The sequence below is a fragment of the Camellia sinensis genome, chromosome 5 (assembly GCF_055761805.1).
Source record: "Camellia sinensis isolate YWXY chromosome 5, ASM5576180v1, whole genome shotgun sequence".
Taxonomy (NCBI): Eukaryota; Viridiplantae; Streptophyta; class Magnoliopsida; order Ericales; family Theaceae; genus Camellia; species Camellia sinensis.
The window spans coordinates 213,291,182-213,357,910 of record NC_138965.1 but is presented as its reverse complement, the minus strand read 5'-3'; the positions used below and the strand labels follow the sequence as shown (position 1 = coordinate 213,357,910).

The 66,729-nt window shown below is 34.8% G+C and overlaps 4 protein-coding genes, 1 long non-coding RNA gene and 1 pseudogene across 8 annotated transcripts; 2 read left to right on the top strand and 4 right to left on the bottom strand.

The window, feature by feature from the left end:
- Positions 1–13,708: 13,708 nt before the first annotated feature.
- LOC145791184 (two-component response regulator ARR11-like) lies at positions 13,709–18,666 on the bottom strand. Of its 2 annotated transcripts, none has more exons than XM_082871440.1 (5): positions 18,240–18,666; positions 16,336–16,488; positions 15,867–16,253; positions 15,624–15,700; positions 13,709–15,048 (listed from the first exon to the last, which is right to left on the bottom strand). In XM_082871440.1, exons 1-5 carry the CDS (start codon positions 18,364–18,366, stop codon positions 14,077–14,079), a joined length of 1,716 nt encoding a protein of 571 aa, XP_082727566.1. In that variant the 5' UTR covers positions 18,367–18,666; the 3' UTR covers positions 13,709–14,076. The 2 variants fall into 2 exon arrangements, with proteins under 2 accessions (XP_082727566.1, XP_082727567.1); XM_082871441.1 differs by having other exon boundaries at positions 16,332–16,488; positions 18,240–18,552.
- Positions 18,667–26,662: 7,996 nt separating this feature from the next.
- Positions 26,663–28,047, bottom strand: LOC145792078 (putative LRR receptor-like serine/threonine-protein kinase RKF3 pseudogene; annotated as a pseudogene).
- An 824-nt stretch (positions 28,048–28,871) lies between these two features.
- On the top strand, positions 28,872–37,050 carry LOC114304284 (Leucine-rich repeat protein kinase family protein). 2 transcript variants are annotated; one of them, XM_082871439.1, is made up of 15 exons: positions 28,872–29,077; positions 29,525–30,065; positions 30,672–31,183; positions 31,284–31,413; positions 32,595–32,666; positions 32,747–32,815; positions 32,909–32,980; positions 33,172–33,240; positions 33,412–33,584; positions 33,671–33,924; positions 34,446–34,572; positions 34,679–34,744; positions 34,903–35,089; positions 35,167–35,299; positions 36,579–37,050. In XM_082871439.1, the coding sequence occupies exons 2-15, from the start codon at positions 29,611–29,613 to the stop codon at positions 36,891–36,893; spliced, it is 2,634 nt and encodes an 877-aa protein (XP_082727565.1). In that variant the 5' UTR covers positions 28,872–29,077; positions 29,525–29,610; the 3' UTR covers positions 36,894–37,050. The 2 variants fall into 2 exon arrangements, with proteins under 2 accessions (XP_082727565.1, XP_082727564.1); XM_082871438.1 differs by having other exon boundaries at positions 29,002–29,260.
- Positions 29,408–30,840, bottom strand: LOC145791183 (uncharacterized). Its single transcript, XR_014331033.1, has 2 exons — positions 30,602–30,840; positions 29,408–30,089 (listed from the first exon to the last, which is right to left on the bottom strand). It is a non-coding gene; the product is annotated as an uncharacterized LOC145791183 (long non-coding RNA).
- Positions 37,051–51,472: 14,422 nt separating the features above from the next.
- LOC145791182 (RING/U-box superfamily protein) lies at positions 51,473–54,615 on the top strand. 2 transcript variants are annotated; one of them, XM_082871437.1, is made up of 6 exons: positions 51,473–51,606; positions 51,656–51,786; positions 52,518–52,680; positions 53,160–53,226; positions 53,333–53,552; positions 54,057–54,615. In XM_082871437.1, the coding sequence occupies exons 2-6, from the start codon at positions 51,698–51,700 to the stop codon at positions 54,265–54,267; spliced, it is 750 nt and encodes a 249-aa protein (XP_082727563.1). In that variant the 5' UTR covers positions 51,473–51,606; positions 51,656–51,697; the 3' UTR covers positions 54,268–54,615. The 2 variants fall into 2 exon arrangements, with proteins under 2 accessions (XP_082727563.1, XP_082727562.1); XM_082871436.1 differs by having other exon boundaries at positions 51,550–51,786.
- A 961-nt stretch (positions 54,616–55,576) lies between these two features.
- Positions 55,577–57,439, bottom strand: LOC145792077 (GDSL esterase/lipase At3g48460-like). The gene is made up of 2 exons (XM_082872565.1): positions 56,708–57,439; positions 55,577–56,315 (listed from the first exon to the last, which is right to left on the bottom strand). Exons 1-2 carry the CDS (start codon positions 57,437–57,439, stop codon positions 55,812–55,814), a joined length of 1,236 nt encoding a protein of 411 aa, XP_082728691.1. The 3' UTR covers positions 55,577–55,811.
- Positions 57,440–66,729: the final 9,290 nt, after the last annotated feature.

Sequence of the window (66,729 nt, the reverse complement as noted above, 5' to 3'; positions counted from 1 at the left end):
GAAGTATGGGTATGGCTGAAGAATGGTTGGCTGGAATAAACCAACTCCTGTACTGTTCAGCCGAAGTAAGGGTATGGCTGAAGAGTAGTTGGCTGGATTAAACCAACTCTTTGAAACTCTTCAGCCGAAGTATGGGTATGGCTGAAGAGTGGATTGGCTGGAATAAACCAACTCCTGTTACTCTTCAGCCGAAGTAAGGGTACGGCCGAAGAGTGGTTGGCTGGATTAAACCAACTTTTTGTACTTTACAGCCAAAGTATGGGTATGGCTGAAGAGTGGTTGGCTGGAATAAACCAACTTCTGTACTCTTCAGCCGAAGTAAGGGTATGGCTGAAGAGTAGTTGGCTGGATTAAACCAACTCTTTGAAACTCTTCAGCCGAAGTATGGGTATGGCTGAAGAGTGGTTGGCTGGAATAAACCAACTCCTGTACTCTTCAGTCGAAGTAAGGGTACGGCCGAAGAGTGGTTGGCTGGATTAAACTAACTTTTTGTACTTTACAGCCGAAGTAATTATGTCGGCTAAAGAGTGGTTGGCTGGAATAAACCAACTCCTGTTACTCTTCAGCCGAAGTAAGGGTACGGCCGAAGAGTGGTTGGCTGGAATAAACCAACTTTTTGTACTTTACAGCCGAAGTAATTATGTCGGCTAAAGAGTGGTTGGCTGGATTAAATCAACTCCTGTTACTCTTCAGCCGAAGTAAGGGTATGGCTGAAGAGTGGTTGGCTGGATTAAACCAACTCTTTGTACTCTTCAGCCGAAGTATGAGTATGACTGAAGAGTGGTTGACTCAATTGAACCAACTCTTTGTACTCCTCAGCCGAAGTAATTATGTTGGCTAAGGAGTGGTTGGCTGGTAAGCATAAGTTAGTTCGAACAAGCAAAAACCGAGATAAACGTTAGACATGAAAAGATCAAGTGCAAGCATGCAAATCAAAACCGGAATAAGAATTAAGCAAAATTTTCATTCATTAAAAAGCAATTACAGAGGGGGCATAGCCCGGTTACAAAGACAAAAGGTAACAAAAAAAAGAGAAACAGTACAAAATCAAGAGAAAAGTTCTTCAATTTCGGCATCAACTGAAGACCGGCATCAGGCGGGAGCTCATTCTCGGTCGCGTGGGTGGTTTCGGTCGGAACCACGGTTTCACCTGGTTGTTCAACAGTCAGGTCTTCCACCATGGGTTCCAGCCGAACTGATTGGTCTACATTGACAACTGGAGTGTCCTCAGAGGCGGAGTCTTCATCAGAGTCTGAGCCTTCAAGAAACTACTGTTGCATGGCATTAGCATACTCCACAAGGGAGTTCGGTATGAAGTAGGCTGGAGGGTTGAAAACCTCGGTCTGTGGATCATGACCGAGCTTCTCAACGGCTCCCCTCCAGCCGCACTTAAAGAACAGTTCCTTGGCGGCCTCACACTGCTTGACATATACATCCTCTGCCTTCTTGAAGCCTTTCTTTTCGGCTCCTTTGGCGCTCTCTTTCAGCTGGTTTATCTCAGTATCTTTCTTCTTTTCAAGCTTCACCAGCTCGCGCAGGTACTTGTCTTTTAGAGCAATGGCAGCCTTCTGCCTTTCAGCCTCGGCCGAACTAACCAATCCGGCCAGTCGGCCGTTCTCAGCTCGGAGCTCAGCCATCTGCTTTCTGGCCTCCTCTAGCTCTTTGTAACGCCCGACCCTTTACACGTCATCGATATTGTCCGCTTTGGGTCACGCCCGCACGGATTTGTTCTTCCCAGTGGGTCACCCATCCTAGAACTACTCCAGCCTAAGCACGCTTAACTGGGGAGTTCTAATAGGGATTTCACCACTTGAGAAAAGGCCTCGATGCTATATAAGGGTCCAGGTTTTTACTTTTATAGCCTAGGAACTACCCCTCCATTGCCGATGTGGGACACCGGGGCCTTACAATCCACCCCCCATAAGGCTGCACGTCCCCGTGCAGTAGCCTGCCAACTCGCAAGCCCGACCACATGCACCGAGAGACGCTGGGGCCCACACTCGGTACTCCGGAGAGTCGGCTCTGATACCATTTGTAACGCCCTCAAAATAAACCCATTATATATATCATTGACATGCAATATTTAAAGAAAACAATTCATTAATTCATTCATTAGAGTATTACTAAATAAAAGCATTACATGTAACATCAAATTAAATGCCCTACGGGCTAACATCTTTCCAAGCCAACACTTGGACACAAAAATATGAGTTCTAACTCAAATACAAGTAAAGCCCTAGGCTTGAATGTTTACATGTATTAACAATTAAATACAATTAACTAAAGCTAGTCTTCAAAATCCAAAAGCCAAATCCTCCCAAGCTAAGTCCTTGGAGGTAGCTTATCACCTGAACCTGAAAATGATGTTCCCATAAAGGGTGAGCCACAGCCTAGTAGAAAAATACTAAACCAAATATAAGCATTGAATAAAGCTATAGCATTCAATAGATGGTTAACCAAGATAATCAGTTGTATCATTATACAGTCGCATGACACTAATGTCTAAGACACATTTCACTTTCCATTATTATCAACATGACTCAGAACCTGGCCAAACTTACAACAGTGAACTATATATCATATTCACATTACTTTCAATATCAACAAAACAAATGAGACTCAGGCTCATATCAAAACACTTCATACTTCCCGTTTGATACACATTGTAGTGCTGTATCAATAACATATAACAACACTTCAATATAATAAGCACACATAATAGTGATGCTAATGGAGTCCATCCCCTATCTCCTCCCAAACAAAATCCGGTTTAGAGGTCCATCCCCTATCTTCCCCTAAACCGTGGAGTACATCCCCTATCTCCTCCCAAACAATATGCATATGCAATGCTCAATCAATACATGTAATTTCTGTATTAATTCAATAGTCTAAATTTATGACTTAAACAAATTGATTAGTTTCAATTTTCCCTAATCCACATGCAATGTCTACAACAAACACGACTATCCTCCACCGATAGCCCAAAACAGTTATTTCTAGACTGGAAATAAATATATCAACAATTCAATAGGCGAGTGATTTTAATTATCCAACTACACCATTTAATCAATGAATTCCTCAATTTCATGCATTTAACCAATTTCCCTAATTTCCTTAAATTAATTATACAAATTAATTTATTAATACAACTAGGGTTTTTCCCAAAATTACCAAAGTACTCCCAACATATCAAAATACCAAAACTTAGAACAAAACTTATAAGATGGAGTAGGAAATCCCTACCTCGAAGAAAATAACCTGAATGGAGAAGACGAAGATGAATACCCAAATTCCAAAGTGCTCCAAACCACCAAACGTTCAGATTGAATGAAAGCCCTTGACTCACTCTATCTTTTTAATAAAGGACCGAGGTTAGATACTCACCCTAGGTAGATCAATTCTTAGAGAGAAGGCAGGTTTAGAGAGAGAGAAAGAGAGAGAGACTCTCAAGGGGCGGTTTTCTAAAAGTTAAGAAAGAAAAGTAGGTCAAAAAGTGATCCAAAAAGTGAAATCTCAGACTGATGTAGTCGACTCCCCGCTCGAGCGTGAAAATCCCCGCTCGAGCATCAGACACAGACTCACGCTTGAGCGTGAAAAGAGCCGCTCGAGCGTCGATTGCACACTTCTAGAAGTATTGCAGGCGATGGTACCCGCTCGAGCGCCAAACTCTCCGCTCGAGCTGAGGGACTGCAGAGTAAAGTACTGGGAGATGGAAAAACACGCTCGAGCGTCAAAACTCCCGCTCGAGCGTATAAGCAACAACGAAGAGCCCGCTCGAGCGTTAAAACTTCCGCTCGAGCGTGAAGGCCAAAATCTGGGCATCACCTTTTGGTTTCAAAGTGCAACCAACCTGTTCCAAACCTGCCCATCACAACCTAAGACCCTAATACAAAGAGTAAAGGCTAGAAGTGATAATGATACAAAAACAAGTCCACGGAACCAAGTCCAGAATACAGTATACAAAGGAAGGAAAAACCGGGATCGCTATAGGTCGCCTTCGCTTCGGCTTCTGCCACGGCTTGCCTTGTCATCTTCCTGAGCTCAATCACCTTCCTGTGAGTAATGTGGTTTTTCTGAATGGCCTGACAAAACAAAGATTTCCCTTTAGCCGAAGTAAAAGTTGAAAAAAGTAGACAGGAAAACGGACTAAGCTACTTACCAGAATCATGGATTTTGTCGAAGACCGGATGGCCTTCAGTTCGGTGTTTAGTTGTTTTTGGTGGTGCTCGATGTCTTTGGGGAGGCACACACTCTTGGCCAGGTTGAAGGCCAATTGGTGGTCTTTCTCAACAACAACCGAGTCTGAGTCTTGGATGTCTCGGTTGTTGAAAGTAAGTTTTGGTATCCAGCTACCGGTAGTTCGGTCAGAAGGCTCCGGTTGGGGGCTCGGTGGCAAGCTCGGTGGAAGAGCAGGTTCTTCTTCATCAACCATACTTCGTTCGGTTTCGGCGGTCCGGGCGCGCTTGGTTCGGCGGGAAGAGGACGGCTGTTGAGAAGGGAGGGCCACAACAGCAGGTTGCGATTGGCTTGGTGGCGTTACTTCGGGCCTGGTTGTCTCGGTTAAAAGCGCCCTAACTCTGTTCTTTTTTGCCATCTCCTCTTCAGCTGTTAGTGGGATCAGTCTAATCTCAGGTAAGGATGGGTCCAGTTCTGGGGCCTCATCAAGAAGAAAATGTCACGACCCAAACCCAGCCCTATGGGTTTAGCACCGTAACCGGCCAGTAATCCGAGATTACCGAAGGCCTGCAGAACAGTAATGCAGTAAAACAGAGTACAGGGCCTGGCGGAAGCCAATACAGTAAATAAATAATGCCCAATGAGCTGTGACAGTCTGTATGCCAAAAAGATTTTTCATACATTTATACATAAACAGTACATAACAGTGTGCACAGTTTTTACAATCATTCAGACTAGGGACTCAACCCTACAAAACAGTACAGAAAACATTCCGTCTATACAAAACAGTGAAACAGTACAGAAGGGGAAATTGTAAAACACCCCTAAGCCCTAACACGTTAGGCTCGGAACCTCGCAGTGAGGCACAAAGGCTGGCTTGACAAAACTGGAGTAACCCTGACGCCTCTAGTCGCGGTCTGGTGCCTGTACACCTACATATATATATGAGCAGTGAGTTAAAGCCCAGTGAATAACATAAAGCGTAAAGGGTTTAGAATGAATGTCCTTACAGTAGTGAAAACAGTTCAATTCAATCAGTATTTCAGTTGTTCAGTACAGTAAACAGTCATATGTGGTACATCCATTAGCATAACAGTAACAGTAGGTCTTAAAAGACCGAACAGTAATGATGGCCATCAGTCAGTAAACAGTAGTGGTTCCACGAGGGAACCGACAGAGAATTCTGTCGCAGTAACAGTAAACAGTAGGTGCTAAGGATGCCACAATACAGTTCAGAATATAGGACATACATTCATTCAATTAACAGAAATCAGTTCAGAAAACAGTACAGTCCAGTTGTTCAGAAGATAATCATTTGTGAACATATCTTTACACAATCGTTACTCACAGAGTTTGGGCTACAGTAAGCTAGAGCGTGTCTCCCCAGTCGCTAACCCTACACAGTTAACAGGTTGAACACACTAAGCTACACAGTTGGGAAATGTCATAACTTAATCCCTAATTTGCCTAGGTGTGTTCTACATCGATATCTTCATTAAGATGTCTTAAACTAGGCCTAAGAATGCCTAGGATGGGATGAGGATGCACAAATACACTTAGAAAACATTTTGCAAAGTTTGTCGAAAATAGGAGCCTCGCTCGAGCGAGACTTTCTTCGCTCGAGCGGGCTTCCAAAATCAAAGGCTTCGCTCGAGCGAGGAATCCTTCGCTCGAGCGGTCTATCGAAACAGTGAAAATACTGGATGCTGTGATTTTACGCGCGATGGTCGCTCGATGGTCGCTCGAGCGGAGCCCTGGACAAAGGTGCTCGCTCGAGCGGGGAATCCTTCGCTCGAGCGAGGAAGCCAAATCTGGAATTTCCAGATTTGCCTCCCAAGCTCAAACCAAGCATTCTACCACTCCAAACTCGACCTCTTGGGCCCAAATTCTGGAAAACATAACTAAATTCAATGTATAACAAGTTTCAAAGCTCAATTTATGAATTCAAGCCCCAAAGGTGAGTCAATTAAAATCACATTCAAACCCATTTTTAAGAATATGAAAAACATGCAAACATGCATGGATTTAAACCAAATCAAAGCTTCAATTTGATGCTCCAAGGAGCCAATTGTTTCCAAAACATGATGAAATCATGGACTTAAACATAAATGTGAACATGCATGTAACATTTTGCCATGAAAACAACTCAACATCTATGATACAACCATGCATGCAAGGATTGAGCTCCAATTCAACAACAATGAACCAAAGCATGACTTAGTTCTACAATGAAGCATGAATCATGCAAGAACTAGCTCAATGGCAACAATAAGAAGGTGAGTTTCCTACCTTAGTCTTGTATTCAAGGTTTAGGAGCTCAAATATGAAATCTACACTTCAACAATTCTTCAATTTCCAAGCAATTCACAAGGTAGAACTCAATTTCTCTCCCTCTCCCTCTCTTGGTCGGTTAAGCTCAAGAAATGAGCTGATGGAAATGTTTTGAGTCAAGTATGCAAGGCTCTAGCATCACTAGGTAGTGGGCCACTAAGGGTGGCAATATGGTAAATAAACCAAACTCTTTAATTAGCTTATTTTAATCTAATTTAATCATACCTAATCAGTTTTCAGACAATTATACCATAAAATCACATTAAATATGATGGTCGTAAAACACTAATCAATTCCGGATTCGGCCGCCGATAAGGCCTTCAATTTGCAGTTTAAACATATAAGCATGAACAGATAATCATACAGTCAAACAGATAGAATGCAATTTAACTAACATATACTCAATCAATTCGGTTTCCAATTTCAGTCAGTCAGTTCAGTACTTTCAATCAGTTCAATTATCATTCAGTTATCAGTCATTATCAGTTCCGTTTAACAGTAATCGGTGATTATCGGTCATTAATCAGTAAACAGTATGGGAGTTGTTACAGAAAATCAGTTACTCTGGCTTTCCGGCGACCACTGTATCGGTAGGTCGGGTCGAATTTCAGCAATTTGGCCCAACTACGTTCAGGATATCGTAGTGCGGCTCGCAAAGTTGCAAGGTTTGGGTAGCTGTATAAGGAATGAAGGTGGGCAGAATCTGCGAAATAAGAACTGTTAGTTCGGTTGATACACTAACAAACCGAAATAAAAAAATGCAAGGAAGAAGACCGAAGTTAAATTACCGGGCTCTCTTTTTTTCCAAGTTATAGGTCGGCCAGGAATTTGGGCTTGAAAATCCTCAAAGTTCCCAGAGACTCAGAAAAAATTGTCGTCGTTTAAGTCTTTGTCCGGTGTATATTTTATTATCTTCTCTCGGCGGCGACGTATTCTAAGATAATAAACCCACCCATCTTCTTTTGAGCCAATGGAATATTGATGGAAGATTTCGGCTAGGCCAAGGTTTAGTCCGGCTTGACGGTTCAGTTCGGCTATTCCCATAATGATGCGGTATGAATTGGTGGATAGTTGGGTAGGGCATAATCTAGTCTGCCTAAGAAATTCGCAGATTAAAGGTTGGACTGGAAATCGCAGTCCGGTTTCTACAATTGACAAAAGGGTAAAGGGGACAAAGCCTTCATTATCCCAGGGAATGACGTCTTTTTCGGCTAAGATCAAATGGACATCATCGGGTATATTGTAGTCTTTCCTGAATTCGGCTAAGCCGCCCGGAGTATTTACTAGATACCTATACTTACCCATTTGTTTTATAATTTACGAATAAGTTATATCGGTGCAAAAATTGTGCTCAGTAGCTCGGTTGAGCGCACGCAGGAGTGCCTGGGCAACCTAAGTCTGCAAAGTAGAAAACACAGGGGTTAAGCACAGATCATTGGACCGTGCTACAAATTAAAAGCAAGGTAAAAGAGCCCTACTTCGGCTCTATGGACAGGTTCTATCTCGGTTCAGTAAAATGCTTCATAGCTCGGTTTGAGCAGAGTTCTTATTAGCCAGATCTTGGCAAGCATCTTGGCATACTGGCTTTGGAAACAATTTTGCTAGACCGGTTCATCGTCTAGGGGCAGCTTTCTAAGTTCGGTCTAACAAACTAAGAAAGCTGATTTAGCCCCAAGGCCTAAATCGGTTGAACTGTGAGTTTTGTTACTTCGGTTGAGCCGCTAGGGGCAGCTTTCTGAGTTTGGTTTAGAAACTAGGAAAGCTGGCTTAGCCCCAAAGGCTTAGCTCGGTTGAAGACCGAGGTTCCTAATGAGTTCAAACTTCGTTCGGTGGGCTTATCTCGGCTAGAGTGATTCAAGAGTTGATAACCTACTGAAACTGCTGTTATTTCTACAAGTTTTAGTTCGGTTATTGATATAGGACAAACAGTATTCTAGTTCGGTTACTACATGATTTTGGATCTAAGATTAGTTTTCTGCGGAATAGTTCATGCACGCGTGAGTTCTACTAATGTTTTCCCATGAAAGTACAGAAGCGAAACAGAGATGGAAGAAAATATTTTGCAAAAATACAGTAAACAAAATGCATAGAACAAATACGAAAGCAAAAACAGGGAAGGAAAATGGATTTGCTTACCAGATTGAAGAAAGGGGACTGGAGATGGAAACAATGGCAGCAAATGAAGAGCACGAGCTTGGTAGTTGGAGAAGCAGAGGCACGAAGAGAGAAGATGAATAGAGAAGGTGAATGATTCAAAGATGAAAGGGTTATTTTGTGAAAAAGACGAAAGGCAAAAAGGGCGGGACTGTTCAAATTTTTCGTAGTACGAGGGCGGCGTGACAGCTGCCCACAGCCTATCAGAGCTTTCCACGTGTCATTGGAAAGTGAAGCGTTACAGTCACTGTGATTGAAGAGACGTTTTGACCGAACGAGTAGAGTCGGAGTGAAATACGCTCAGCTGGAGAGGCTAAACGATTTTTTAGTTCGGCTGGAAAGGCTTAAAAAACTTCAGCTCGGCTGGTAAACAGGTAATCCCAAATCATGCTGTGCAGATGGAATTAAGGGGCAATTGAGAGGGTAATTTTTGGTGAAAATTGGGCCGAGCTATGAGATGGACTTTATGGCCCAAAGTACAAAGGACTGGGTAAAAAGGGCAGAGAAGTTACTCCGGCCCAAGAGAGATAAAGTTACTCCGGCCAAAAGAGATGAAGTTACTTCGGCTCAGGAATTGTAAAGCTACTTCGGTCCGGAAGCAACTTGAAGTTAGACCGGTCTTGGAGTTATACCGGTCGCGAATCGTTGGTTCGGTCTAAACCGTACCATGAGTTCTACATGGAAAGCCGAGATAGGAAAGAGTAAACGGAAGAACCGAACTAAGGATAGTTCGGCCTGCTCTGTGGCTCAGCATAGCCAGGTTTATCTCGGTCATATGGTAGTTCGGCCATGGTGAAAACCATCCCACTTGGTCAGTGGGGGGGTGTTAAAGGATAAGCATTATCCTATAGGAGTATGAATCCTAGGAGGACTCTGCATGGAGGAATAAAAGTCCTACTAGGATTGTGCCACTTGAAACCTATAAAAGCTCACAAACATCACCTTGGATGAGGTAACACAAAAACACAACATACAATTTTGCTTTCTGAATACGTTGAGCTTTGTCTATTTGTCAAGTTTGCTGACTTAGGCATCGGAGAGGTTTCCGGCACACACCCGCCGACTAGCTCACGTTTGTGTTTTCAGGTGACAAAGCGACGTCGTACGGAGGAGCGCGGACTTAGTCAACAGGATTATACGAGGAGAATTATTTCTTCCCCGTACAGAACTCATCAGAGAAGTTTTGTGGAGAGCTTGAAGAGTGTGAAGACTAGAAATTCAGGTGGAGGGTGGGTGGTCATGTACAGATATATTTATACAGAATTTAACCGACTGATTGGAAACCTTGAAGAAAGACAAAAAAAAAAAAAAAAGGAAAATGAGTTGGACCCCCTCAAGGAGGCACCTCCTTTGACCCCCTCTCTCTTTATTTTTTATTTTTTTATTTTTTTTATTTTTTTTCCAATCACCACCCGCCACGTGTGTATGGGGGTGGTGGGGGTGATGATTGGAGGGGGTCTCAATCACTTCCCAAAAAAAAATTAGTATTGAAGTCAGGAGAGAAGAAGAAAAATGCCTCGTTTGAAAAGTTTGTTATTTTAATTTTTGATTATTTTAATAGGTTAAAATATTTATGTTTGGGAAGAGTGTTGATTTTTTTTAGTTGAATGCGATATTTGTAAAAACAAAAGTGAAATAATTACGAGTTTGATGTGATATTTTATTTTATTAGCTATTTTAGCTTATTTTATCTTTTTGTGAATTTTAACAAAAAAAAAAAAAACTAATTTTTGACTTTCCAAACACCCCCAAAATACATTATTTTTGTTGTCATTAATGCTTGGTTTGTTTTTAGAGATGGAATAGATAGAATTGTTAGTGTAGAGATTATTAATAAGAAGTAAAATTATATTTGTTTGATTATAGTTGTTAGTGTGAAGATTATCAAATTATTTTTATATAAAATAATGAGAGAACAAAAACAAAAAACAAATCAGCCATGGTTTTTGAAAATAGCCCATGGTTTTGAACTTTAATTTGCACTTGGGCAAGACAACCGGCCAAATGCCCTCCCGAATATTAGATTTTACTCTAATTCCAACAAATTATTTCTGAATACCATCTCCTCTAAGTGATTGTTAGTCTACTCCTCTAAGGATTTTCATATTCCAAATGGACTTTGAATCCGAACCTCTATTTTGCAAATAAACATGATATTGGTGCTCCTTACCTCACTAACAGTCCAGTTCGGCCCTTGAGTTCAGAAAACAAACAAGGCCTATAATTCGTAGGGATGACTGTTTTGACTATCAATGAATACATGAGTTGTATTTTAATTGATCCATGTATATTCTATGTTCGATTATGTGAACAATTTATATATTAATGTATTAATAGATTTTAAACATATTGACCAAAATACCCCTGTATGTTCACGCATAAAAGCATACCGTTTATATTTAAGAGATAATTATCAATAAGTCCTATTGATTGGATTTACTCATAATTTTTTTAAAAAAAATTACTTATTTGGCCCTTGTTTTGATGATGTGAAAATTTTGTGATTTTTTAAATGTAGTTTATGTTTGTTGATTGATTATTTGGTACTGATAATGATAAAAATTTATCAAAATAATAAATAATTGAAATATTTTAACTTTCCTTAGTGAATATTGATTTGATTATATTAATTTGTATTAAAATATAATATGAGATGTGTAAATAGTGAAATTATATTTTTAAAAAATATTTTTATAATAATAAATTTATTACTAAAAATTTGAACAAGACTTTTTAATATATAAATAAAATAAATACGATCCACATGAGCGGTTCCTAACTGTCCCTTTATATTTAATGAAGGAAGATACTTTTTGGGCAATGTCTAAGTTGGGACCTAATAAGTTGAAGAAGGGACTGTGTCATGAAACTACCTAGGGTGTGGGGAGTATGATTCGGGCGGTTTGAGAGTAAATTTACAAATTAAATAGTGGATTGGCGGATTAATGGATTGATAAATTGTGATTTGGTCGATTTTTGACGGATTGGCGGATTGAAAAATATTCTAACTAATTGTCATACATTTGTATAATATATAACACTAATTTGTATACTCCCTCCGTCCCAAAATAATGGTCCCTTTTGAGAAATCTAACTTTTTTTGGTAGTATAATTATTGCATTTGAAAAAAGTTAATTTTCCCAAATTATCCTTTTGATAGTACTTTTTTTGGGAATATCAATGCATAATTGTACTTTTTATGTTGTTTATTAATTTAAAAGAATGGCAAAATAGGAAATTTATATTATTTTTGTACTTGATTTTTGAAGAGGGACTAATATTTTGGGACAATGAAAAATGGAATAAGGGACTAATATTTTGGGACGGAGGGAGTAATATTTTTTAGATATATACCACAAAGTAATTTTACATAATATGTTTCATATATATAGCCACTAATTTATAATAAATTTCATATCTTAAATCTCTCTCACACTCATTTTTATATTGATATTTCATTAGAGGTTAAAAAATATATATGTATTAACTATAATGGAGCGGAACGGAGTGGTTCGGTTGACGGATTATAAATTTTAAAGTTTAAACCGCGGTTAGCGATTAAAGCGATACGAATAAATACGAATCAATGCGATTTTAACAAATTAAGCGATATTTTGCACAGCCCTAAGACTACCCACCTTTGTTTTCAAGTTCCAAGTTCAACAATTCACAACTATCTCTTCCCAACTCCCAACTTGGTGTCTTGCGTCATTGGTAATAATTGTGTACACTTTCTTTAATTTCAAATAGAATTTAAAAAAAAAAAAATGTCTCGTAGCTTGAAAAGCGAAGGATTCATATAATCCTAATTGGTATTTACGGGACAACTATCCAGACGGTCAGGTAAAATACTTGTTTACCGCGACTGTCACTTTATCAGCCGCGACTGTCAACCTTCTCTCTGGACGACAGTCAGACGACTGACAAAATGAATTTCAAACTATTCGGACCAAGTTCAAATTCGAACTGTCACCTTATCGGCCGCGATTGTCAGCTTTCTCTCCGGACGACCAGTCGGACGACTGACAAGATGAATTTGAAACTATTCGGACCAAGTTCAAATTCGAACTACGCAACAGTGTTGTAAAATTTAAAATTAGCATCTCTTCAAATTTTGTTTTAAATTTCACTGTTAGCAAAACCAACATATTTTGTTGAAATAATCAGTTTATTTTATTTTAATTCCCATTTTACCCTTATGTTCTTTGTATTTTAAAAAAAGATTATGAATAATTTTTTTAAAGTATATTTAAAAATTAATAAAAATTCAGTAAAATATCAAAAAAGTTCCAAGAAAAGAATAATCAAAAATAATTTTTTGAGTTTTGAAAACCAAACAAGATGGTGATTCTTTGTTACCCAAAACCGTCGTTTACCATCTAGTCTCGAAGCAGCCAAACTTTTATCCCATGAATTTCTGGGGAAGCCGCCCAGACAGAACCAAACTTACCTTTTGCTTCCATTACCAAAGAAAACAGATGCAAAAACTGTCTCACTGTCTTCCAAAACTCACAATCTCTCTGCCCATATCATCATCCCAAAAGACTAGTACCAATTCCAAGCCCTTGTTGAGCCCAATTAGCAGACCTAGTACTATCAGTGGAGGTCTCAACAACAGTGTCAAAGCCATGGATGGGGGAAGACAGAGAGTCGACCACTCACAGAGAGAGAGAGAGCAACTTTTTTTTTTTTTTTGAAATCTATTGTTTAAGTTTTTCTAACTTATTTAAAGTTTTTTTTTTAATTTTATTTTTTTATCATAAAGTGTAATCATAAGCTGTATCTGACAAAATCTCGAAAAATAAAATAAAATCATAAGCAATCTTGATCCTAAATTCTCAAACCATTTTAACTTGAAGACATCAGGATCCGATTGTTCATTCAATGTTGATCCGAGTCTAAGAATAGGTACCAAAAACTTCTAAAAATGACAGATAATAACACACACAAACACACGCATGTATTCAAGGCCACCATCAAGTGAGTTTGAAACCATTTGTTTCTTTACTTGCTATGCTGGCCAAGGTTTCTCAAGTGGGAATTAGCATTTAGCAGGGACAAAAAAGTGATGCGATTCAAGTTAAAAATCAGCTGTCTCAAGGCACACCCTGTGCACAATGCAACTCTTTTTTACAAAATTTGCAAGGATTAATATGTGCAAACAAATATACAAAACAGACACACAGATATGTAACATACGATACATAGGTGTGTCTCACCTATTCTAAGTGCTCCAAGAAGCTTGCTTATTGTGCATGGTTTTTTCACCACTCCTATTCTATGGTATTTCACATTCCATACCCAAATTGTTTGGGAAGATCATATCTCAATCCATCATGTGAAATACTTCACTAACATACCAGTTCAATGGAAGAAAATAGCAAGTTACCTATCTTCGTAGAAGATATGGATTGATCAGACGATAAATAGACCTTGATCTATCACAGGATATTCCATCGGTTCCCACGGATACTCATGGTCAAATCTGTGTGCATCGAACAAGTATGCTGGAGTTTCAGCAAAGGGCACAGATTCCCTGCTCTCGATTCCAACATTCATCGTTGTATAACAGTCACCTTGAAGCAAACAAGCAAGTCCGTCCTCATCCAAAGATCCAAAACATGAACAACTTCCCAAAATTAGGTTTTTTTGGGCAGATTCGAGGTCATTTATGAAAATTTGATTTAACCCTTGATTCTTCAAGCTCAATGTAGTAGTGGCAATTGGCTCAGTATGAAAACTTGTCGTATGGCTCTCAGATTGAACAGGAAACAAGTCAGCTGCGCTTCTTGTTGGACCTGCTTGTCTTATTTGTTGACTTTTGCAATTGGCATAGGTAGGCTTAACTTCGACGCATGCTGATTTTTCTCTCTCTTTGTTAAAAGGTCTGGGACTAATAGATGGAGGCAGTGGGAGATGGTTGAAGCCTTGCTCGGACTGAAGGTGTGCCTTGTGCTCTTGTTTGAACTGAATTTTGGGAACTTCACTCCAAGAATACTGTGTTGGGATGGTAGAATCAAATGGTATATACTTTATATCTGGCTCCAGCGGTCGAAAAGAATGATTGAGTTCCACCCTTGAACTGCTGGTCTTTGGAGGATCAGGAATATCACGAATTGGAGCTTTCTTGGGTTCAGTAAGTGGCAATGAAACGATACCTTTCAGATCACCCTCGTGGATTTTTTGATCAACATTCTGAACATGAATCTTACTGCCTGGTACTCCATAGATGCCGCTAGCAACATCGTTTTGTTGCATATCAATTGAATTTTGAAGGCCAAGACTTCCGACAGGGTCTTTTGAAGATAGATCCGATTGCTTTATCCTGCCCATAAAAGCTTTTAGCTCATTTTCTTTCTGTAACCTACCCAAGTAGAGGCGGTATTTCTGCAAAATGAAAAGAATCCTTTGTGAAGTTTACAGTGATTATTGAACATATGACTTTCAATTATATTTCATCAAAGACATCTGATAATCAGATATGTGCTTCTTGTAAAATTCAAATGAGCTTGTTGGAATAGGGAAAAAGAGGTCGTTTACAGAATTAGTGTGGAATTATCATAGTTTGTGTGATTAGTAGTAGAAGCTACTTAAAAATGACATAAGTGGACCTAGGATTCATATAAAATATGAGAATTGATAATATCAAGTAATTAAGAGGAAACACAAAAACTATTATCACAAGACACAACTACTGAAAGTTGACTCTCAAATGTAGAACAGATTCTTAAACCCCCAACACTGAAAGCCCCTGCCACCACTAACCGGGATCTAAATATATGAAATAGATCAAATGGGAATGTCAAAACATATCTGTTATATATTTATAATTTATAATTATTCATATGCAAGGGACCTTGCTTTGGCTAATGGCCTTATTCCTGCCTCAAGATGTATTTTTATCAAAAAACACGTCCTTAAATCAATAACTATTTCCAGCTAATATATGTAGAACATGATACCTGCAAGTGGCTAGCAACATTCTCTCTTGTCAACCATGGTACGTTCATCAAGTCAAGAATTTTCTTAGGTCCAACTTCTGCCAAACAGAGATGAAACTCGTCACCTTCTAACTGAAAACCACTTAAAACCACTTAGATGACAAACAACTGTTATAAGTACAAAATAAAAACCGTAAAATTTCTGATTCACAATAATCATATAAAGACTAAGCCACTTTAAAGGAAGGGTCATAATAAACTCACTATCGAATCCAATCTGATTTACAGATTTTACAAACTTCTGATGCAGATCTACAGTCCAAACTACTCTAGCCTTCTTCGCAGAAGAAGCATCACTGAAGTCTTTGTCATCGCCCTTGTTTTCAACATCTTTTCTTTTCTTCCCTGAAGTCAGATCGCCTCCACTGAACAAGTGTCCATCATCAGATTGGTCTGTTCCATATCTCATCATCTGAATTTCTTCAAAGCAGTCTAGATTTTCAATATCTCTCACTTCATGTATTCTCTTTCTAAAGACATGCTGCCATATATTACGAAGTTCTTTCATTCTTATGGGCTTAAGAAGATAATCACATGCACCATGTTGGACACCTCGCATTACCCTGCTCGTTTCTCCATCAACAGACATCACTGCAAAGATAAAAAAAATTTAGTGGACAAGTAAATTTAGCAATCAGGACAAAGGTTCGAATGTTAATCACAGCGTACTGACTAATGACAGGAAGATCCATCTCGAGTCCAACATGCTCGAGAAGCTTAAAACCATCCATGTCGGGCATGTTGACATCACTGATTACAATGTCAAATCCATCTTTTCTTTCACGAAGTAAGTCCAAAGCCTCTCTTGCCAGACAACATGTAGTAACTGAAACACTCAAAAAAACACACGAAAAAAATTATTGAAAAAATGTCGGTAAGTGAAGACATTTGGTGTTGTCAGCATTCAAAAAAAAAAAAAAAGGAAAGAAAGCTATCCTGTCAACGAAGATCATTTGCAGAACAAACAGCAAACAATATGAGGACAAGGAAATAAAATCCACCACACCCTTTGAGATCAAGGATGCTGTCTGATATCCAAGATCAAGCATTTCCATACCAAAGAACAGATTGTGATATCCTGAATTGATCATCTATAAAGAAGCAGAATGATAAGCTTGACTCCCATATTGTAAAGGACCGCATGCCTATGAAGATTGTGTAGAAAGTAATGATTCACCAACATAAGGCATACTTATGTCCTTTTAGTTGGTAGGGGAGAGGGGATGGAATTTCAATGTTGCTTAGGAAAGGCTTGGGTTTCACCGGGTATGAATTAACTGTGTTTGAGTTTAGTTTACAAAGGTTTGGCTGAAGTCTGTTTATGAGTCCAACTGATATTGTTTTCATGAGCTGTTATATACATTCATTTCTGTGTCAGACCCCAAAAATCCTACCTTCACCCATGCAAATTAGTGATATAACATAGGTTCTAAATTCTGTCATTCGTAACTGCATTTCTTATTTTTAAATTCCATATAGATTTTTTTTTGTTTTTAAATAATTGTGATCCACAAAACAAAAGGCACATGTTCTACTAGGTATATTTCTTCTTTCAAGAGAACACATGCCATCACATGAATAAAGACCATTCTTCCAATCTAATCCTACACCCCCTCCATGCCCATCCTACAAACCCCATGCTGGATGAATTAAAGACCATCGTATGTCTTTTTGACTCTATTACCCTGTCTGCAAGTTGTCTGCCAATTTTTAAGGAATTCAGTGAGAAGAGGGACCATAGTATTTTAACCCCCGAACCCCTCATAACTAATAGCCTTTGTTGTTCAAACCAGTATATGGCAAGAGGCTATTTTAGCCAATTAGCCAAAAAGTCACTAAATTAGTCAAAAAGCCAACAACCCATTCCAAAAAGTCAAAGATTCTCTTTTCTCTCTACTTTTTGCACATATTTTCGTAATTAGCCAAAAAGTCATCCCAAACATACAAGTTTTTTTTACCTACCTTTTTAGCCAAATAGCCAAAAAGTTACTAAATTAGCCTGTTCCCAAACGAGGCCTAAATTATTTTCTTGGAAATTGACAAACTTAGACCAGGTAAAAGCAAAAGGCCCTGCAGAGGAGCCGGTGTTCAACAAACGAATTCATCATCAGCAACTCCTACACTTATAAGACAATCAGTATGCCATGGTTGTGATGAATTAAACATTAATCTCACTTAGATTTTGTATGTAAATTCTAGGGGAGGAAAAATCATCATCTGACTATATTCCAAGTTTTTTTTTTTTTTTGATTTCTTTCTTCTTCAAATTAGATTTGCAGCAAAACATAATCACAAATAAACAATACAATTGTAAGAATACAAACAACAATATCCAGATAAACAAGGCTTTTCGATTACAATCTCAATATCTTCAAATTCACTAGAAATAGCCTTATTATGCCGATAAATTGAAGCCTATTTAGGATACAATTCATATAACTAAAACATATATATCATAAAACACAGAGAAATAGAGGCAAAGACATCAAAATTCAATATTTTCACTTAGTGTATTACGATCAATTGAAGCATAAGCAAAGAAAATTGAATTGCATGGAGAGGTAATTATTAATTAACCTTCATAAGAACACTTCTTGAGCATCTTCTCGAGGATTCGAAGCCAGACTAAATCATCGTCCACCACGAGAACACGGAGACCGGCCGGGAAGGCGTCGGTTCGAGCTGAACAAAAACCACTCTCCATGGACCAGAAGCTTCAGATTCAGGCAAAGATATAACTAACACTACTACTTCAACTAGGGCATATATAGAATAAATCTATATATATATATATATATGTTTGGAGAGAGAGAGAGAGATTTTTCTGTCATGAGTCAGTGTTGTTAGCTTAAAAATACGGGAGTTGTGTTCTGTTCTGGTTTCAACGGAAGGTTACGGATTGTCTCTCTCATGTTTTTTATTTTTTTTTTAATTTTAATAATATTGTTATAACAATTACAATTTGGGTTTGATAACTTGAAAGAACCGTTTGAAGTTGTCGTTTGGTTGGATTTTTTTTGAGTTGATAATTTTTTAACTTAGGCTAAGTTTGGTATTTTTAAAAAAAAAAATCAAAAAGTCACTATTTTATTTAAGTCACGTCATTTTGTTTAAGTCACGTATCTCTCTACCACATCATTTCAAACCCAACTCATATTTAATAAAAAGTCAAAAAATTCCTGAGTTAAAAAGTTTGCTTGGGTTGATTTTTTTACTCTTGTAAGAAAAAAAAAAAGTAAAATAATTATGATTTAAATGTAATATTTTGTTTAATTGGTTTATATAGTCTATTTTGTCTTTTGTGCTTTTTCAGTCCCAACTTTTTTTTGCCAAACAAATTCTTAATAAGCTTATTTTAAAACTGATTCCAGTAATCCAAACAGTTTACTTTTTTAGATTTGTTGAGTAAAATATTTAAAAAATCAAGATGGTTGAATATCGGTAGCTATATATTTAAATTATATTTGTTTTAACAAAATGGACGATAAATATAATTTCAAAAATAACTATTTATTTTTTGTGATACAAATTTGATTCAAACATATAGAGTATGTTTGGTTTGGTTTTTAGAGAGTAGTTTTTAAAAATTATTTTGAAAAGAAAGTTTAGAAATTTTTTTGATTTGTTTGGTTGTATATTTTGAAAATAATTATGGAGTTTGTAAGTTTGGAATGATTTGATATTAAAAAATGCTTCAGACCACTAATTAATAGTGGCACTAATGATGTGGCAGTGGGTTATAGGCCCCGTTTGTTTTGGGAGATAGAATGGAGGGGATTGATAGTGAGGAATTGTTAAATTATTATTATATAAAATAAATAAAAAAAAATAAAAAATATATTTAAAAAAAATTTCCCAATATATAAAAAATAAAAAAATTTCTAATCCTCTCACTATTTTTCTAATACCATCTCTACCTCCACATTACCAATCTCCCTTCCTCCTCCTTACTAATACCAAGGGATTACTAATCCCCTCCTTATCTCTCAAAACAAACACTCCATTCTCAATCCCTTCCTCACTATCAAACCCAATCCCCTCCCCATAACCCCAAACAAACGGGGCCATAGTGTTGTTGTGCCTTTTTTTTTTATTTTTTTTTATTTTCCACCTCATTAGTGGTGGTTTAGTGGTACCAAATTAGTGGTACCAATCACTATTGTTTGATATTTTGTTATAATTGAGTAGATGTGTGTGAGAGAAAAAGTTATTGAGAATGAGAGAGGAGAGAGAAAAATGTTGCGTTTGGTAGAGTTTTGTAAATATAATTTAAGAGTATGAGCTATATTTTGAGTTTGTGAGTTGTGGAATTATAATTTGTGTGTTGAAAATTTGTTTAGTTATGTTTTTGAATAGAGTGTTGAATTGAGTTTTAAATAGTATGTGGAATTGAGTTTTGAAAGTTTGATATGTTATGTGAAATAAAAAAATTTGTTTGGTGATGAGTTTTCAAAACTTAATTCAACCTATAATTGATAATCAAACACACAACTCATAACTCAATATCTGTATTTTTTATCAACAGTTATAACCAAACTATTTTTAAAATACTCAAATAAAAAAAATGATTTTTTTTCAATTAATTGTTTTTAAGTAATTTTTTAAATAATTTTTTTTTTCAAATAACTTCTATGTCAATTATTTTATGTCAATTAATTTTTCTATCAATTCATTTTTTAGGCTTGTATAAACATTAAAAATATTTTAAAATTATTTAAAAAATTAAAATATTAAAAATATTCCGAAAATCAAAATATTTACAATTAAAATATCAAAATATTAAAATATTTTTATGAAAATTAAAATATTAAAAATATTCCTATAAAATAAAATAAAATATTTAAAATAAAAAATAAAAAATATTTAAAATAAAAATTAAGTTGTTTCTGAGTTTTGAAATGAGTTTTGAGATGTGTGTTTGATTATGAGTTTTGAAAAGTAATAATTATAGTTTGAAATGAGTTTTGAGAAATGGGTGCAGAATTATGATTTGAAAGCTGCAACCAAATACCACACTCAAATCAATGGTGGAACTATGTTTTGAAATCTAAACCAAACAGTAATTGAATGATATGTAAGAGAGAGAAAGTAATTTTGGAAAAATTACAAACCAAACAAGTTATTTGGAAACAATTTTTCAAAATCACTCTACAAAGCCAAACCAAACATACCCATGGTTATCAATATCCAATCATCTTAATTTTTTACATATATATTATACCCAATAAATCTTAAAATATAAATAATTTAAATTATCGAAACAAAATATGTGATCGATTCTACGAGCCCCTCAAGCTTCTCTCATGTTTTAACTGAGAGAAGCTTAACTCTTAAAATTTATGTTATCATAATCCATTTAAGAATTAAAATTGTCTCCAGTTGAGATATTTAGCTACATAATCTAATCTGGCCAGTTGTAGGCTCATTCGTAAACCATCTTGATAATCTAAATCGTTAATTTTCTAAGACCCTTTACAAAGATTATGATTACTCCAAATCATGTCGATCAGATATCGAAAATCATTTGATCGGAACATTGTTGTTTGAAAATTGATTAATGAATAGACAATGTAATCCAATCAAATGGTTCCTGATATCTAGTAGACCTGATTTTTTGTATACATGATTTTTTCAAATAACCCTATAAAATGGAAGATTTAGATTATTGAAACAAGTTCAAATTGGACCCACAATGAGTTTATCCAAACTAGAGAAGTATTTTACAAATTCTATCACCCAGATTTATCACTAATAAAAAATATTATGGTAAATTATACAAACGGTTCTTATAATTTAGGACTTGTGTTATTTTGATTATTAACTTTTCAATTGTGATATATTTAACCTTAAATTTTAAATTTTGTTCCAAATAAGGACAATTAAAGATACCATTGAATTTTTTAAGGACAAAATCGTCAATTTGAAAAAATATAAACTAATTTGACAAAAATAAATGTCAAAAAAATATTTTTACCCACTAAAGATAAAATTATATAAAATTAATAAATCCTTTAGACATTTATTTATTTATTTTCTAAATTAATTTTTGTTATGTATTTGAATGATAATCATATAATGGGTGATTGTTTTTGTTTTCATTAAATTAGTTTCTATTTTTCCAAAATTCAAATATGGCGACAACTTTGATATCATTATTAAACCAATCCATTAAATCAAAAAAATCTAAAATTAAAAACATTTCATATATTAAATATATCAATTACATATTAAAAATTTAACAAATACCCATTACATGATCATCATTTAAATATATAATAAAAATTAATTTGATAAAATATATAAATAAATAAATGTCTAAAAGATTTATCAATTTTATATAATTTTATCTTTGATGAATAGAAATAATTTTAAAAAAATTTAAAAATAGTTTTTTGACATTTATTTTTGTCAAATTAGTTTATATTTTATCAAATTGGCAATTTTGTCCTTGAAATTAAGTAAAGGTATCTTCAATTATCCTTATTTGGAATAAAATTCAAAATTCAAGATCATATGTGTCATAATTGAAAAGTCAGAGACCAAAGTGACACGAGTTCCAAAATATAGGAACTGTTAGTGTAATTCGTCCAAAATATTAAATACACAAATTTTTTATTTAAAAATTCATAAAAAATTTATATTACTGTAATATATTTGTAAAAGAAATATTAATCACCATCCGCCAATAATGTTATTTATATAAAATTATATGAGATGAAATGTAAATTAAAAATATATAAAATAAAAATTTGACATTATTTAACTCTTTAAAAAATGTGTAGTTAGCAAAACCTTATTTTATAATTACAAAGTGATTTGACTTTTAATAAACAGATATAAATGAAGCACATAATTTTATATAATTTTTTTATATATAAATTTTATTTATATAACATTTTACTTATTAATATAATGGTGATAAGTGACATGATAAATAAAATCTAATAATAAAGTGAGAGATAAATTGGTGGATAATTACAAGAATATAAGATGAAATCCAAATTAAGATGATTGACTTTAGAACCTTAATGAGGTGAAAGAATGTTTTAATGTACTAATGATTTCAATGGTCCATGAAAAAATTCGATAATGACATGTTAGCATTCTTTTTAACTTTATATTTCATTAATTATGTGATTTGTTTTATTTTTTAGTTAATATAGCTTAGTTTTTGTTAAAATTTGATATTTAAAATATCAGAAAAGAACGAGTATTCATATTTCATAGAGCAAAAAAAGATAACTTATTGAAGTTATTTTTTGTCTCATAAATGAAAAACAAAAGCTAAATCAAACACTGATGCGGATTTTTAAAATAGAATAAAATAAAATAAATTATAAATATCCTTAATAGGTTGCAACAAGCAATGCACTAATTTAGTGGTCACCTAAAGAGCTCACATCGGCTATGAGGGGCATAGATGTTATATTGTCAACTCTTTGTTTTACTGGGTGCTTCTAAATGAATTTACAAATTTCTCTGTTCTCAATTTTAACATATATGTATATACACGAGCAATGATACATAATTTTAATTTTGGAGCTCTAATTGATTTCTAATAACGTGACAAGAAAGAAAAAAAGAAAAAAAAATCAAAATATCACATCAATGAGTGGGTCTCCCTCCCTAAAGCTCCTTTAGAGCTCATATTTTAGTGTTCCCAAATATTTTTTTGTATATATATACATATATTCAACTAGAAAATGAGTATTCACAATATTAATGCAATTAGATATAGAGATTTCACCAGGTCAAACTCATTGAATATACCAAGAAAACAGGTCAATCTTTAAGAAAGAAGACCACCTTATTAATTATCTAGTCTTCATTTGAGGGGCTTATATTTAGAATAAGATTCTCTATTATATTTTTCTATATTTCTTTGTCCTAAATTCTTCCTTTACCACAGGATTTAAAGTCAAAGAAATTGATCATGTAATTGATATAGTGTTTAGGACATGATGACAGAAGAGAGTGAGATAGAAGATCCTCAACCTTCTCTACTACAATATCAAAGTCAGAGAAATAAATTTTAAAATAAAGAGGGAATTTAAAACAAAATATTCTCTACCACAATATCAAAGTTAAAGAAATAAGTTTTAAAATAGAGAGGGAGTTTAAGACAAAATAATAAGAGAATGAGACAGAAGATCTTTAGCCTTTACCAACACATACACATTTTTTTTTCTTCTAAAATAAAATTAAAAGAGTACTCATATTCACATAATGACAAATATTCAATAGAAGTTTAACAAGGCTCAAACCCACCTCACACCCAAAAAGAAAAAACTTGAGAGCTTCATTAGTGGATCAAATTCAATTATCCATTAGACTAATGGTGATATTTTTGTTCCCCTATCCACATATTTTATTAATTTTAAATTCAATAATGGCTATTGAGGTTTCAACTTTGAAACAATAGGAGAGGTTTAAAGGTACACCTTTTGTGAGAGTGGGGATTGGGGCATGGCCCTTTTCAAAAAGGAACTCAAATGGCTCTAAAAGGAAATGCCCACTAACAAGACCTTTATGTTAAAGGGAATTGTTACTTTAAATGAGATAGGAAGCATGATTAGTGATTAATAAAATTAGAAGAATGAACACCATGCAACTTCTCTTTTAAGTGGAGTATTGCCTTTTTTTAATTTAATTTAAAGGTTAGAGAATTTATTTTTATTTTGTTTACCTCTTCCCTTATGCTCTCTCCTTTGATGCCTCATTTATTGTTCTCTACCCTATTTGTTCTCTCCTATTGTGTTGTTTATTTCATAAACTCATTCTCCCAACTATCATGAAGATGCTGATAAATAATGGGAGCTTTTCATTTAATAGATGATGTACATGCCACGATATTGATAACTTTTAAAATCAAACATGATATGTTTTTAAATCTTTTTTGTTTTTCTGTCTCAATACACTCACAATTGTTGAATCATGCAAGAATGTCAAGGTACTAGAATTTCAAGACATGATCCAACGACTATGAATGTTTGGAGATAGGAAATAAATTTAGGACAGAGGATCACATGCGAACGTGTAGGGGCAAAAATGCCAAAAAACAAATAAAAGGCCAAAAAAATTGGACTTGGGTCTTGTGGAGAAGAGGATTGAATGGATTACACACTTGAATATTTCTTGGACACACTAGGCCCTATTGAAGGGTCAGATAGAAAGCCCAAGTCCCATGTGCACGAACCCAAATATATTCAAAGAGTTATTTGAGCAATGCATGCCCATAAAAGATCTCTGAAATTTGTAAGGCCCCTAAGAATAGACTGATACAAAATTATTAGGCCACGTTTTGTAACTGTTGGGCCAGGCCTTTGCTTGGGACTTAGAATCCAGTCCAAATCATGTGTGAAAATTACAGCAGTCATGCAACAATGCAGCAACAGCAAGGCATCAATTCAATTGGCACCAATTTGATGATGTGAATCCTAGTTCAAAACCAATCCACCCTGCCCAATATACAGATCCAATCAAGTTGTAAAAATAATATTATATATACATATATAATTGCAATTAAAAACAATTACACACCAAGATTCAGACCCTATGGCCAATCAAATTAATGAAAAGAGTAGCTTTTATTGTATAGATTCAGGAATCATCAACAACTTTTGCCACCACAATAATTTAAAACTAATTTTATGTTTGGATTTTAATAGATGGAAAAGAAAATTATGACTATTTGTTGAAGAATTAGTGAAGGAAGAAGAAAAATCATTACAAATTTAAGATTCAAACCCAACTTAGAAGTGTCATCTAAATTAAAAAAAAAAATTAAAAACGAAATAAAAATAAATAAATAAATTTATTTCACTTTGCTATTATTATTAATTTTACCATCAATTGAAAGAGAATATATAAGGGGAAGTTGCATATCACAAAGGTAAAACTCGAATCCAACATAAAGAAGTTCCTCGTCTACTAAGCCAATATCTTGATCTAAAGAAAAATAAAAAGAGTTCATTCACAAGATCCAAATACAACTTTAAAAGAAAATACATAAAAAAATAAATTTGACTTATTTCATTTTGTTAGTAATTTTTTTTAATAATCAGTAGATGCTCGAATTCAAACAGTACGCCTGAAAAGGAAATATCAACGAATTTCTCTTATGTCTTTAAGAGAGCTATGATTTAGTTGAAGAAGGGTACCAAAGAAAGACAAAGGAGATGGGGACCATATTAAATCCATGTTCACATACAAAGGAGCATCAAACTACCTACTTTTTCAGACTTTAAAAAAAGTTAAAGACGAGTTGGTCTAAAGGGACAAAGGCAAAAAAAATATTTTGTAGTTACCAAAACTCAAAAGCAAAAGTGAATTAAAGCCAACAAAATAATTGTATTCCATCTTTATCTTTTCCTCTTATATAGATGCTTTTGCATGCTTGCATGACCACATTCTCTCCCTATAGTTCCGTCTGTGACTGAATAGTACTTTGAAAAATAACAATAATGAATAATATATATGTAATAGGATTTTTCATTCATCCATAGGCTATCCGCTATGTGTCAGATTTTGAAGTACGCGATATTATTGAAGATTGAAAAAAGACCTAGTCCTAACGCCAAAAAAACAAAAAAACAAAAAAGACATAGTCCAGGTTGGGTAGGGCACACCATGTGAACAATGAATTTCTTTTAATTTTACTTATGGTACAAAATTATGATCTTTGGATGATAAAGCTATTGATTCATAACAAATAAAAGGGTAAATTGCATTTGCCTCCCCTAAGATTTCTGATAAATACAGGGACCTCTCTTGTAGTTTGAATAATTATAATAACCTCCCCTGCTTTACCTGACAATGTCAAGATTCTCCTTCTGTTGACTTCCGTTTATTTATTTCACAGAAAAAGCTGATGTCATCAAAGCCAAACATTAAAATATCCATAATGCCCTCAAGTGTCCTCAACTCATCTATATCCGGAACAGTGTATTTTCTGAGAAAATGGTGGGTAATTTCCTTTGCCTTCATTTTGTGACTACTAACTATTTACCATCTCTCTCTCTCTCTCTCTCTCTCTCATAAATCTTCAAAAATGTCTCCTCAAATCTGAATAGGCGGTCATGAAGACTACCATTCCTCATCAAATCACACACAATTATCCTCTAGTGGCCTTCTAAAGGAGTAGTAGCAGTACAATACCCTCTCAAAGCCACGAGATTCACGTGTCGAACGCTCGCAATGACCTCAACCTCGTGGACGAAAACTGCATCGCCTTCCACCGAGCAATTCTTGAACCGTTTTAACGCAACTTCAGAGCCATCCGGCAATACCCCTTTGTATACATTCCCATACCCACATCTCCCAATTATGTTTAACCTAGAGAAATTCTTTGTTGCTTCCCTAATTTCATCATATGTGTACCCAACTAAAGTAGTACTTTCATTGATTGAATTCATTCCAAAAGCTAAATTAGTTTCTCTCTCGTGATCAACCTTACTTCTCTCCCTAATTTTCTCGCGTTTTCGCCGTAAAATCCAAAACCCACCAGAACCCAGAAACAAAACAAACCCACAACCTATCACAACTACACAAATCACAATTGTTCTAACTCTACCATTTGAATTGCTCAAATCAGAAAAATCAAAACCAAATAGACAGTTAGCAGTACCTTCATCGGTTGGGCCGAAACGATTGATAAACGTCGCGGCGTAAATCGAAGGGTATGCCTTGCAATCGAGAGGTTTCCAATTGATCGGCCGTTCAAATTCGAAGGCTGGAGGCTCGAGAGACTGGTGGTGCAAGAAGCGCACGGTGAACCGTTACCAAGAGATTGATTACACGCCTTCACGACATCGTCTAACGCCGATTTCAAGACATTGCCTTCGAATTCATCACGAGTAGTGATGTTCATACAACCCTCGGCGATCCAGGAGGTCTGGAAACCGTAGATTTTGCGAATATCATTGAAATTGGGGAAGAAATCGTTGATTAGGGTTTGGTACGAAACCCAACAAGACTCGGCGAAGTCAATTGGAGGAAGAAAATTGTTGGTGGTTCGGAGATAATCGGACTGAACGAGTCGGAGATCGATCTTGATGTAGTGACAAGAGACGGAATCGGAGTCGAGTTTTGGACGATTTGAGGATTGAATGAGTCGGCGAAGGACGTTGAAATCAAGAGGACATGATGAGGTCGTGGCGTGGAGGTGGCGGGCGGCGGAGGCGGTGGTGGAGGAGGAGGATGAGAGAGGAGAGAGGTGGAGTTGTAGAGAGAGAAAGAGGAGGAAGATGAGAGACATTTGGGGAGTGATTTAGAGAGTTCAAATTACTCTGCTGTTGCAATTCGAAACCAGAGTGAAGTTGGGATTGGGGGATGAGATGAGATGAAAGAGAACAAAAAATTAAAATTAAAATTAAAAACAAAGTTGAATACTATAATCAAAGGGTATTTTCGACTTTTCATGCTTAAATAAAAGGGTAATATGGTCATTTTGTATATAAAAGTAACGTCGTTTATGTATAATTGACGAATTGGGGGAATGTGTACAATGTCAAGTAAAGCAAGGGAAGTCAGTGTAATTATTGAAACTACAGGGGAGATCCCTATATTTATCAGAAATCTCAGGAAAGGTAAATATAATTTACCCCCAAATAAAATCATATACAAAAAATAAGATGATTTTTGTGAAACAACAAAGTGATTTTCTTGATATGTCTTACTATTAAAATTGACCTTACTGACTACACAATATGACTATACTTACCACTGAATCTAACCCTGCTCACACACAATGTATCCATCTACTTATCACTAAAACTGACCTTACTGGCTATTGAAATTGACTCTACTTATAACCTATCTAAGTCTCAGGATAAAGAAACAACTTTTACCAATAATATTCAAAGTTTTATCTTCTTCGTGAATTTAAGATTTTATCTTTCTCATGAATTCGAGACCCTTTTCGTTTATTAGAACAATATTTAGTTTCCGTATGTATTCCACTACGTCAAAAACAAAAACAAAACAAAACAAAACAAAAATCTTACATAGCTACACTGGCAATATCTTCCATACACTTTCCCTAAAACGAACAAAAAAAATTCTATGTACACAAATGAGCGTCACATATGACAAATAAGGGGATGGCCTCCACATGTAGGTCCTACCTCTCGTCTCTATTTGATGAGAAATTTTGTGTTTTATTTTGGGAAAAATAGTATAATTAAAAAATAAATATCAAACATTTAACTTCGGAAAACAGAATAAAATAAATCTTTTTTTGCTTTCTGGCTTACTGCTGTCATATACTCCATTTTCTTTTCCAAAGCAATAAAAGGTGAACTCAAAATACTTTTTCCAGGAAAAAGCAGATTTCAAAATCAACTAAAGATCCAAAACGTGAATGAACATTGCCAAAACTCATCAATCACAAATAAAGTGAAAGATAGTAAAGATAGGTAAGACTTGGACTTGACAGTCTCTCATCATTCTATCATCAACTAGTAATCTGTTGAAATCGCAATCAAGTCCCAGAGGATTGTTTTCTCTTCTTCTACTTCATCAATCTTCAATGGGTTTAATTTTCCATTTCCTTCTGTTAATTCTATGCTTTGTTCCATTTTGTGTGTGCCAAGTGAAAGGTACGTTCTCCTCACATCTATCATACCAAAAACCTTCAAAATTTGATTGCCAATAGTATGTGTAAGCATGCTGGTAAAAAAGACACGACAAAACGAGTAAAATTTTCTTCATTCAGTGCCCACTAGATCACACACAAACACAAACAATTTAACAAATATATGTTTTCTAGAACTAGAAAATAGTTTTAATCTCTTATTGTAGTGATACAGATCATGAAAAGAATATATATTTATGCAATGACAAACAACCAAAACAACATGCAGAGTTCATAAGTATAGACTGTGGAAGCACAAGAAGTAATTACACTGACCCAAGTACGAGGTTGGAATGGATTTCAGACATTGGAATCATGAGCCATGGAATATCAGCACAAGTCGAGAATCCAAACGTAGACTTACCGCAGTACCAAAGGCGTCGGGACTTTCCAATAGACATCAAGAAGTACTGCTACACTCTGAGCACGGAAGAGAGGAGGCGGTATATTGTCCGAGCAACTTTTTTATACGGAAGCTCTGTTAATGAAGACACATTCCCAAAATTCCAGCTCTACTTGGATGCAACTAAGTGGTCAACTGTAACGGTGTTGGATGCTTCAAGTTTATATGTGAAGGAAATGATCATCAGAGCACCCTCGAATTCGATTGATGTGTGCTTGTGCTGTGCAACGACAGGTTCTCCGTTCATATCCACACTCGAGCTGAGGCCTTTGAATCTATCAATGTATGCTACGGATTTCGAGGATGATTTCTACATGAAAGTAGCAGCAAGAGTCAATTTTGGGGCTCCAACCAAGGAAGCTGTAAGGTAAGCTCTCTCCAGTGTTCATACCTGACAGTAAATTTAGCAGAAGGGGCACCATAATGAATAATACATACTAAACAGAAAATCAATGTGAAAAAGAGAGAGAGTGAGTTGAATTGATGTATATATTGGATCTGTTGGGACTAAAGGGGAACCCGTAGCTTCTGCCTAGATAGGGGGGGTGCTCTGACCAATTGAACTACAATCCCCGGGAAATAAGGGATGTAGCAAAAAATTGGATTCTTAATTATTCCTCTGTATTGGGTTTTTCTGAAGGACAAGGGGTTATACCATCTCATTGTAGATTGACTAATTATTGGGCTAAAGATGGATTTGAACCAATTTATAGTTCGTCCCCATTAACTGCTAGGGCATTGACCAAAGTCTTGTTGGTAATCCATGATCAACACTACCCATAGGGGAAGTCGAATCCCCTTGAAAGAGAGATGCCCTAAACCACTAGACAATAGGGGCATACTTGCCCGACTGCCATCATACTATGATCATAATATGAACAATTTTTTGAAATTGATAGTTACCCATTTTGCAAGGGAAAAATATTTCCAGCTATGTCTGTTACTGCAAATAAATGTTGACCGTCTTTTCCAGGTACCCGGATGATCCATATGACAGAATATGGGAATCAGATCTTGATAAAAGACAAAATTTTCTTGTAGGCATAGCTCCTGGCACAGAGAGAATCAATACAACAAAGAACATAAATGTGAATACACGAGAATATCCACCTGTTAAAGTAATGCAAAGTGCAGTTGTTGGTACAAAAGGGTCTCTTACCTACAGGTTAAATCTAGAAGATTTCCCCGCCAATGCTCGAGCTTATGCATACTTTGCTGAAATTGAAGAATTGGGGGCGAATGAAACACGGAAATTTAAAATGCAGCAGCCTTATATGCCTGATTATAGCAATGCTGTGGTGAATATTGCTGAGAATGCAAACGGAAGCTACACTCTATATGAACCAAGCTACATGAATGTCACACTGGATTTCGTTCTGTCATTCTCCTTCGTGAAGACCAGGGATTCTAGTCGAGGACCACTCCTAAATGCAATTGAAATTAGCAAATATGTGCAGAGAGCACCAAAGACAGATGAGCAAGATGGTAAGACTGCCTATGTTATATAATATCACTGAAAATGACTGCTATGACGAATATGATTTACTAGAATGAGCTAATTAGTATTATTATTTCCACTTGGAAGTGGAAGTTGTCAATGCCCTTCGCTCGGTGTCTGCTGAAAGTGCTGGAACAAATGAAGGTGATCCTTGTGTTCCAGTGAGTTGGGAATGGGTAAATTGTAGCTCTATCATACCGCCAAGAATTACAAAAATGTAAGTCCTTTACACTGTATCAATGACAATCATGGTTTCTTTCAGAATTTAGAGCAATTCTAATCAATTACAATTATGGTTTCTTTCAGAATTTAGTGCAATTCTAAATATGTTGGGGTCTGGAATCCAAGCATCCCATGATAAACCATAAGAACAGTATTTTTATTTTTTTATTTTTTTTATGACTGAGTGTCCGGGCCAGTTTATGCGCACTTCAACTAATCCCGAGACTCACACAAAGCACCCTCTCCACGTGGATCAGACAAATCTCAGGCTAAGTCTACAGGCGTGGCCCCAAGGAGAGGATTGCTCTTAATGGGAGTTGAACCTAAGACCTAGAGGGAGCAGACCCCTAGGCCCCAAATTGAACTAGGCCAACCCCCTGGGGTTAACAGTATTTTATTCTATTCATTGACTTATTTGATGGATTTCCTAACTGCAGACTTGATTTGTCAAATTTTCAACACAATGGCATAGTCCAACAACAAAAAACCCGTGTAGCCATACAAGAAAATAACTTTCATAAGAAAATGTGGAAATTGGAAGTTCAGCCAAAAAATCAATGCTAGATCATTGTATTGGTAAACTCCAATTTGGCATGTACACCTGAGGCTGTAATTTGTAAAACGAACCAAACTACTTGAGCTCAACTTGTATTCAGCTCGTTATGTAAACAAGCCAAGCTTAAAAACAATGTAAAGCTCGTTAAGTTTTCAAGCCAATCTTGAACAACTTAGTACTTGGCTTGATTAGGTTATATGCACCAGAAAAAAACCAAACTACTTGAGCTTGGCTCATGATTGAATTGATTACAGCTCGTTTGAGATAAGCTCAAAAACAAGCTAAGTTTGAAAATATTTTGAAACCAATTAAGTTTTCAAGCCAAACTTAAACAACCTACTATTCAGCTTGTTTATAGAGAGCACCATGCCCAGTGACCAATATCATCTAATAATCTGTAGATAACCATCACTCTCAGATGGACCAGGGAAGTCATTTCTAGCTAATGAACATTCAAAAAATTCTACTTAGCGATAGGCTTGTATAATGAATGGACAAAACTTCTAATATGTCTCCTAGGAGAAATTAAGGTGTATAGTAGTTATATAATTTATTCAATTAAAAGAGTTGTTTTGTGTTGTTTGAGCTACCATATGAATTCTACTCACCTGTTTGGACAGTATGCTGTCAGGCAAGAATGTGCATGGTGAAATCCCATCAGGGCTTAAGAACATGGACGCATTGACAGAGTTGTAAGTGTTTTATTCTATGAAAAAACATATTTTTTATTATTCCTGTCACAATTTGGTTTTACAAGTTTCTATTCTCTTAGGTGGTTAGATGGCAACTCTCTCACTGGACCAATGCCAGACATGAGCAATCTGATCAATTTAAAAATTGTGTAAGCTCTTCACCTAAATTGTTCAAGTCCCAATAACTTATGCTGAGAAAATTATGGTTTTCCAGTGACTACTTGCGTTTGGTGAACATGCAGGCATATAGAGAACAACAAATTGAGTGGTCCACTGCCTTCTTACCTGGGTAGCTTGCCAAGCTTACAAGAATTGTATGTGATTATATCGATATCTTATAACTCCAGCTAGATTTAATTGGATTAGCTACTTTTGTGGCATAAATTTTGAGGAAATGAGTTGACTGTTTTAATATATATTCTCTCTATTTCAACATAAGCATTCTTTTTTTTCCTGATGTACATATAAAATGTGCAATAACTGTAAATCAATCAATATGTGACAGGTATGTAGAGAACAACTGTTTGAGCGGGGAAATCCCTTCAGCATTGTTAGCGGGAAATATAACTTTCAAGTGAGTATGTTTCTGTGTTGTGCTGAAACAGTGAGTGTGATTAAAATAAATGTGTAAACTAGGCACTCTGGCATAATAATCACAACCACACAAAGTATTGAAATTAGCACGTGCATATGTGCTTGAGTGAGCTATGAAAGTAATAGATAAGCACTATATTTTCTACTGCAGCTATAAAGGCAATCCGGATTTAAGTCGAAAGGCAAAGCATAAGATCCATTATAAGTTGATACTTGGAGTTTCAATTGGAGTACTTGCAATTCTTTTCTTCCTACTCGTAGGAAGCTTGCTACTACTACGCAACCTTCGAACAAAGACTTCTTATCAGAGAAGCGATGACAAAGGTATGAACTCTGCCAATTTTTGTCTGTTAGTTTTGGAGATAGTGTATTTCTGTTTGCATATCTAGTATTGTCCTTTTTCCCATCAGGTGATTCTTTACGTATGACCACCAAGCCTTTGAGTCCCTATTCAATTGCCCGAGGTGGACATTTAATGGATGAAGGAGTTGCAATCTACATTCCACTCCCCGAGATTGAAGAAGCTACTAACAATTTTTCAAAAAGAATTGGAAAAGGAAGTTTTGGACCTGTTTATTATGGAAAAATAAAAGACGGGAAAGAGGTTGCAGTTAAGATCATGGCTGATTCGACTAGCCATGGGACAAAGCAATTTGTGACCGAGGTAGTCTCCTCATCATTTCTTGCATAAACTTCCTTGCTAAATCTTTCATGAACAATCACTATAAGTCACAGGCACACACACAGGACAAAATGGTTGGAATTTCAAAAGAGTAACACAATAAATAAATAGCTCCTCTTTCCGGACAACAAATACAAAGGAGTTAAAAATTGCTATGACGGTTCTGTTGCTTTGTCTATATATTGTGTTTATTTGTCTGTGATTCAGCAATCCCAAAGTTTCTTTTTGATCCAATCAAATAAAAAGTAAAGAAAAAAGATGATGAATGAAAATTGAAAAGTATAAGCAAGATTACTATTTTAGAAAGAATTTATTAAGAACTTATCAGTAAAGCAACTCATTGAAAACACACAAAAATACAACTCATTGAAAACATACAAAAATTATTTACAACAAAATAAAAAAATAAATAAACCAAATCATTTTAACAAGTAACTACATGTCCGTAGCTTATGAACATTATCATGAACTACAAATCATTAACTACAGAAGCATGCTCCCAGGTTGCTCTCTTGTCAAGAATTCATCATAGGAACTTGGTTCCTTTAATTGGATACTGTGAAGAAGCAAATCAGCGCATGCTCGTTTATGAATACATGCACAATGGAACCTTGCGGGATCACATACATGGTCTGCCACTATTTTCGTACATTAATTGGTCAATTTTCTATCCTTTTGTCTAGTCAGATGCCATAGAAACAGCTAAAGATAAATCTATCATATAATCTGCTAACAGATTCGGCCAACCACAAGCACTTGGACTGGCTGGCTCGTCTTTATATTGCAGAAGATGCAGCTAAAGGTTGATTGAGGAACTTCTCTGTTGTTCACCTATAAATGAATTTTCTAGTCGTGGCTTCGTTTGGGATGTGGGTTTGGCATGATGGGTTGGGATGGATTGGGGCTAAAATAGTCACAAAAAAACAAAATAGGCTTTTCAGCGAATTGGGTTTTTTGTAGGCCTTGAGTACTTGCACACTGGATGCAACCCTAGCATCATTCACCGAGATGTGAAAACAAGCAATATCCTTCTGGACATTCATATGAGGGCAAAAGTGTCCGATTTTGGACTTTCGAGGCAAGCTGAAGAAGATCTAACCCATATATCAAGTGTGGCACGGGGAACAGTAGGATACCTAGATCCTGAGTAAGCCATACTAGTTGTGTTCTACAGATCATGTTTTTGTTCTGCATAAAGGTTTACTAATATAGTTTGGCCAACAGGTACTATGCAAATCAGCAATTGACTGAAAAGAGTGATGTTTACAGTTTCGGAGTTGTCCTGTTGGAACTGATCTCTGGAAGAAAGCCCGTCTCGACAGAAGATTATGGTGCTGAATGGAACATTGTTCACTGGGTATGTGCATTTGTAATTTCCTGTTGCTAATTTTAGGCATCTGCTGCTAATTTAGATCTTGGTAAAATAAATAAACCTACTCAAACAAATTCAATAGGGATACAGGACAAGAAAAAAGGATGGGCCGGATTTCGCTAAAGATATAAAATTCATAAGAGAAGTATTTATGTTGATATACTTGTGATTACTAGTTGAATTCTTAGTGTCTTGGAGAAGAAAATCCTAAAACCTAAAATGGCAACATGAGACAGAATATTCTAATTTGAGAATCTTTCCATATTAGCTAGCTACATAAAAATTGTGTGTGTGTGAGTGTGAGTGAGTGAGTGCATATAATTGCTTCTATCCATCTAAAGATTTTCAAACGCAATGTATCAAAAAGTCTATCCAACTAACTCGAATACCACTGTCTCTATGTGTGTTTCAAAAAGGAATAGAACATCTGGAACAAGATATGGTTTCTAAGAGTTATGAAGCCTAAATAAAGTGACATGAAAACATACAGCGTAATCCAAAAACTATCAAAATCTGGTTGGAATTTGTTTAGGCACTAATGACTTGTATGTACTTTGATATGATCTACACTTCATCAATACAAGGTTGAGGTAGCAAGTAAAGCTAGATACCTGTAAATAAGACTTAATTTAGATGAACATATAGTTTCCTTTTCAGTCACTTCTTGCAAGGGCAGCAAGCCAAAAAACATACAAAATAAGTAAGTCATCTATTAGTTGCTCTATCTATCTTAGATAGAAATCCCAGCCAATTTAAAGATAAAAAGCAATGCCTTCCCTTGACATAAGCAAAATGCAGCATGTTTTACAGCCATCCTGCATTTAAGATAAAAATATGACATCAAAGCATGGACTAAATCAATGTTCAAGCTTAAGAAGAAGAACTATTAAAGATTCAATTCCTACAATGCAATAAGGATATGCAATTACATAACAGCACCTGCAGTTAGATTGTATTATTGACATGATTATTGTATTTTCAATACTAGCATAAACCTTAATCCCTAAATCACAACAAAACTAAATTTTTTCCTTTCCTTCTTTGTACTAGCATTTATTGAAAACATCAAGCTTTTAGTGCTTTTCTACTTGAAGCAATTCATTTTTAAATAAAGCATCCATCAAGATGGCTCTTAATTGCAAAATGACATTGACACATCATTATGTTCGGATTTTTTGTATAACTTCTCTATAAGATTACAATTTTCTTTTCCAATTTAGGGTCACTTAAGTATAAATCACTAGAAATTATTGTTGTCGTGCAGGCAAGGTCATTGATTCGTAAAGGGGATGTAATTAGCATCATTGATCCTTCCCTTGCAGAAAGTGTGAAAATTGAGTCTGTATGGAGGATCGCAGAAGCTGCAATCCAATGTGTTGAGCAACATGGATATTCCCGCCCAAGAATGCAGGAAGTAATATTGGCTACACAAGATGCAATCAAGATTCAGAAAGGAAATGAAAAGTTATCTTCCGGGAGTTCAAGAGCACCATCCGCACGCAAAACACTGCTAACAAGCTTTCTAGACATCGAGAGCCCTGATTTATCCAATGGGTGCCTACACCCATCTGCAAGATAAACATCTACCCAACCCCCTTCAATACTCTGTAAAACTATACTTGCATATACAGTTTATGTTTTTTTGTAAAAATTGTTTTTGTTTCTTGCTGATATTACTTGTACAATGGATTTACACTTAAACATTTATAACTTTCAACTCAAGTGATTATTAAATACCTCTTGCTTTCATTCTAGATACATGAAGAACGACTATGTATATATACACGCATCGTATTATTTACCAAACCCAAGTTTTTGAAGATTTATTTATCAAAATGCAGGTCCTTTTAAACTTATTTCTCAAACTCAAATTGTTTCTTGAAGTCGCACGACTTCAGGTTTAAAGTCATGTTTAGTAAGCACAACTTTGATAAGTTTTATAATAAATTAAATGAAATTGTGTATTAAAAACATGACTTTAATGAAGTCAGTATGTTGTTGGAAATATGATTTTAGATTTGAAGTCATGTTAAAAAGGAAATATGTATTGAAAGCACCAGCATTTGGTAAAAAAAAAAAAAAAATCAGAGACTTACACTCAAACTAGTTTAACTTTCGACTCAAGTTGCTCTCATCATTCTAGATATACATAAAGATTGACTATGCATATAAATACAGACATACAATCCGGCGGAAATGGTCATGTTCTTTGGTGTGAAATTGAACAAAATGTGAAAGATTCTAGGGACTAGTCAGTAGTCAAGTCAAGATATGTGATAAGCAGCAGTCATATTAGGACAGGCCAGCTAAGGCTTCATTTGTGGTTGTGGCTTAAATATTAATTTTTTAGTTTTAATATATATATATATATATATATTATTTTACTTCCAAAAAGGTAAACTCATTTCTCATTTTAAAAACAAAAATGATTGAGAGCTCTCTAGGAACTGGTAAGACCCACCATGTGATGTGATGTTTATGCTTGATTATTTGTGTATCTTTTTTTTTTTTTCCACTTATGCCACATCACTAGAGTTTAAATTAGACTTCCAGTTTTAAAACTCTTAATCACTGCTACTTAAAAAAACCACTTTAACCGCTTGTAAAAAAACCATTAGAACGATAGTTTAAAAAAAACCTATTAATGTGTTAAACAAACTAGTTTATATATATATATATATATGGGTTTAATTTTAATCAATGATTTAGCATTTGAGCTAACTACCCATTTCTATAGGGCCACTGAGGTTTCTTTAAGTGCATGAATTAGTGAAGCAACAATGATTTAGCCCACTAAAAAACTACATCGTTAATAGCACTAAGAAAAATGCTTGAGACCTCTAAATTGTGAGCTCTAGAAGAGCTCTAACCTGTGGGTCCCACTGTATGATTTGATATTTTTGCCTTTGTTTTGTTTTTTTGTTTTTTTTTTTTAGGTTGCCATGTCACTAGTGCTCTTATTAGAGCTCTCTTAATCATAGGGTTGAGCAAAGAATCCGTGAAATCTGTAATTCAGTCCAGTCCAGTCCAGTCCAATCCGATAGGTTTGGATTGGTTTTTTGAATCCGTGGTTCGGTTCCGGATTGAAGAATTAAAAATCCGTAGTCCACGAATTGGTTCCGGATTGAACCTCACCGTTTCGAATTGGAACCGATCCGGACCGTATGCAAATAGTCTATATTTTTATTATACGTCCTCCCTCATAGTATCTTCTCTTATTCTATATAAAACCTAAATCAAACCTAAACCCGTATAATATCTTCTTTTATTACTTTTGTTTGTTAATTTTTAGTTTTAATTTATAATGGTCTAAATTTTTATGGTGAAACCAATTTTCTTACGGTTGTTTAAATTCTAAAACAGTATGTCGCTATTATAGAAAAACATGTTGCTATTGTGGAACTAATATAGCACTATGTTTATGTTTTTATGAAATTATAGTGTTATATATATATATATTTTTTTTTGTTATTTAATTATGTAAATCCGTGGTCCTAAACCGATCTAATCCGTGTTTAAATGGATTCGTTCGGATTAGTTCTATGATTTAAACGGATTGGATTGGTTTCAATTTTTTAGGAATCGTAAATAACGGATTACCCTAGCACTAATACATTGGAAATGATAAAAAAAAAAAAAAAGAGAGAAGGGTGGGCGGGCCCATTGCCACATTTAGTGAAGATGGGTGTAAAGTTGACCGAACACTCAATCATATAAGATAAACAAAAAAAAAAAATTTCCCATTTCTATTTGGGGTTTAATCAGATATTAGATAGACAAAAGCATACACAGTGGCATACATATGATGATGTTGATATGTATTTGTAGTATATCTATGTAGTAATTAGCAATTGAGAAGTGGGGTTTAAGAAGATAGAGCGACGAAGATCAGTACCTGAAATGGAGAGAAAAAAGGGCAAGAGATCATTTTCATTAAAGTTCAGGCCCCAAACATTAGCGAAAAATCATTCGGGAGCAGTGGGCACACACCTCAATCAAGTTGGGTACAAGCATCCATTGATGTTGATTGTTGAATCTGCTGCTGGGTATTCATTGTCAATTTCTCATCGATCATCATCGTCATTTAAATCAGATCAAAAAAAAAAAAAAAATCATCGTCATTTAAAAAAAAAATAAAATTTGTGTCTGGTTTTAATTTTTTCAATTTAATTTTTTAAAAATTGAGTTTTTTTTATGAATATTTTTAAAATTTTAAGTATTTTTTTATTTTTTAGATATATCTTATTTAGATGTATCTAGTAAAATATTTGTGAAAAAAATGTTTTAAAAAATTAAAAAATTTATAAAAATATGAAAAATATATTGAATTTTTTTATATATATTTTTGGTATTTGGTGAATTTTTTTTTAAAAAAAAAATCACAATATTATACTTTTTAGGTGTATTTATGTTAAGTGTGTTTAAAAATTAAAAAAATTACTTAAAATATTAAAAAAATTTAGTGAAAATAAAAATATACGAAAAAACAAAAAATAATTTTTTTTTCAAAAGTAAATTCTAAAAGTCAAAACCAAATAGAGTGTATGTTATATCTGTTTGAATGAGTCAGGACTACGCTTAAGGATGTAAGAAAAATTAAAAAAATTGACTAAATAACCGGATCAAACCGGTCATATTTGGTCTAGTTTTTAATACAAATTGGTCTGTTTGGTTTTGGAAATTAATTTTTTCGATTTTCGATTCAGTACCGATTTTGATATACTATACACCTATTTGCACTGAAACTGACCCAATATATTTATATATAATCTATATTAATTATATTTTATTTCTAATTCTAATTTAGTAAAAATTTCAAACCTTAGTATTTATTAATTCTTTTGTGTTGTATTTTTGTGAATGGTTGTATTAGATATGGTTAAAATTGTGTACAAATAGCTTATTTGGTATTTTTATATAAATTATTTATTATACTACAAATTTAAGAAATGACTAAACTTTGAAAATACTTAAATTGATTAAACCGTATTGAGCCGAACTTTTTGAATCGGTACAGTTTGATAAAAAATTTACTCAGTATTGATCACACTCTTAAATTTTTGTCAAACTTGTACTAAATTCAAAAATACATTGTCTAAATTGTAAATAAATTAGGACAAGGCTTAGGTTAAGCTCGGTCAACATGCAATCCTTGTGAGAATGAGGGACATGTTGGTAGTTTGTCACACTTTTAAAGGAAAAATAGTAATGACAGGGTTGATAATAAAAATTGAAAGTGTAATAATTAATATAATTGTGATAGAAAGAAAAACTATTTGATACTCCTAAAACGTCACGTATTTATACACTTTCACTAATTATTATATACCATACCCGTTTATATAGGGATGGCAATTTGAAATCGGCCCGACGGGGATCCCCGATCCCGACCCCGATTTAAGCGGTTTTTCCCCGAAAAATACCCCCGACGGGGAGGTGACGGTATTTGAAAATCAATCCCCGATCTGTCACGGGCCGGGGACGGTGATCAGTGTTTGATCCCCGGCCCGGCCCGATCCCCGGCCCCGCCCCCGAATTTCCCCGAAGTGAAATTACTTTTATACCCTTATATTTATATATTTATATATATAATAATAATAATAATAATAATAATAATAATAATAATAATAATAATAATAAAAATAAAAAACCAACTCTTGAACTCTCTCCCTCACTCTCATCACTCAACTCTCACTGTCGTTCATCTCTCTCTCCCTCACTCTCATCTCAACTCTCTCCCACTCTGTGTTCATCTCGCTGTCAACTCTCTCTCGCGGTCACCGACGGCGACGTCAGCACCACCGCTGGCCCCGACTCCCCCTCTCTCTCACCGACGGCGACATCACCACCACCGCCGCACAACGTCTGCCTCTCTGCCACCACCACCGAACCCACAGCCACCGCCAGCCACTCTCGATCTCTGTCACCACCACCGAACCCACCGACGGCGTCGCTCAGATCTGTCTGTGTGAGATCTGTCTGTGTGTGTGTGTGTGAGATTTGTCGCTCAGATTTGTCTGTGTGAGATCTGTCGCCGATCAAATTTTTTTTTTAGATCAATTTTTTTCTGTGTGTGAGTGATTTGATCTGATCTGTGTCTGTGTTAGATCAAATTTTTTTTTTTTTAAAGTTTAAATCTGTATTTGTTGTTGTTGATGATGATAAAACATAGTATTTTTTGTTTCAGATCTGTGTTTGAGGCATCTGAATTTTTTTTTTTTTTTTTTAGCCGGGGAATGCTCGGGGTCGGGGAAACCCGATCCCCGTTGGGGGCGGGGGTGGGGGCAGTGATAGGATCCCCGTCGGGGATCGGGGCCGGGACCGGGGAAAATTCGACCATCGGGGATCGGGGACGGGGAGTGCGATCCCCGGCCCCGCCCCGCCCCGTTGCCATTCCTACGTTTATATTACCCAATCTCTCAACACCCCATCCTAATTTCTTATTAAAACTTTGAAAACCTGCACAAGATGGGATAAGTCAATATAAATTGTCAATCCCGTTTGGAGTCTATTATTTTAGCCCTAAAAAAAAAAAAAAAAAAACACTAAACCAATATATTGGACTAAAATATTTCTTTATTTTTTATTTTTGGCTTTTTGAATGAGGATGTGTGATTACAAAAGCTAAGGGTTGCCAATCAATTTTTTAAAATTTTCATAAATTCGAAGTACCCAAAAAAAAAAATATTTTTTTGTTGCTTTTCTACTACTTTGAATTATTTGGTATTTGTTTTTAAGAGAATTGACTAGTAAATTCTGTTTTGTAAACTTGTAATTCATAGAGTCTTAAATTTTTTTTGATGGCTGAGTAGTCCTTTAAATTATTTGTTAACTGTTTTGCCTTTGTTAATACAATTGGGAGATATGTGGCGTGGTTATATATGAGAAAGGTGGTGGGGTGTTTGCATGTCATGTTGTTCGAAAAATGCACTAGTATTTTTTTAAAGTTTGGTTATTTTAAACACGGGTAGTGTGGGACGTGAATTCCTTACTAATTATTTTTTAGCGCGTGATGTGAAGACACACAGTAATTCAATCAAATTGGGCCCGCCACGTTGGAGTGTCACATGTCACGTTTAAAAAAAATATACTAAGGAGTTTTAAAAAATTTTAAAGTGTCACAACATACCCACTACATTGTCACATTTGAAAAAAGTGTACTAAGGAGTTTTTTTTTTTTTTTTTGAAGTGTCAAAACTAGGGATGAGCATGGTCCGGATTGGACCTGATTGGGGTAAAATCAGGACCAATCCGTTATCTACGGTTCCTAAAAAATTAGAACCAATTCAATCCGTTTAAATCATGGAACCAATTCGAACCAATCCATTTAAATACGGATTGGATCGGTTTAGGACCACGGATTCACATAATTAAATAACAAAAATATATATAACACTTTAATTTAATAAAAATATAAACATAGCGCTATATTAGTTCCACAATAGCAACATGTTTTTCTATAATAGCGACATACTGTCTTAGAATTTAAACAACCAGAAAAATCACCATAAGTATTTAGACCATTACAAATTAAAAACTAAAAACTAACAAACAAAAGTAATAAAAGAAGATATTATACAGTTTTAGGTTTGAGTTTAGATTTTATATAAAATAAGAGAAGATACTATGGGGGAGGATGTATAATAAAAATATAGACTATTTGTATACGGTCCGGATCGGTTCCAATCCGGAACCGTGGGGTTCAATCCGGAACCAATCCGTGGACTACGGATTTTTAATTCTTCAATCCGAAACCAAACCGCGGATTCAAAAAATCAATCCAAACCTATCGGATTGGACTGGACTGGATCGGATTACGGATTTCACGGATTCCTTGCTCAGCTCTAGTCAAAACATACCTACCACGTTGTCACATTTGGAAAAAGTATACTAAGGATGAGTAAAAATTTTGGAATATCACATCATACCTGTCACGCTCTCACATTTGAGAAAAATACGGTAAAGAGTTTTTAATTTTTTGGATAAATTACAAATGCATCCCTGAGATTTGATTAAAATATAAATCGTCCCTCTGGTTTTGAAAATTACATTCCACTTCATAAAGTTTCTAATTTCATAACAAATCGTCCATTTTATTAATAAATTATTAAGTCAATTAACAATTTTTAATGGTATTAAAGATATGTTTCAATTAATAATTTAGGTAATTTTATTATTGTATAGGAGAGCAATTATGAATTTCATTTTTTAATTAATTCTGTTAAATAAAAAATTCTAATAAGGGGGTATTTGTAATTTTTCAAACCACAGGGGACAATCTGTATTTTAAGTAAACCTCAGGGGGTGTATTTGTAATTTACCTTAATTTTTTTGGAGTGTCACATTAGTACCTGTCACGTTGGAGTATCATATCAAGAGCAAGGATCCTCTAGAGTGATTTTTTCTTAAAGTTTCCTAGAGTGCTACATTGTGCGGTTGAGATTTACTGGCAAGTCACATCAATTTTTCTGATGTGATTTACCAGTAAATCTGAATCACACAATATAACACTCTAGGAAACTTTAGGAAAATTTCACTCTAGAGGATCACTGGTGTCATATCAAACCTGTCACACATTCAAAAAAAAAACTTTCCTAATTAATTAGCGAGGGTATATCTGTCTAACCAATACTCATCTACGTTTGAAAAGGGACTTACCAAATGGTCCCTTAATAAGGACTTTTCAATCAACCATTTAAAACGTGAAATCAAATAATATCGAAGTTTCCAAAATAGGACTTTTCAATAATTTTTCCTTATTTTTGTCCAAATTGTTTTTAAAAAAATATGAAAAAAAAATAAAACTGTTCAATAAGCTAGACCCACCTAAATTTAGATATCAATATTATTAAACGGTCTCCAAATTTTAAATTTTAATTAATATAACATTATTGTTAGACTAAATCTTGTACACAAATTGAGGCATCCACTTTAATGACTATTATATTGTTTAATTTAGCATTCTAATTAGTCTCAAGATTCGATTAGATCATATCAAAAGAAATAGTCAAAAATCAACAATTTTTTATTTTTTATTTTCTTATTTAACTCACAGTTGATTCTGATTTGATCTGATTGGTTTGATTTGTATGTGTGGATTTATCCCTTGGTGTTTTATCGACAATGATAGGTAACTCAAATTTTTGTGGCTCAAATGGCTCAAATCTGTCAAAACGACGTCGTTTTGACAGATTTTGAGTATAAAACGACGTCGTTTTAACAGATTTGAGCCATTTGAGCCACAAAAATTTGAGCTACCAAACATTTTCCGTGTTTTATTTTGATTTTTTAATGTTAAAATATTCTTAGTTTGAGAAAAATGATCATGGTGCTTCTATAATTGGCATATATATATATTTTTTTGGCATAGTGAGTCAATTAATAAGCCAAAATTAAAACAAGATTAATTTTATTTTTAACCTTTAAACTTTTTTTATTTTTTTATTTTTTACTTTATCCATTAACTATCAATTTCATCTATTAATCCTCAAAAGTTCTTGAATTCAGTTAACATAGTCCAATTGAAAAATGCATAACAAACAGTGGATTCCATAGTGGTTGATGAGAAAGTCTGGCGGAGGAAAAAAGGGAGGAGTGGGGATAATGAATGATGGATGTTTGGTTGTAGTGTGTAGTTTGTTCAAAATTGTGAGTAAGAAAAATAATTGTTCAATTGAATAATTTAGATTGTTGGAATTATAAAATAATATTTTTACCTAACAAATTATATTTTAATGGTTATTGATTTAAACAAGCATTACATGAGTTAAAATTATAAAATAAAAACTAAATAGATGAAATGCTTTTCAATTTTTTCAATATGCTTGTGAACTTATAGTAATTCTAGTAGTCAAAATAAAAATAACTATGCTAAACGTCATTTAGCTTTTGCTTGTTAGAGCATCTCCCAGGGGTGAGGCAAAACAATATCATTAGGTATTTTTGTTAATGAATCTTATTTTCTTCTCCTTTAACCGACTCTGCATTATGATAGGTATTTTGTCCATTTTAATTTTCACTCGTCACATCTAGCCAACTTTCATTGATAGGCAATGTTGTTTCCTACTAAAAAGAGTTCTTCAGCCAAAACCAATTGATTTCCTTCATTCCCTCCTTTCCTCCCTTTATTTCTCATCCTTTCTGGGAAAAAAAAACCTCCCAAAAAACAGATCAATTTTTTTTAAAAAAAACAAAATTCATCAAAAAAATAATAATAAAAAAACTGAATTCACCACCAAACCCTTCAAATTTATTATTTTTTAAACAAAAAAACAAATTTCACCGAATTTTTGTTAAACATAATCAGACAACAACAACAATAATGTATGCACATATCGGGTACATCAGATATTACACAAGGTGGCCATATTGGGGGATTACCTCAATAGTTTAGAATGGTCGTCCTGAGATGTCTTGATCTTGATTAGGAATGTGCCAAAATGACTTTGCACCATTGGATTGTGCCAAAACGTCTCCAATGGGAGAAAATATTACCATTTGAAAATACGATGGTTTGAAAATATTTATACAAAATATATATATATATATATATTTTAAAAATAATCAGATTGCTTGTTTTTGGTTTCTCAAAAATACTTTTCAGAAAATTTTACTTTCTTATTTTTTGTGTTTTTTTTACTGAATTTTTAAAAATATTTTAAGCAATTTTTTTTAGTTTTTGGACACCTAATATAAATACACATAAAAGTATAATTTTTGTGAAAAAAATCTTTTAAAAATTCATTAAGTACCAAAAATATACAAAAAATGAAAATTTAGTATATTTTTCATATTTTTATGTATTTATTAATTTTTTTACAAATTTTTTTACTTTTTAAATACATCTAAGTGAGGTGCATCTAAAAAAGTAAAAAAATAAAAATAAAATTTTAAAAAGATTCACTAAAAATAAAAATAAAAAACACGAAAAACAAAAAATTCAGTTTTCAAAAAACTTAATTAAAAAAACTCAAACCAAACACACTGAATAATTTAATTATATATTTTTTAAAAATATATTTGTAAATGCCACTTTAATATATGCGGGATGTCATAAAAAGATTATTTATTCATTTATCTATATTTATAATATATTTTTAAAAAAAATTGGTTAGGTGTGTTTGATCGATCGACTAAAATAAAGATTATAGTTAAAATGTACTAGCTAAACTAATTAGGTAAAATAAAGATGGTACTTTTATGCATATTGTTACAATGCATTTTGCCTCTTAGCCTTGAAAATGCTCTCACAATACCAAAAAAAAATCGTTTTTTAGCTATACCCTTGTAATGTTCCTAGCTTAGGGGTTGTTTAGAATGTCATAAATAAGTGTATTTTTTGTCTTTTTAAATTTAAAAATTAAGAAAAAAAATATGGATGTTTCAGTTAACTTTTTGATTTTTTATGAAAAAATGTGTATTAAAAAATTGTATAAATTAGTGTGTAGGAAAAAATTAAAATTGAGAGTTGTGTAGTCGTAATTTTTGACTTTGGGTGAATTGTAATAACTTTTTAATTTTTTAAGTAACTTTTTGATTTTTTAATTTTTTGATAACTTGCCAAACTTATATTAAATTTTTGACCATTAAATTTATTTTTAAAATATTTAATGATCATGATTACTTTTAATGATATAATAAAGTTGACAAAGTCAGATCATGTGCAAAAACCAAAATTTGAGAAAGGCTCCTCAAGATGATTGGGCTAAGCTTAAGCTAAATAGAGAGGTCCCTGTTTTTTGTTTTTTTATAACTGGATAGAGAGGTCCCTGCTGGAAAAACCTAGAATCAGCTGGAGGTTTGTTTTTCAAATTAAATAAAAGCAACCACCTGTCAAAAAGTTTACAACTTTTTTCTCCAAGTTTTAAAATTTCCCTATATTTTCCATTTCTTTCTTTTATTATTTTAAAAAAAAATCAGTGATTTGAGATCACCGTGTCATATAATATAGGTTTTGGTATATAAAAATAAAAACAATATAAATACTTTAATATAAAACACTCGCAAGGCTAATTTTTATTTATAAAAATAATCTTATTATGTCATTCTTATAATATTTTTTGCATAAATTTTGTAATAAGAGTACAGTTTTTTTCAAATTTTTAGTTAAAAAATTGGCAAGTCTAAAAAAAAAATAAGGACCGGAGGTGTTGTTAAGTCTTGTTAGGGCCGGCCCTGAAAATTCAGGGTCTTAGGCGAGCTTATAAATTTGGGCCTCTTGTATATATGCCTAAAAAAAAAAAAAAAAATTGCTAGTAGCTACTCAGGTTTGCTTGAGTAAATTTAGGCCTTTTGTTTGTTTTTTCAATTAGACTAATTTTTTTATTTGTTTTTAATATAGGCTTGCAACATATTTTTATTTAGGCCTTTTATAGTGGGCTGTTTTATTTTGGAGGGCTTCTATTTTAGTGGGTTGTTTTGTTTTTGAAGACTTCTAACAATAATTGGACTTTATTTAAAATTTGATAGTATAATGGATCTTCAAAATTTAGAGCCCTATTTTGGGCTAAATTTTGAGGGCCCTAGGCACAGGCCTAACCCGCCTTAGCCCAGGGCTGGCCCTAAGTCTTGTAAGGCCATCAATGATCTCATTCTCATAATGCGAATTATTCATTTTGTTTTACTATGCATGTAAATCATCCATAAATAAAACATAATTTATCCAATAATTATAGTCACATATTTTGTTGTTTGTTAAAAAAAAAGGGGGGATGACAATGGTAAATTTAAAATAACTGTTTCATTTTTCTATAAATAAATTTAATAAAATAATGGGTTTTAATTGTCGGATCAATTTAATTTTTTCATAAATGATCTATATATATAGTCAAATAAATTAAATGGTTCAAATCGTCAAGGTGAGACTCATAATAGACTCCACAAGGTAGGGGCGAGTATGGTCCGAATTGGTTCGGTTTAAGATAAAATCAGGGCCAATCCGTTTTCTATAGTTCCATAAAAATTGAAACCAAACCAATTCATTTAAGGGAAACTTATATGTAGGTCATAATAGGTGAATTTATTGTCTAATAGGTTATGTTGAGAATCAATGACGTTTTTCATCAAACACTATTAAAAAATGTCAATAATTGTTAATTTTCAGCGATAGTTTGAAAATTTTGTTACAAAAAATGCCACTAATTATAAATTTTAGAAATATTTTAAAAAAATCATCACAAAAGAACATCATTAGTTTTCAACTTTCAATGACAATTTAAAAAATTTGTTACAGAAAAACGTCACTAATTATAAGTTTTAGTGACAATTTATAAAAATCATGACAAAAAAAAATCACTGATTGTTAATTTTTAGTGATATATGCAAAAAAAAATTATTTTTAACAACGATTTTACTAAGACTTATTATCAATAGGACTTGATGGGAATTAAGTTAAATTATTATGACCTATTAGTAGTTTATCCATCATTTTAAATTATGGAATCAATCCAAACCAATCCATTTAAACATGGTTTGGCTCAGTTTAGAATAACGGTTTCACATAATTTGTTCATAAAGAAAAATCATATAACATTTTCATTTCAATATTAATCTGTTCATAATTTTTAAAAATATAAACATGCATATTGTTCCACTATTAATTTAAATAAACATATTATATAATGAAAAAGATTAATGATTGATGCCTCAAATTTTTTGGCTCAAATTTGACTCGAATTTTTTTTTTTTTTTTTTTTTTTTGGCTGGGTTGATGCTTTGCTTGTTATTATTATTATTATTTTTATTTATTTTTTTCTGCAATGTATTAGCCCAGAAAAAAAAAAAAATGCATTCAAGAGGCAATTTTGAGTCTCATTTTCGAGGCCTCAATCACAGCCGAATAAAAAAGCATATTACTCAACATGTAGTAAATATAAAACTCCCATCAAACAAATATTTTGTCAGTAACAACAACAATTATAAAATAGTCGGATTATATATATTTAAGTCACATATGATTTGGATCAGTTCTAATTCAGAGCCGAAACTCCAATCCGGAATTAATCTGTGGAGAACGAATTCTTAATTTTCAATCCAAAGCCAAATTATGAATTCAAAAAAAAAATTTATTCCTTAGTCGGACCTACCACAAGGCCTAACAGTACCTTTGGTCTACTTTGCGAAATGCAGAGAAACCGATCTAAAAAATAAATGCCATTAATATATTTTCACGTGTAGGATTATTTATATATTAGTTGTTTGAAATATTTTAAATAAGTATATATTTTTTTATTTTTTTAGACTAAAAGGTTAGAAAAAAAAATATAAATGTTTGGGTTAATTTTTTGACTTTTTATAAAAAAATTTGTATTAAAAAATTATATAAATAAATATATAGGGAAAGTTATAGATGGAATAACCTGTACGGTAGTACACGCATGGGCCAGCGCAGCACGGTAGAGGGTATAGTGTAGGAGATTGATTCTCTCCTTTTTGAGCATAAATTGAACTGTGCTATTCGGCCCATGAGGGCCCACCACGGGTCCCGTTTTACTAATCGGAACCGTTCAATGTGTAGAACTCGTCGAGTATTATATGTCTGTAAAAAATCACGTTGATCGGATATCGATAGCTATATGAATGAATTACTTTTTTTTTCAATAGTTAACTATCACACTATCTGTTTTTGTTTATACAAAACGGATTTGATCATATAGTTAGTGATATCCGATCAATGTGATTTTTTACAAGCATATATTACTCGACGAGTTCTATATATTGAACGATTCGAATTATTAAAACGGAACTTTTAGTGAACCTCTAAGGCCCAATATTACCATCAAACTTTGTAACTTTATCTATGAAATTTTTTTTTTTTTTGCCCCCGGCCAGTCTCAATTACAAGAACGACTGTCGCGTTATTCAGTCGACTTGTATTATAAAAACATATATAAAATATTTTTTTAATATTTTTTATTTATAAATAGTAATATTTTTTTTTTATTTTTTACGTAATTTTTTAACTTTTTAAATTATATTAAAGTTGGCAGACCAGCCTTTATATTGTAGAATTTATATGATCATAATAAATGCAATATTATGGGGGGCAGTTGGTTAATCGTCAACCATGGCAATGATGGTTGTAATAAATATATAAATCTACTAAACCTTCCTTCAATCAACACGTCTGTATTAGGAGAATATTTTGACTTCCACTCGATGGATAAACTACTTTAGCTTCATTGTAGCATCTCAATTTAATTATTATTTTATGCCCAAATTTCATGGGATTATTTTATTTTTATTTTTATTTTTATTTTTATTTTTATCAGAGGAAGTAGAGAATCGTACTTGAAACCTAAATATAATCATACTATGAAGAAACAAATAAAAATATATGTATCCACCCACTCACTATTTTATCCAAAATGTTCAATTACTCGATCAATTATATAACTCCAAAGTCTCTGACTTCTTTGTTTTTTGCATGAGTAACCCAATGAAAACTTTTTTTGATTTTGTACCATTAAATCATTAGAAAAGCTATACATGTTGGTATTAGTCCAATTCACAATGGAGAAGTGTTTTATACTGAAGATTTTTATACAATGATAAGTTTGGCATATGACAGACTCAATATGTCAGATTCAATTTTTATTTTACATTTGAATAAATGAATTTCTTCAAAATGTATTTTCTAGTGAACTAAATATAAAAATAAATATTCTGATAAAATAATCATTTCAGTTCACCTACATTTACTTAAAAAAATGATAGAAAATGCATTGCAAATAAAATCTATCAAACAAAACACACAAATGAACATTATAATAGAATAAACATTTTGTTCTACTTATATTTATTAAAAAAATATATTATAAATGAAATTATCATTTACTCTTATAAGCAAAGTGAATAAAATATTATCTAAAAGAATTAAAGAAATTAAAAAATTCACTTGAAAAAAAAACCCCAAGAATTGAAAAGCATTTATATAATTTTTTTTTTTTTTTTTGAACCCAACCGGTGAAGACAAAAAAGCCAGGGCTTTCAATTATTTCTCTCTCTCTCTGTCTCTTCTGTGACAAAGCAAAAAAAAAAAAAAAACAATAAAATACCCACCCACCCCACCCATCGACCAAAGCGGTCCATCCAAACACTCAAAAGCCGCCCCATTCCCATTCAGAAAGAGATAGAAACAAACCCAAAAAGCAGTTCTTTTTCTTTATATTCTTCTCTCTGCTCTGTTCTGTTGTGTTCTGTTCTGTTTTTGGTGGAGATTAGGTCCCGCAGCTCATCTATATTTGTGGTTGTGGAGCAGGAATTTCTTTCTATTGTCTTTTCGTTTTCTTTATCTCATCATCAAAACCCTAGATAGATACATATATATATATATATATATATATAAAGATAGAGAGAGAGAGAGAGAGTTTTAGTGAGAGAAAGATGGAGATGATGTACTACCAGTTGTCTAGGTTCTCTTACCAGGACTCTCTGAAAATTCTGGAAGCTGATATTCAGCATGCAAACGCTCTGTGAGCTCTCTTTCCACTTTGCTTTCTTGTTTTTGCATCTGGGTTTCTTGTGTTTTGCTTTATCTTCTCTGTAATTTTGATTCTCTGTATATGTATTGTCAATTTTATTCATTAATAATCATCATCGCTTCGATTAAGATACTCTGCGAGTCGAGGAAATTTTTGTATGGTGGTTTTGGAATTTGGGTACTTTTTGTATAGGGTGTACAGTTGAGGAATTTGTGAAACCAATTACTATCAATTTGGGGATTTTATCATTTATGTCTACTGACAGTTAATCTCACATCCCTTGTTGAAATCAAAATTGCAATTTATCTCTCTTGGGCAGAAAGTTTTGTTTTTTACTACTGTTTTTGTTTCAGGATTTTGTTGATTGTTAGGAATTTTAGGTAGCAAGTAAGGAAGCAAGCTTTACATTATAAAGCTAAAAGCTGTAGTACATAAAACACCCAGTTTAGAATTACATAGTTTTGTCGTCCTCTTTTTTTGTTTTTTTTTTTGTAAAAGTTTTAGTTTAAAGACATATTGAGTGTGTGGTGATTGCTGTTGAAACATGGACCTAGGAGGGAGGTCCATTGCACTGTAACAAACCTTGAAAATAAGGTTTCAATGTTTATGAGTTAAATTTTATGTAGTCTTAGTTTGTTTTAGTTAGTAAATTCAAATGCAGAGGAAGGCGCAAATGTTACGGTTGGCTTAATTTATTTTTCTTTTGTTGTATGGGTATGCAGGGCTGCTGCAATTCCAAGAGCCAAAGGCGGTGCACGCCTTCAGATGAAATTGGTTTACAATCACTTAGCACCCCTCTTCCTGTTTTTGCTCCAATGGATGGATTGTTCGTGCACATGTCTGCTCCCTAGATATCTTAATCTTTTCAATGTAGTCGTGTATAAGGTTGGTTCCATATATCCCCTCTACTGATTTTTGTTTCTTTTCTTGAAATTGAGTCTCTTGGTGCTTGTTGGAGATAATGAGGGAAGGGTTAAAAAATGCTTAAAGATGGACTCGTTTGTTAGTAACTTCTTAATGATTTTTATCAAATTTTCTTTTATGCTTATTACAAATCCAACTTGAGGGTTAGAAAAATTAGGAAAGATTATTGAATGATTTGGGAGTGTTTACTATTTATTTTGGGAAAAGTGCTTTTAAATGGAAACAACTCAAAATAATTGCACTTTTCACGGAGGTGCAAATGAATATGTGTGTGCAAGTGAAAGTTATGGCACGAGACACAACTCTCATTTGTTCCGACTTGCACTTCCGGGAAAGTGCAATTGCTTTGAGTTGTTCTCATGTAAATGCAATGTTCCCTTTTATTTTCACAGAATCATGGTGCCTAAAGATTTAATTCACTGCATTTGTTCTGTTTGCAGGTATACTCAGATGGGAGACGAAGAATTTCAAAGCATGCAAGGAAGGCAACTATTAGGGACTTCTATGGTTTGTAGATCATCTACTTGTGAACTTTTTTTAAGAGGGTTAAGGTGGAAGTTGGGTTGGTTTATGTACTTATACTTGTCTTTTGTTCCAAAATTTCAAATTGTAGCTGTTATATTGCCATCTCTTCAGCGGCTCCATGGTGACTTGGTGGAATCGGATAATGCTAATTATGAGAAACCTGGCAAGAATAAACTGTTAGCCGGTAATGGGTCTTCCAATGTTAATTTGGAGAGAGAAGATGAATGTGGGATTTGCTTGGAGCAGTGCACCAAAATGGTCTTGCCCAATTGCTGTCATGAAATGTGCATCAATTGCTACCGTGATTGGTAAGTATATTCACTAGAGTTCTTTCTTCCCTCACCATGAATACTTGATTCTAACAAACAATGACGCTTCTAAGAAGGTAGACATGGCACAACACTCATTGGACACTTCCAACACCTGTCGAACACACATCCAAACATATCCCACCATCTTAAAAAAATTCTAGACTCAGACACGCTTCAAACACTTGGAGAACACGTGTTTATAATTTAGACACGCATGAAACACATTACTAGTTTGAATAAAATAACTTCGAATCCAATGAAAAAAGAAAAACAACATAAATTTGTACATATTATTCTCCTTTAGGTTTTAAAATAAAAATTATTATCTTTGAATTAAATATTCCTATATAACATATAATAATTATTTATCATTATATATGCCATATAATAAATGTATAAACTATATATGTTGTGCGTATCCCTCACATTTCAGTGTATGTGTCCATGCTTCTATCTTGGGTTTTATACTTTATTCCCTTCCTAACCCTTTTTGACTTGCAGGAACACAAGATCAGAGTCCTGCCCCTTTTGCCGTGGTAGCATAAAGAGAGTCAAGTCAAGAGACTTATGGGTCCTTACTTGTAGCGATGATGTGGTCGACACTGAAACAGTTTCCAAAGAGGACTTGTTGCGTTTTTACCTCTATATAAGCAGCTTGCCAAAAGATTCCTCGGAAGCGTTCTTCTTAATGCATTATGATTACCTTCTTTAATCTGAAGTAAAAATGAGAAGATTGGTGTACAGATAGAAAAAGCCAACCTTCAAATGTAAATAGAGTCTGGTAAGAAAATTTCTCTGAGATTGTTACACGGAAATGAGTCAAATGAAATGACCATTCCTGTTTTGTACTTTGTAAGCAGTTAATAATTCTCAGTGTAGGATATCTTTGTGATCAATACCAAAGTTCTCATTTATGAGACTTCTAAGTTTTACGTCCATTGTTGAAAGTGCATGAAAGTGCATATTGATTTACTGAAAGAAGCATCTCGCTCTTAATTATTGTTATTATTATTATTTTTCAATTGTTGAAATAAAACTTTAAAGGCATAGTTGTGTTGGACTTGCACGGATTTGTCTACATTTGATGTTGCTGTCTCCAACAATTTCTCCAGTGTACTCTTCTCTTGTTTCATGTAAAATTTTGATCTTCATTGATAAACAAAAGGATGTGTTTGGTTTCAATTGTCTGTCGAATTTATTTGTATGGCTATCATAAAAATTTGATTGTAAAAACGTTAACGTAGTAAGAATATGGGATGCAGTGATCTATTTGTTTGTATTCTTTGATGTTTAATCTCATTTCATTGCTCACATTTCCATGAGGAAAGACTTCGAATTTTGATGAAGAGGCTGTGGAGCTTACAGATAAAGTTCACCGTCTCATTGCAAAAAAGCAGTTTTCGAATTCTGATGTTTTTCAGAAGCTCTTACTAGATTAGCCATTACATTGTGAGAACTTCATGTGCCTGTGCTCTTGGGCTGTGAAAGGGTCGTTGATGTTTTTTAAATTGTTACCTTTTGGTGCTAGAGGCTTGTGCTTAGTGCTTGTTGAAGTTTGTTGATGTTTTTAAGTTGTTACCTCTTGGTGCTAGAGGCTTGGTTCTTTAGTGATTGTTGCCCTCTCGGCTTTGTGTTTGAGCAAAATTTTATTTTATGAGATCAGGAGAGTCTTACCTTCCCCTGCACGGTGATATTACATCTTGTATGATTTTGGTGATTTTGTTTTATTTTTTTATTTTTGGTGATTTTGGAAATAAGAATAACGTAAGGTTTGGAAACATCTATTGTTTGCATATCATTTTCCGTTGAGTGAAAAAAAACTTTTGAAAATTAAAAAACCATCTTTGTCAAACAACTAGTTTTCTGTATCCATTTTTTTTGTATTCAACAATCGAAAATGAAAACAATACTTGACACGACACCCTTACAGTGATGGGCTAAGGCGGAGGGAGAAGATTTTAGCTGCCAAACAGGCATCCTAAGTTCATCATCTCAACTTCCTCAGTAGTCTGAATCAAAGATTATTCAAGAAGGCATAAACAATGCTGTGATTGACTTTATTACAGGACAGGTATGTATTACAATCAATACAATAGTCTAATTTGTGTGTTTTGTATATCACACTTTTAAAAGAAAAAGGGAAAAAGGATACAAAACTTTGTGTTTGAGCACTCTTTTATTATCTCGCTCTCTGAATGAAGCCACTCGGAGCGGTAAAACGAATTAAGCTAGCTACGGCTACGGACACAGGACAATCTACTTGCCAATTTTTTTCTTGATAAGCTGATCAAATGATGGTGTACAGAAGCCTTGGTGGAGGAAGAGATCAGTTATCTGCTTGTGCATGGCTTCCGTGAGGTGGATCCCATCCCAGTTCATGTATTTCCCGGGCTCTTTGCAGGTGGACGTTCCGTGCGACCCGCAAAGCGATTTCGGGTTGATGTTGAACTGTCCACCCCCGGTGCCACAACATGCCTTGAAGTACTCTTGAAAGTGGTATTTCGATGGATTCATCAGGATCGTCAGGAATGCCTTAAAGAAATCAGCATATATGATTGAATGACTCGGATACCTCCTCTGAAAATTTTCTATCTTTGCCTGTAAAATCTCGTTGTGGATCATTACCGCTGCGTTGATAATTGCAGAGCACCCGTGTTTGTCGCGATCGTGAGGTGGAGCCATGAGAAGGCATAGAGGGAGGCACCCCACTGGCGGTAGTCCTTGAACCACTATGTACTTTGCACCGCTGTCCAACAATGACTGTCATATGAAACATGAAATTTTCAGGTATCGTTTGCAAACATTTATAGTTTACTATTTGTTTGTTTTTATTTTTTTTGTAGAAAACATTAAACATGTTGGCATTCAATTCATTAGGTTTAAGTCGAGTCTAGCTTGAAAACTGGTACAAAACATATGTGATTAGAATTGCAATGACTGAGCTGTTCGCGAGCTCGACTAGTTAAGTAACTAAACAAGCTTGAGTTAGACTTTTAGGCTTGTTTTTGAGCTTGAATAAACTTGGCTTGCAACTTGATAATGAAATTTTGTGGCTATTACTTACATTTTTTAATAAATAAATAAATAGTAGCATAAAACTCATTTCGTTTGCGGTGCTGCACTCGGTTCAATTTTGTTTCTTTGAAGCATACCTGTACAAGTCCGCAGATATGGATAACAGACAAGTCTGTAAGCTTGTTAAGCGGTGTAGTTGAAGACCAACTGTTATTAGCATAGGTCTTTACGCCCATTGCACCAACCCAGAAGAGTGCACCCTCAATCTCAGCGGTGCCCGAGCTGGGATTTCCCCCCTTGATTTCTTGGGCAACCTTGTTGTACCCATTGATCTGAGTCTGCACATTTTCAGAAAACTCGCTCCACATTCCTGCGTGATCTTTATTCTTACCATCGCTTGAAGGAGGCATTGATCCGCTTATTGCAAAGTTCACTCCATGCTTGAAATTCCCTGAAGTGGTACCTTTGTATGCTGGCAAGGGAGGAAGGGATAGAGAGTCGCATAGGAAATCAACGAGTTGGCGACCATCACATTCTCGTGTGGTAGTAGAGGCGTGCCTTGAGCTCGTTCCATGAGCATTGCCAGTGCCTGTGTATGAGTCACCAAAAGCAAAGACTGCGGAGAAAGAGCCTTTGAAACTTCCTGGCACAGAGGAAGAGGAAGAGAAGGAAGAAGAAGAGTGAGTAGGTTGAGTGGAAGAGGAAGAAGAATGAGTAGGTTGAGAGGAAGAGGAAGAAGAAGGAGAGTGAGTAGGTTGAGGAGGGTTCTTCTTGGGAGTTTCATGGCTCTTGTTGTGGGCATACACGGGTGAGAAGAATAGGAAGAGGGAGAAGAGCGAAATGCGGAGGAAAAGATAGGTCGGATTCATCTTCTTCTTCTTCTTCTTCTTCTTTTTCTTTTTCTTTTTTTTTTTTTTTTTTTTGTTCTTTTTACTTTTTTCTGTTTTTTGGTGTTCTTGAGATGACAATCTTTTTTTATTTTTTATTTTTTGTATTATTGGTTTGGAGTTTTGGGGTTATTTATACATCTCTATTTCCTCATGGGTCATTGCTATTAAAAGTAATCCTATTCAACCTCCTTAATCTTGGGAGAGAATGCCTCCAAAAGATTGAACACTGTTTTAACTCTAATATTAGCCTCAGATTTTCAAAAACCATTACATGGATAGAGTAAAAACAATTGGGCAGTTACCCTTTTTTTGTAGGAAATTAACATAATTCTAATTTCTCTTCCACATGTTTTAAATTTCATTCTTTGTGCTACTATTCAACAATCTCCTAATCCTTCTCTCAAATCAAAGCATTGGAAATGAATAAATCTGAAATTTTATTGGCAAATCAAACATATGGACACATAATCCATCCCTATTTTGATTCACTAGAATGACATATTTCATTATACCGGTAATTGATAATCTCATTTATAATATATATATTTTTTATTTATTTAGTAAATTGAATGTGTGAATGAATATTATAATTAAATGATATTTCATTCTATTTCAATAAACCAAACAAAGCATAATAGATGAAAGGTTAGTATTTCCATGGCAATGCCAAATCTATTTGAAGGTTTTTGTAACAAAATGACATATTGAAATTTGATATTTTCAAAAGTAAGAATTTCATAAGATATGTTGAATTTGTTATTTTATCATATTTTTATCTTTTGTTTCTTTTATTTGTGTTATTTTTTTTAAAAAAAAATGAGATTGTATATTCTATTTTTCAAATGATAAATAACCCCTTATAAAATCATTAATGCAAAACAAGAAACACAAAATTTTGTTTCCGTAAAATAAATGAAAGCAATGTAAAAGATGAACTAGTGAATCTAAAATCACCCAACTAATAGTAACAATAGTAAAGAGGATGGTGGTCCAAAGCTCATTAACCACTTGTTCATTTATTAAGTTTACTATACCAAAAATTTATTACATTAAAAAATCTATAAATTTAATGTGTTAAGAGTCTGTTTCACATATATATTAAAAATGATGTGCAAAGATAATTTTAATGTTAAGCAAATTGCTTCTTCAATGTGATTTATTAATTTTTCAATCTTTTTACACATTTTTTTTAATCTTTTAATCAAATTATGGAAAATAAGAAGGTGATGCAAATATTTTCTCCATCTAGGCCCAATCCTAAGGCTCTCAAATTAATTTTAATTCTTATAATATATGTAGCCTCTTTAATAACGATCAAACTCAATTAATCTTATAATGATTAAATTATTTAAAGTAAGAAAACTATATTTTTAGATTTTTAAGTTATTGTAATGATTTTTTCATGTCATAATTAATATAAATAAATTTTAGTAATTATATAAATTTGTGTAGATATTAACAAATAAAAATATAAATATTTACAATTTTTAACTTAGATTTTTTTTGAAAAAATAATTATGTATAGAGGGTGTATTTTAAAAGTTCGCCCAGATCCTAACAAGTCAAAATGGGCCATGCCTCCCCCCTCCAATACCTAATCCTATACTATAATATTAAAGTAGGTTCCCACACGATGAAGCCAACTATGGAGGAAATTCAACATACTTGTAGGGTCTGTTTGGCCATAATGCTGCACAAAATATAGAGAATAGGAAAAGAAAAAGGAAGAGACTAAAAGCAAAAATAACAAGGAAAACATGAAAGTCAATTAAAAAATTTGGGTATGTTTCAAAAAGAATTTGTTTAAGTGTTCTATGAATACTTGTTAAAAAGTTTGAAATAATTATATATATTTTTAAATAAATAAAAAGTAAGTATAGTATACAATATATAAAGGCACTTATCATTGGAGGTTTTTGGAAATTAATTTCTTTTTCTTCTTTCTTTTTTGGGATTTTTATTGATAAGTCCAATTTAGAAGTGTTTTAACCCAAGAAGTCCATGAAGGAATTTTTTAACCCATTTAGTCCCATGTATGTATAGTTTTATTCCATAAAGTCCATTTTCTTGATTTACACTATTTTCTTGGACACTTATGCCCTTATATTTAATTTTGATACCCTTATAAATATTTTTTGAACAATTAGCAATTTAATGATGTGAACATTCATATTTTAAAATTCACAGTGGTAGGAATGTAAAATTGGCCCCCGTCCCGTGACGGCGCAAAACTCGCCCGCGGCCCATGGGCGGCCCGGGGCGGGCCCGGTCCGGCCCATTGACAATGTGAATATTCACATTGACATGTTAACATTCACATTGATAAGAGTATAAAATTGGGCCTCGGCCCATAGGCGGCCAAAAGCCCGCCCGCGGCCCGGGGCGGGCCCGGCCCGGCCCGGCCCGTTGAGAATGTGAATATTCACATTGACATGTTAATATTCACATTGATAGGAGTGTAAAATTAGCCCGCACCTCATGGCCGCCCGAAACCCACCCACGGGCCGTGGGCGGGCCCGGCCCTGCCTATTGACAATGTGAATGTTCACATTGACATGTTAACATTCACATTGATAAGAGTATAAAACTGAACAACAGTCCAGGGCGGGCCGACCCGGCCCGGCCCGTTGACAATGTGAATATTCACATTGACATGTTAACATTCACAATAATAGGAGTGTAAAATTGGCCCCCGTCCCGTGGTGGCGCGAAACCCGCCCGGGGCGGGCCCGGTCTGGCCCGTTGACAATGTGAATATTCACATTGACATGTTAACATTCACATTGATAAGAGTATAAAATTGGCCCGCGGCCCATGGACGGCCAAAAGCCCGCTCGCTGCCCGGAGCGGGCCCAGTCCGGCTTGTTGACAATGTGAATATTCACATTGACATGTGAACATTCACATTGATAAGAGTGTAAAATTGGCCCGCAGCTCGTGGGCGGCCCGAAGCCCGATCGCAGCCCGAGGCGGGCTTGGCCCGACTCGTGACAATGTGAATATTCATATTGACATGTTAACATGCACATTGATAGGAGTGTAAAATTAACCCGCGCTGCGTGGCTGCCCGAAACTCGCCCACGGCCCGTGGGTGGCCCGGGGCGGGCCCGGCCCGGCCTGTTGACAATGTGAATATTCACATTGACATGTTAACATTTACATTGATAAGTGTGTACAATTGGCCCGTGACCCGTGTGCAGCCCGAAGCCTGACCTCAGGCCGGGGCGGGCCCAACTCGTTGGTAATGTGAATATTCACATTGACATGTTGACATTCACATTGATAGGAGTGTAAAATTGGCCCGCAGCCCGTGGGCGGCTCGAAGCCTGATCGCAGCCCGAGGCGGGCTTGGCCCGACTCGTGACAATGTGAATATTCACATTGACATGTTAACATTAACATTGATAGGAGTGTAAAATTTGTCCGCTGCCCGAAGCTCGCCCGCGGCCCGGGGTAGGCCTGGACCCAAACCCGGGCCGCCCACGGGCTTCAGGCTGCCCGTGGGACGCGAGTCAATTTTACACTCTTATCAATGTGAATGTTAACATGTCAATGTGAATATTCACATTGTCAACAGGCCGGGCCGGGCCAGTCTCGGGCCGCCCACGGGCCGTGGGCGTATTTCGGGCAGCCACGGGGCACGGGCTAATGTTACACTCTTATCAATGTGAATGTTAATATGTCAATGTGAATATTCACGTTGTCAACGGGCCGGGCCCGCCCCAGCCCGGGGCTTGGCTTCGGGCTGCTCACGGGTCACGAGCCAATTTTACACTCTTATTAATGTTAATGTTAATATGTCAATGTGAATATTCACATTGTCAACGAGCCGGGCCGGGCCCGCCCTGGGTAGTGGGCGGGTTTCGGGCCGCCCACGGGCCACGGTCCAATTTTACACTCCTATCAATGTGAATGTTAATATGTCAATGTGAATATTCACATTGTCAACGGACCGGACCGGGCTCGCCCCGCGCCGCCCACGGGCTTCGTGCTGCCCATGGCACGCGAGTCAATTTTACACTCTTATCAATGTGAATGTTAACATGTCAATGTGAATATTCACATTGTCAACAGGCCGGCCGGGCCCACCCCGGGCCGCCCACGGGCCGTGGGCTAGTTTCGAGCAGCCACGGGGCGCGGGCTAATTTTATACTCTTATCAATGTGAATGTTAACATGTCAATGTGAATATTCACATTATCAACGGGTTGGGCCGGGCCCGCCTAGGGCAGCCCACGAGTCGCGGGCGGATTTCGGGCCGGCCACAGGCCGCGGGCTAATTTTACGCTCCTATCAATGTGAATGTTAACATATCAATGTGAATATTCACATTGTCAATGGGCCGGGCCCGCCCCGACCCGGGCCAGGGCTTCGGGCTGCCCACGGGTCATGGGCCAATTTTACACTCTTGTCAATATTATTGTTAACGTTAATATGTCAATGTGAATATTCACATTGTGAACCGGCCGGTCCGGCCCGCCCCGGGCGACGGGCTGGTTTCGGGCCACCCACGGGCCGCAGGCCAATTTTACACTCCTATCAATGTGAATGTTAACTTGTCAATGTGAATATTCATATTATCAACAGGCCGAGCCGGGCCTATTTTTTTGGCCTGTGGGCCGGCCCGGCCCGACTCGAATTTTTCCGGGCACCCATATGGATCGACATAGGCCGGGCCCCTACACATTGACGATATGAACATTTACGTTGACGGTGTGAACATTCACATTAAGGGTATTTTGGTAATTATGTCACCCATAGGACTTATTGAAATATAAGAAAATAATGTGAACTAAATGGAACATAAGTAGATGAAAAGGGTATTTTGGTCTTCTTATCTCAAATTGGACCTAATGGAATAGTCAAAAAGAATATGGGTTGGATGGAATAAAGCTCTTAGAAAATGGATTTATCAAAAAAGCTCCCTTCTTTTTTCCCTCTATCTGTTTGTACCTATAGAGGAGATTTTTTTTTATTTAAAAAAAGAGTATATATATATATTTTTAGTATTCTTTTTTTGATTTGATATTATTTAAGTGTTAAACAAAGAGAGTTGTAGTTTGAGGAATTTCAAATTTTTTAGAAACTTCGCTATTGAAGGTTTTACTATTTCGCTATTTCGCTAATCTTTCTTGCTAAAACTTGTTGAACTTTTGGTTTTTATAGGCTTATTTTGAGCCAATTTTGAGCCTAAATTTGAGTGGGGTCCATATGTCTTTTGGGGTGGGTCCAAAGATGTGACGTGTTCCTTATCTAATGGCAAGTCACACGATGAAGACGGTTCGTCAAAACCATTTATGAGTGAATGAGAAGTTGACGTCGTTTTCGGGTTCGTGGAATAGGAAATTGAAGAATTAAATGTGGGTTTCCTTGTAAGGGTTGTCTCACGTTGGAAACTTAAGAGAACTTATGTGTGTATATAAGTTCTAGGTGACAACACTTGGGTTGGGCCCCAAGGGGCACCCCAAGTTTGTAGAAGGGGGGAATTATGGACAAATGGAACCTTGGCTCAAATCACTACACACGCCACCGTCTGGCCGAGCCGTGCTAGGCGCGGGTGTGGGTCGGGTCGGTTCTAATATTAATTTTTGGACAAAATTTATTCGAATTTTTTCAAATTCTTAAGGGAAAATAATTTGAATTTCTACACAAAATTAAATTAATTTTTTGTAGTCCAAACAGTCCCTTATTCAATCCATTTCGAGTAGTTTTAAAACTGCCCAGACAGATTGAAACTGTCGTGCGGTTATCTGTTGAATCTACCACCAGATTTGTTTGAAATTCAAACTGTATTTATTCATTCAAATTTCATACTTGTTCGGTTCAAATCTGCACCTGTTCGGGCAAATATGTTGGTCACCATTTTGCCTATAAATACAAGTATATTCCAGTAGTTTGGGACATCCGAAAATATCCAGAAAAAAACTGTTCTTTTCCCATTTTGCTCTTTCTTTGCATAATTCTTCATATTAATTTTTAGGAAATACTTTGAGAGTATAAAACACAGGTTTAGTTCACCGTACAAATTGTTTGAAGTGTTATTACAATTTGTGAAGATCATTGTATCCTGGGAGATAGACGCCAATTTTCCGTAAGTACCGTAGCGGAACGAATTTGTCTTAAGGATAGAGTGTCACACACTCGACTTGGTATTTTAAATATTTATTCGGTTCGGTAAAATAAATTCTGTAAGTAATTTATTTTTATTTGTTTGATTTGTTTCAACTTATTTATTTTACACAGAAGATCGTTCCAACAATCTTAAGATGGATTTGAATTATTCTGTTTATACATAATTTTTTGTTTGTTTCCTTTCTTCTTTTCTTCTTCTTACAGAAATTATTTTCTGTGGTTTTACAAAATAATATTCTGTTGGAAAAACAAATAGTAGTAATGTACTGTTTGACAAATAACAGAAATATACTGTTTATTTTCTTTGACAATTAGTAGTAATATACTGGTGTCATTAACAATTCAGAATATTTTTTTGTGAAGTTGGTCAGAAATTAATTTTGGTTTTCAGAAATATTTTTTGAGTTTTCATTAATTAAAATTCTTTTTCAGTATTTTAATTATTGAAGTGTTACAAAAATTTAATTTTCTGTGTGGAATTAATTTTTGATTAAATAAAATTTTATTTTATTTTCAAATTAATTGAAAATAAAAGTTACAATTCTTGTTTCTTTATTTTACAGAATTTAATTATGTGGTTTTGGCTTAAATTTCTGTGTAGTATAAAATTCTAATTATAATTTTGTTTTATAATTTAGAATTCATGGCTACTGAAACTACTGCTCAAACAAGTACTGGTATGGTGACTGCAATTGCACTAACCCCTCCTCCTGTTGTGACAGTACCAGTAAATCATAGTGAGAAGCCAGAAAAGTTCTTAGGAACTTATTTTAAAAGATGGCAGTAGAAAATGTTGTTCTATCTTACTACCCTGAACCTGGCTCGTTTTCTCCATGAAAATGCTCTTACTCTAAAAGAAGATGAAACCGACCGGCAAGTGGTTGTTGTGGTCGATGCTTGGAAACATGCTGATTTCCTTTGCCGAAACTACATCTTGAACGGACTTGACAACACATTATACAACGTCTACAGTTCTATCAAAACGACAAAGGAACTTTGGGAGTTTTTGGAGAAAAAGTATAACACAGAAGATGCTAGCTCAAAGAAATTTGTGGTTGGCAAATTCCTAAATTTTGTGATGGTTGATTCTAAAACTGTGATAAGTCAAGTTCAAGATCTCCAACTCATTCGGCATGACATTTATGCAGAATGCATGTCTCTCAGTGAATCCTTTCAAGTTACTGCCTTAATTGAAAAATTATCACAAGGCTAGAAAGAATTCAAGAACTACCTCAAACACAAGCGCAAAGAAATGTCTTTAGAGGAATTGATTGTGCATTTGAGGATTGAGGAGGACAACCGCAAATCAGAGAAGTAGACTGGTAAGCATCCAATGGAGTCTAAGGTGGAACATGCTCCAAAAGCAAAGAAACAAAAGTTTTCTAAAGAAAGTTCCTCACAAGGCTCTAAACCGGGGGGGGGGGGGGGAAGAACTAAAAAGTACAAGTTTAATGGCAAATGTTACATCTGTGACAAAGAGGGACATCGGGCCAAAGATTGCCGTAGCAAAGGCAAAAGCAAAAGAAGAACAAGCAAGAAGCCTGCTCAAGCCAATATGACCGAAGTGGACAAAATTTCCAATGATGTAGATGGCATAAATCTTTCTACAGTTGTTTCCGAGACAAACCTTGTCGAAAATCTTAAAGAATGATGGGTGAACACTGGTGCTGCTCGCCACATCTGTGTCGACAAAAAGATGTTCACATTTTATTCTATAGTAGACAACGGTGAACAACTTTTTATGGGTAACTCCTTAATTTCCAAAGTTGAAGGACAAGGAAAGATTATTCTGAAGATGACATCTGGAAAGAAACTCACTCTCAACAATGTGTTGCATGTACCGATGTAGACACCCCATTTTTAACCGTCCTCTAGACTTGGACGTCATCGTTTGAACACTCGATGATCATCTATGCTCGTGTTCGTTTTGAGTTCCCGAAGGTCTCGACTGCGCGCTTCGTCTTAAGGATCTCTTAACTCGTCTGTTTTGTGCTTGGTTGTGGACCAAGGACTTGTGTTTTTACTTCTGAGGAAAGGGGGGTGGCTTGTTGGCCATCCCCACACCCATCGGCTATGGCATGATGCCATCGGCCTTGTTTCCTTGCCATCGGCCATAAATGTTGGCCGGTCAATACTTTTGTTGGTCGGTCAACACTTATTTTGGTTGATCGGCCATATTTTCTGACCGAGGCCTTTTCTTTTCCTTTTTCAGGCATTGTGCATGCCAGCTGTGCCAGCTAGTGAGCACAGACTCTCCCATCTATACACGTGTATGGAGGGATTTGAACCAAAACTTAGCTTCTCTAAGAATCTTTGAATTTGATTTCCTATAAGAGGGGAGCCTTCCCTCTCTTTCCAGAGGTTCAGCAAAATTGATATAGAAGATATATATATATATATATCTCTCTCTATATCTCCCTCTCTCTATATATTTGTGCTTGTGTTTGTGACCTAAAGTGTGTTTTTGTTCATACTTTTGCACTAGAGCACCCAGTAGAATACCTTCCTTTGGTTGCTGAGGCACTAGGAAGTTGGTTTCAGAGTTCTTGGGTTGGTTTTGATCCAAGGGAGTGGCTGGAGTTGTGTTCTTGAAGGTGTTCTTCAAGGGTGAGTAACTAACCTTTTGTTTCCCCATTTTGGCTTAAGCTTTTAGACTTATTTGCATATTGTTTCAAGATTAAATATAAACTGAAAAAAGTTCTGTTTTTATATGCTTAAGATGATTGTTTGAGGTCTCTTTTAGGTTGGGGGTTGTCTACCCTCTCTTAGGCCTTGTTTGGCATTATTTTGGGTCATTCTTTTTGGCCTTTGTTCTTGCTTTGGTTTGACCTTTCTACCACTGAAATCCAGAGGGTTTTCAGTAGTGGAAAGGTGGTTTTAGAGTCTTATATAGGAGAGGGACACCCCTCTCTCCTTATGTCTCATTTGCTTGTGTTAATGGCTTGTAATGGTAGCATGTTTGCTTAACATGTTTTTGCTTCATTTCAGCAAGTATTTGGTGTTATTTGGTCATGCTATACCTCTGTTTTAAGTTGGTTTGATAGCCTCTTACATGCATCATGCACTTGTTTAGCAATCCTCTTATTTGCCTTAACATGCGCTTTGCATTTAGACCATCATGCTTGCACACTTTGGCTC

Coding starts and splice junctions, on each gene's coding strand:
- LOC114304284 (XM_082871438.1), top strand. CDS start 29,191: ATGGGTTTAATTTTCCATTTCCTTCTGTTAATTCTATGCTTTGTTCCA. Junction 32,667..32,746: donor ATGGACGCATTGACAGAGTT/GTAAGTGTTTTA, acceptor CTATTCTCTTAG/GTGGTTAGATGGCAACTCTC. Junction 33,925..34,445: donor CAAAGCAATTTGTGACCGAG/GTAGTCTCCTCA, acceptor GCATGCTCCCAG/GTTGCTCTCTTGTCAAGAAT.
- LOC145791184 (XM_082871440.1), bottom strand. CDS start 18,366: ATGGAGAGTGGTTTTTGTTCAGCTCGAACCGACGCCTTCCCGGCCGGT. Junction 16,489..18,239: donor CAAGAAGTGTTCTTATGAAG/GTTAATTAATAA, acceptor TGAGTGTTTCAG/TTACTACATGTTGTCTGGCA. Junction 16,254..16,335: donor GATGGATCTTCCTGTCATTA/GTCAGTACGCTG, acceptor TTATCTTTGCAG/TGATGTCTGTTGATGGAGAA.
- LOC145792077 (XM_082872565.1), bottom strand. CDS start 57,439: ATGAATCCGACCTATCTTTTCCTCCGCATTTCGCTCTTCTCCCTCTTC. Junction 56,316..56,707: donor ATATCTGCGGACTTGTACAG/GTATGCTTCAAA, acceptor TTCATATGACAG/TCATTGTTGGACAGCGGTGC.
- LOC145791182 (XM_082871437.1), top strand. CDS start 51,698: ATGGAGATGATGTACTACCAGTTGTCTAGGTTCTCTTACCAGGACTCT. Junction 52,681..53,159: donor TCAATGTAGTCGTGTATAAG/GTTGGTTCCATA, acceptor TTCTGTTTGCAG/GTATACTCAGATGGGAGACG. Junction 53,553..54,056: donor ATCAATTGCTACCGTGATTG/GTAAGTATATTC, acceptor TTTGACTTGCAG/GAACACAAGATCAGAGTCCT.